Here is a 72,089-nt window from a genome sequence, read left to right on the forward strand (position 1 = left end):
TCCTAATTTATTTTTAAACCAGAAAATGATATATTGCGTCAGCATGACAGTGGCATGACGTCAGCGAGTCAACTGTGGCTGACCAGGTCAAACCTGACGTGTGGGGTCCACACGTCAGTGACACGGTTAATTAACAGATGGGGTTATTTCTAATCTAATTAAAAGATTAGGGCGCCGGGGCCCATTGTCAGTGTCACAGAGGGGCGTAATTAGTGCGGGTTTGACCCGGGTTGACCAGCGGTTAGTCGCCGGCGACTATTTGGGCGGCGGAGGCCACGGGCGAGGAGCCAGGGCCCGTCCGCGTCGTCTGGAGCAAGCGGGAGAGGCGGGGGTGGCCGGAGCTCGCCGGACCGGAGCTCGGGGCGGCTGCCGGGGCACGGCTTCGGGCGGCAGAGGGGCTAGAGGGTGCTGGAAGAGCAGGGGAGAGGGGGGTTCAACGGCGGGGCTCACAACGGACTTGCAGGGTAGCTCGTTGTGGCCGGGGACGCGCTGGAGACGACGGAGCGGCGATAGCGATCTACGGCGGCCGGAGGTGAAGATGACGGCGATGGCGGCTCTCCAGGGCTTCCCACGTCGCGTGGCTTGACGGAGAGGTAGCAGACGACGGCGCGGAGCTTGCAGACGCGAAGAGAGGGCGAGGGGAGGCGGTGGGCGCAGCAACGGCGTGCGGCGGCAACGGCAGTGCTCGGGCGTCGCACGAGAGAGTGAGGGAGAGGAGAGGAATGGGCACGGGAGAGTGAGAGGGGTATGGGGTGGCGCGTGGCGTCGCGCGGGGCATCCAGAGCGACGAGGGGGAGGACAGGCAAGCATGAGGTGGCCGGACGCGTGCCTACGCGCCGCGGGCACACGTCCCTGTCCTCCTGGCGCGGTGGAGACGACGACTGGCACTGGCTAGTCGGCTGGGCCGGCCTGTTGACCACTGGGCTGCCAGGTAAGAAGCCCAGGTAAGCTCCTACTCCTTTTTCCTTTCCATTTTTGTTTTCTGTTTTCTATTCTGACATTTGTTTCGATTTAATAAATATACTAAATCATTTATTTACTTCTATCAATTTTTGTAGGAACTATTTGGATTGCTCCAACACTCCCCATCAATTAACAGAATTTTTGGACATATATTATATATATAACAAATATATATCTAAAGCAAATAATTATGCATTAATTCCAAATGGCCAAAATAAATATTTATGAGCTCCTAAAAATATTGGTTTGAATTTTACCTTTGACCAATATTTTCAAAGAGCAACATGAACATTTTCTTGGACCTTTTTGGAGCAATTTTTATCTGGGTTATTACCAGAAATGATTTCTGAGGGTTTCAAAAATCCCCATTTCAAATTTAAATGAAATTTAAACATGATGCACACATGACTAGCTAGTCTAGGTCATACCAGAACTAGGGATGTGACAACTCGCCCCCACTTGAAAGAATCTCGTCCCGAGATTTAGGGGTCGATGGAAAGAAGGTGGGGTACTTCAGTCGAAGACGATCTTCTCGCTCCCAGGTAGCTTCTCTCTTGGAATGATGAGACCACTGAACCTTGAGAAACTTGATGTCCTGACGTCAGGTAACACGCTCTGCTTGATCAAGAATGCGAACAGGGTACTCTCGATATGTGAGGTTATCTTGGAGATCAAGCATTTCGTGGTCCACTCCACGGATGGGATCCGAGAAGCAACGCCTGAGTTGAGAGACGTGGAAGACATCATGAACTCGAGAAAGATGTGGGGGTAGTTCCAACTGGTAGGCAACCTCTCCTCGTTTGGCGAGAATGCGAAAAGGACCAATGTAACGAGGAGCCAACTTGCCCTTGATACCGAAATGATGGGTACCCTTCAAAGGGGTAACCAGAAGGTAAGCTTTGTCGCCAACTTCTTAAGCCACTTCCCTATGACGACGGTCATACTGGCTCTTTTGACGAGATTGGGCTGTTTTCAAATTCTCACGAATGATGGAACTTTCTCTTCTGCCTCCTGGATCATATCCGGTCCAAAGAATTGTCTTTCACCGGTTTCTGACCAGTTCAACGGTGTTCGACATCTTCGTCCATAGAGAATCTCGAAAGGAGCTTTCTTGAGGCTGGATTGGTAGCTATTGTTATAAGCAAACTCGGCGAAAGGAAGACACTTCTCCCAATCCATACCGAATGAGATAACACAAGCTCTAAGCATGTCTTCGAGAATTTGGTTGACCCTTTCCACCTGACCACTTGATTGAGGGTGGAAAGCGGTACTGAAAGAAAGATGGGTGCCCATGGCAGTTTGGAAAATCTCCCAGAAATGAGAAGTGAAAAGACTACCACGGTCTGAATTGATCTCTAGTGGAACACCATGAAGTGAAACTATTCGAGAAATATATAAGTCAGCGAGCTGACTAGCGGTGATATTCTCTCGAACAGGTAGGAAGTGAGCCACTTTGGAAAGACGATCAATGACTATGAAGATAGCATTATTCCCTCACTTGGTCCTGGGAAAGCCGGTGATGAAGTCCATACCAACTTTATCCCATTTCCACTCAGGAATAGCTAAAGGCTGAAGGGTGCCAGCAAGCCTCTGATGTTCTGCCTTAACGCGATGGCAAATGTCACAGTTAGCAATGAACTCAGCGATTTCTCTCTTCATCCTAGTCCACCAGAACCTCTGGCGTAGGTCCTGATACATCTTAGTACTACCGGGATGAATTGTGAGAGGAGATTCATGCGCCTCCTTAAGGATCAGTTGTCGAAGATGCTCCTTCTTGGGAACCACCAGCGGTTTCCGAAGAAAACAACACCTCGATCATCTAATGAGAAACTACCAGGAATACCCTTGGCAATGTTTCTCTTGATCCGGGTAATCCCCGTATCATGCTTCTGGGCTTCTATGATATGATCCACAAGAGTAGGTTTCGCCACCAAGGTAGAAAGGAATCCGTGAGGAGCAATGTGAAGGTTAAGCTTACAGAATTCCTCATGAAGAAGTGGTCGGACCTGCTGCAACATAAGATTGTTGCAATAGGACTTATGACTTAGCGCATCAGCCATGACATTGCCCTTGCCTGGGGTGTTGGTAATCCCTAAGTCGTAATCTGAGATCAACTCCAACCAACGTCTTTGCCTAAGGTTCAAATCTGGTTGGGTGAAGATGTACTTGAGACTCCGGTGATCGGTGTAAATCTCGCAACGTTTACCAAGAAGGTAATGTCACCATGTCTTAAGTGCATAGACTACGACTGCAAGCTCTAGATCATGTGTAGGATAATTCTCCTCATGTGGATGCAACTGTCGAGATGCATAGGCAATCACATGGCGATCCTGCATAAGAATGCAACCTAGTCCCTGTCGTGAGGCGTCGCAGTAGATAACAAAGTCTTTAGTGAAATCCGGTGGCACAAGTATGGGAGCAGAAGTCAGACGTCTTTTCAGTTCCTGAAAACTGTACTCACACTGTGGGGACACTCAAACTTTTTATCTTTCTTGAGAAGTTCCATGAGAGGTTTGGCCACTTTGGAAAATTTCTCAACGAAGCGGCGACAATAACTGGCTAGACCAAGGAAACTCCTAACTTGTTTAACTGTTTCAGGTGGAGTCTAATCAAGAACGTCCTGAACTCTTTCGGGATTGACAGCAATGCCCTTACCAGAGATCACGTGGCCTAGGTAGGTCACTTCTGGCAACCAAAATTCGCACTTGGAGAACTTGGCATAAAGGCGATGCTCTCTGAGTTTCTCTAACACAAGTCTAAGATGTTCGGCATGCTCTTCCTCGTTCTTCGAGTAAATAAGGATATCATCGAGGTAAACCACGACGAACTTATCTAAGTACTCCATGAAGATCGAGTTCATCAAGCGGGAGAAGGTAGCTGGAGCATTGGTTAGACCAAAGGACATGACGGTGTACTCGTACTGACCATAACGAGTGACAAAAGCCGTTTTAGGAATGTCCCCGTTTCTGATCTTGATTTGGTGGTAGCCTAACCTCAAATCCATCTTGGAGAAGACCGAGGATCCAGCGAGCTGATCATACAGGTCGTTGATCCTGGGGAGCGGATACTTGTTCTTTATCGTGAACAAATTAACGGGACGATAATCTACAACCATCCGGTCCGTACCATCCTTCTTCTTGACGAAGAGAACGGGGCAAGCCCAAGGAGAAGAACTAGGACGGATGAAACCCTTTTGCAAGGACTCATCAAGTTGTTTCTTAAGCTGTGCTAGCTCTAAGGGTTCCATCTTGTAAGGTCTCCTAGAAATTGGGGCGGTTCCTGGTAGAAGATCTATGACAAACTCAACATCTCTGTCAGGTGGAACACCTGACAGTTCTTTTGGAAAGACATCCGGAAAGTCACGGACTACCGGGATATTTTCAAGGTCTGGAAGAGGGCTGGCATTAAGAGAATAAAGTTGACGCTTTGCAATTCTGGTGGAGACAGTGACTATCTTGCCAGAGGGGTGTGTGAGCTGAACAGACCTGGTGTAACAATCAATCTTGGCATAATGAGCTTTCATCCAGTCCATACCCAAGATGATGTTAATATCTGAAGACTTAAGAGATATCAAGGTAGCTAGGAATACAAGTCTGTCAACATGTATTTCATTGCCATAACTTATCCTAGAAGTTTGCCATTTGGATCCAGGAGTTTGAATGAGTAGTGGGGAGGGCATATCACAAAATGACATGTCGTGCAAGCGGGCATAACTTTCGGAAATGAAGGAATGAGACGCCCCAGTATCGAACAGAACCGATGCTGGATGACAGTTTACAAGGAGTGTACCAAGAACGACATCTGGATCATCATGAGCGTCTTTAGCTCAGACGTGATGCACACATCCATGTTCAGTGGGAGCTGACTTGGCACTGATCATCTTGAGTGATGGCTTACTACCACGGCCAACAGATTTCTCGGGCTGGGGTGGAGCAACACTGGTCTGAGTGCAAATACGGGCAATGTGGCCTGGCTCTCCACACTTGTAACAAATCTTGGAGGTAGGACGTGGACCCGCATTGGCAGGCGGTCCACCAATAGGCCTGGGTGGAGCATATGGCTGAACTGGGTGAGGTGCCACATAAGATGGCGTCGGTGTGTAGCCGGGTGGAAGAGCAGAGTTCAGAACCCAAATCCGGCGCTTCTGAGAACTAGAACCGAAGGAAGAACCCAAATCACGGATGTGCTTACGAGACTCCTCGTAAGTGAGCTGAGTTGTCTCCACATTAATGGCCTTGTTCACAAGAGCTTGGAATGTATTACATTGGTGCAGGTGGAGATCACGACGCAACTTGGGGTTAAGACCCTTCCGAAACCTAGCCTGCTTCTTGGCGTCCGTGGACACTTCTTCTGTAGCATAGCGGGCGAGGTTCTCAAACTCTCTACTCTAAGCATCAACAACCATATTATCCTGGGTGAAACTACAGAACTCTTCTCTCTTGCGATCGATGAGGGCTTCAGGAATGTGATGCTCGCGAAAAGCCTCAGTGAAATCTCCCCAGGTAGGAATATGACCGGCTGGAAGCATAGCCTCATAGTTCTGCCACCAAAGACTAGCAGGACCTTCCAGGTGATATGCAGCGTAGGTGACCTTGTCACTTTCAGCTACGTTCGCACAACGGAGCTTGTGAGTGATACTACGAAGCCAGTAATCTGCATCGAGTGGCTCAATGGAATGATGGAAGGTGGGTGGGTTCAGACCAATGAAGTCATAGATGGTCGCTGACTCTTTGTACTGATGTGCGGTGTTCTCCTCAATACGTGCTAACAAGCGGTTAGACTCATGCTTGTTCCTCTCCATCTCTAACATGAACTCTGCCAATGAAGGCTGGTCGGGAGGATCCTCATCCCTACCATCTCCGTGGTTCCGACTACGAGCAACAGAACTTCAGTTAGCTGACGACATCCTGAGAAACGAAACCAAGGACGGGATCAGCATCAACTATAGGATGGAGAATGTAGCACAAGGAATTAGAATCTCTCGAACTCCTAGGACAATTCTGGCAGCATAACGGTAGTAAAATGCTCAAAATGAGACATCCTGCAAACGATGGGGTAGTACCATACTCAACATCATCACTCAAGGTTCTGTGATAGTACTAAGACTACACCGGAAGTACTTGAAAACTGGAATATGACTCTGATCAACCAATCCTATGAGACTACGGAATAGTAACATGTGATCCTGATAGACAGAAGAAAAAGCCTAGTTCCTTAACCTCGTAGGAAAAATAGGATGACTCAGATCAGAAGGGCATGAGGTATAAGGAGTAAAAAGAGCCTTACGTTCCCTTCCACAATCAATTCCCCTACATAACTAAAGAATTTCTAGACTCAACTTCGACCAGTTTGGCTTGGTAATCCTACAGGAAGTCAGGCTCTGATACCAAAGCTGTCAGGACCCCGATTCTAAGTCACACCGATCTAGCATGTAACACGTCATATCACTTTGCAGCCTCACACACGGTATTCCCACGGGTGTTGCCTTACCTGGCCCGGGACCGTTTGCGCCTTTTGGCTCACGTATATGATAGTGTCGCTAGCATCCATATGACAGAGAACCCGGGCCGACATGACTAGTCGTGAACCCAAAGTGGCGCTAACTTACGGGGACAGGCATACATGAAACAACATCGAGCATGTCGGTCAGCTGCGTGTGAATCCGGGCTGTAGCAACTGGGCTAACAGGACTCCGGGAATCCGGGCTGTAGCAGGCTAGGTAGGACTCCGGATGTCACCGCGTGACATTTCCCCGAAGGGACAGACACATGAACAAAGTGAATCACATGCCGGCCAGTCTAAGTGTTCTGGAGCAGTAGTACTGGGCTAGCAGGACTCTGGTAACCCGGGCTGTAGCGGACTAACATGGCTCAGTGGAAGCACTAGACTACATTTGCCCATAAGAGAGACTACCAAGGATAGACAACTAGGTTGTCGGATCCCACACATAGCAATACAAGTTACACGTACGCATAACATGCAAGTATGTGCTGTACAACGTGGCATCACAACACAACTCAAACTCATATAGATAAAAGCTCAGAAGAGCCACATGGCATTCATTACAAACAGGGGTCTCCTGACCCATCATTCAGAGCATACAAGCAACAAGCACAAGCGGAAGCCTAACTTGTCTGAGTACAGACAACTACAAATGAAAAAGGCTGAGAACCTGTCTATCTACAAGACCTTGTCAAGGGCACAAGATCGTAGCTGAGGTACAAGCTACTTGTTGAAGTCCACGTAAACTAGTAAGACCGAAGTCTCCACTGCAACAACATAAATAAAGCAACATGAGTACAAAGGTACTCAGCAAGACTTACATCAGATCCTATCATACATGCATTAGTATCAAGAAGGCAGTGTGGGGTTTAGTTGCAGCAAGCCAGCTTTGACTCGATGGCTATCTTGAACTACGACTGCTGGTAACTCTTTTGAGGTGGCGCACACGAGTCCACTAATCACCACATCAATACTCTACTATGGATTCATTCCCGTCTCCCTACGAGAAGGCCATCCATAGCACTCACACTTGTCTTGAGCATTTTAGAGTATCCACTTTAAGTTGTCTATGTACCACGTAAGCATCCAAGAAGTCCATAACCGCGGACCCGGCTATTCGAATAGATCATGTTAACCCTGCAGGGGTATACTTCTTCGCACACGCTCTCGCCACTTACCGCCATGTACAAGTCATGTATCTCGGCAACCTTCAAGCGGAAGCCTGGCGAGGGAGTTGGCCATGACCTAACTAACCACACAAGACTCTAGTCCAGGTTTATCGCCTATTCGGGTTCCATCCGCAAGGAGATCCGGTCGGGGTTTCACTCACGGCCCCAAACGATGTGTGCAGAGTTCCCAAGCCCACCTCGTCGGATGGATCTACGCTTGGTACACTGTGCCACTTGTGCCTAGTCTGTCCCAAGCCCACCTGGCCGGGTGCCACTTGGTAGACTACTAACACTACCTACAAACACCAGAAACTATTTACGACTCCTGGACAAAGACCAGGTCGGTTAATAAGTCGAGAGGGGTCGAGTTACCGGAACCCAATGTGTGGTAGTATCTAGTCATTGGACAACATACACAGAACTCAGTGCTTAAGGACGGTTCCAGTGAGACAACCCACCATGTACTCCTACATGGCCTCTCACCGCTACCATTACCAAATCGTGTTCACACACTTAACTCTCAGCACCAGAACATATCATAACACTCCAATTCATTCCCAATGAATCAGACCTGACACAACTCTAAGCAATAGCAGGCATGGCATGGTAGGAACACAACATGGCTCAATCAACTCCTACACATGCTAGTGGGTTTCAACTAATTACTGTGGCAATGACAGGTCATGCAGAGGGATGGGTTCAACTACCGCAGCATAAACTAGCAGTTGAATCGTTGTTGTCCTAATGCAATAAAAGAGAGCAGGAGCGAGAGAGTGGGATTGTATCAGAATGAACAAGGGGGGTTTGCTTGCCTGATAAATCGACAGTAGAACACTGCTCTTCAGACAGGTACTCTCGAACACTCTCCGGAGCAGGACCTATCGAGAAGAACGGTGCCGGCAATCAATACACAAGCATATGCAACAATATGATGTATGAACATGGCATGAATATGTGATGTTGTTTGTGCTAATGCATCAAGTAGTCTATTTGGAAGAGGTCCATTTGAACCAAAGATTCAAATGCAACTCCAAAATAAGCTCTTGTAAATGCCATTTATGTGTTTTCACTTATACAACAGGTATAAGTTGGTTTGTCATGCATGAAACTAGTACAGATGGATAGATTGCATTTTTCTGATAATTTTTCATATATAAATTATTTCAATCTGAGCTACGGTTGAATTTCTATGATTTTTGAAGTTTATATCATTTTTTGGATTTTCCTAATTTATTTTTAAACCAGAAAATGATATATTGCGTCAGCATGACAGTGGCATGACGTCAGCGAGTCAACCGTGGCTGACCAGGTCAAACCTGACGTGTGGGGTCCACACGTCAGTGACACAGTTAATTAACAGAGGGGGTTATTTCTAATCTAATTAAAAGATTTGGGCGCCGGGGCCCATTGTCAGTGTCACACAGGGGAGGGTAATTAGTGCGGGTTTGACCCAGTTTGAATGGCGCTTAGTCGCCAGCTAGGCCGAACGCGGCGGAGCGCGTCGGGTTCGTCGCTCCGGCAACCATTTAGGCGGCGGAGGCCACGGGCGAGGAGCCAGGGCCCGTCCGCGTCGTCTGGAGCAAGCGGGAGAGGCGGGGGTGGCCGGAGCTCACCGGAGCGGAGCTCAGGGCCGCAGCGGGAGCACGGCTTCGGGCGGCAGAGGGGCTAGAGGACGCTGGAATAGTAGGGGAGAGGGGGATTCGACGGCGGGGCTCACAGCGGACTTGCAGGGCTGCTCGTTGTGGCCGGGGACGCGCTGGAGACGACGGAGTGGCGATGGCGATCTACGGTGGCCGGAGGTGAAGACGACGGCAATGGCAGCTCTCCAGGGCTTCCCGCATCGCGTGGCTTGACGGAGAGGTAGCAGACGACGGCGCGGAGCTTGCAGACGCAGAGAGAGGGCGAGGGGGAGGCGGTGGGCGCAGCAACGGCGTGCGAGGCAACGACAGCGCTCGGGCATCGCACGAGAGAGCGAGGGAGAGGAGAGGAATGGGCACGGGAGAGTGAGAGGGGTACGGGGCGGCGCGTGGCGTCGCGCGGGGCATCCAGAGTGACGAGGGGAGGACAGGCAAGCAGGAGGTGGCCGGACGCGTGCATGCGCGCCGCGGGCACACGTCCCTGTCCTCCTGGCGCGATGGAGACGACGACTGGTACTGGCCAGTCGGCTGGGCCGGCCTGTTGGCCACTGGGCTGCCAGGTAAGAAGCCCAGGTAAGCTCCTACTCCTTTTTCCTTTCTGTTTTTGTTTTTTGTTTTCTATTCTGACATTTTTTTCGATTTAATAAAAATACTAAATCATTTATTTACTTCTGTCAATTTTTGTAGGAACTATTTGGATTGCTCCAAAACTCCCCATCAATTAACAGAATTTTTGGACATATATTATATATATAACAAATATATATCCAAAGCAAATAATTATGCATTAATTCCAAATGGCCAAAATAAATATTTATGAGCTCCTAAAAATATTGGTTTGAATTTTACCTCTGACCAATCTTTTCAGAGAGCAACATGAACATTTTCTTGGACCTTTTTGGAGCAATTTTTATCTGGGTTATTACCAGAAATGATTTCTGAGGGTTTCAAAAATCCCCATTTCAAATTTAAATGAAATTTAAACATGATGCACACATGACTAGCTAGTCTAGGTCATACCAGAACTAGGGATGTGACATCATGCACGTGCCCCGGAGGCGCAGTTGTCCTCATTTTGATCTGAAGCACCGGATTATAACATGACAAGAAACCATAACCTCACTACCCAAAGGAGACAACATGAATCCCGACGGACAAACTAGACGAGGATCAAAGCTAAAATTAAAGATGAACTTGTAGAAAAGGGGTCCATCGATAGATGCCCTAAGTAACATAGCCGGCTTAACATAGATGGCAGCCGAGTAGTCTACGTGCATGTGGCCCCCATGACTAGCGCCTTGGAGGAACTCAGTTGTCGCTGTTTAACCCTCGCAGTGATCCGAAGCACATGACACCTAATTTTGCGAGATGACAAGAAACCTTTTTTTAGATTTCTCACCAGAACTACAGCCCTGTACAATACAACCTGCATGATATGTAGACCATAGCCAATCCAGGCGTGTCTGCTGGAGTCTGGTCACATGCATGGACGAACTGATCTTCCGTGTCATGCAGGGATCGTCCAGGCACCAACGTCGAGGCCTCCACCAATGTCTGTACAACACTTCTCTAGTACTATCGCTAGTCTCTCTCTTCTATTAACTCACCCGACTTGCGGGGCCGAGGAGTGTGCCTATGGTCGGTTCTCAATTGCGGTCCCACATGTGTGTGCAAATGCAATATGACGCGCGTTCCATTCAGAGAGCGGCGTGCCAGACCGACCGACCGTCTGGGGTGCGAAGCGAACGCGACGGGCGTGTTGTATACTGTACTCCGTAAATGCCGTTTTCTTGAGGCTTTGCTCCATGGCACAATCCATGGATACAAAATTAGTATACTATACTATTTAAAAGTTGAGGGCGGGGCTTTTCCCGCGCGGTAGGCGGGGCAGTTCCGCCTAGTCGGTTCGACAGAGACGCGAGAAGATGAGGGAGTAGGCTGCTGCAAACGTAGGGTTGTGTGATTTGACAGCGAGTTACTGCTGGACAGGTGGGGCCCGGTGATTTGACTTGCCATTATCATTTTAACTGCGGCACTACGACCGGCGTGAGTCTCCCGATTCCTCACCACCTCCATACAGGTGCCTCTCCCGATGCTCCACCATGTAGAGGCTGGCTCTTGCACTACAAAAAAAATACACTTCCGTGATGATACGTGTTTGTCATAGTAGGTCGCGTTTTTTGTTCATGCATGTACATCCATGACAAATTTATGACAGAATAAAGATAGTCATACCTATGCTGTCGTAGAAGTGTTCCATGACATTACCTAAATTATCATCACGGAAGTGTCCACTTCCATGACGATAAATCGCGCGTCACAGAAGTGCTTTCGTCAAGGGTGACCGACACGAGGCATCCACTGTAACGGAACGCCGTTAAGCTATTGGGTACGGTTTTGGATCCGATAACGCATTAATTGCCCCGACCAATGGGGATTTTCCACATGTAAAATCATCATTGGCTGGAGGAAACACGTGTCGGCTCACCGTTGGGACAGATGTCATCCACTCATTGGACCCAAAGCGCCTATGATACGTCGACACGTGGCACGGCCTAACAGAGGCCCATTCCTATGAAAAGGCCGGCCCGTTTGACTTGGTCAAAAGGTGGCGGGCCGGCCCACGGCAAGCCTGTTAACGGCCTGTTCGCATATAGCCCTTTTACAGCCCGCTAACCCAGGGCTCGTTTACGGCCTATCCGAATTAGGCCCAGTAGCGTCATCTGGGCCGTCCAATACAATTCCAGCCCATTTTAACTTCTGGCCCATGTATGGCTCATGACGTCTTTTGGCCCATCTGAGGCCCTTAGTAACCCTCGGCCCGTTAACGGCCCATGGTAAAACTGGCCCGTAATGAACAGTGTATCACTTTATACCCATTAACGGCCCATTATTCCGTTGGGCCGTTCCCAGCCCGTGTTATCTTTCGGCCTTCTCAGGGCCCATTTATTCTTGGGCTCATTTCCAGCATTCGGTTACTTACGGCCCGTTACTATCATTTTCTGCTTGTGGGCCAAATTCAGCCCGTGCTTACAGTCGGCCCGTTTGTGGCCCGTTAATACGTTGGGCCGTTTTCATAGCATCATCAAATACGGCCGATTAACGACGACCCATTATGGTTGGCCCATGAACGGACGATTCCAACTCTAGCCCGTTTACGACCATAAAGCGATATGTTATTGGCCCATGTTTGGGCAATCGATCATACGGCCCGTAGAAGGCCCATTGATAATACGGCCCGTAGAAGGCCCATTGATGATACGGCCCGTAGAAAGCCCATTGTTTCTACACCCCGTAGAAGGCCCATTGTTTCTACGGCCCGGAGAAGGCCCAGTGTCACTACAGTAAATATGTAGCCCATGGTTATTGTGGCCTAGTTTAAAAAAAAGGTTATTGCGGCCACTAGCAAACCGCAGAAAAAGAACAGCACTGACTACAAGCAAACAAATAAACAAGACAACAAGGAAATAAATAAGCAAGCAACTTACGCTAGGCTATCACGGCTATTACACATATTACATCCACTGGGCATCAAAGTTCGCCACCAGTGCAAATATAGGGAACAAAGCAGCATATCATATACACTAGCTGTCAAAGTTGGCGACCAGTGCAAATAAACGCCGCAGCAAAGCATGTCCAGAACTGAAACCACTTCAGAAGATCTCAAGAAACAATATCCTGGGTACCCATAATGCTTGCAAGATGCTTAGCAAGCTTATTAACTTTCTCTTGTTTGGCGCTTAAATCCTCTAGCGCTTGCTGTTGCACCAGAAAGTATGCATCTGAATTCTGCAGGGACTTCCTCAGTCCTCCAGCTTCCTGTCGCAACACATCTGATCGATGTCTTTCAACTTGAAGCTGAGACTCAAGAAGATGAACTGATTCAGGCAGCGAGTTCGAAGAGCTTGTGCCAGCAGTAGTGGCCAGTAACTCGAACACTTCATCAAGACAGGACTTCTGGGTTCTCTCACTATCGTCAAGGTAGTTTTTATCAGCTTTCTTGGAGACCAACAGGGATGTCTCACTATCTTGAACCTTATCTGCATTACTTCCTTCACCATTGCATAACGGGGTACTGTTCTCCAATATTTTGTCCGAATTCTAAAAGAGAAACAAGCAGACACATCACAGGTTTACCATGTTGTATATGAAACTCATTTTGGTAAATCAGTTCAGTAGTAAAGTGCACAGGATAACAACATGAAACAAACATATATCTATTTACCATGGTCACTTTATGGTCTATATCATTCTAGTTTTTGTTGCCAAATCAAGATAGAGACATAGTTCAAATAATATTTGTTCAAGACAAAGCAGAATAGACAGAATATAAGTGTGGGAAACTAAAGAGACACTTGTAATGTGGATGACATGAGAACATAACTGTTTATTCAATTGAAACTGAAATCAATATAGAGCAAGTTACAACAGCAAACCAGTTAAAGAAACAAGTTTAAAACATACCTGTTGCGCCATTGGAGTTTCAATTCCATCCTTCAAATTTGAAAATAGTTGGTCTGAGTAAATACAGTGATGCAAGAGCAAAGGAGTATGAACCATAGCTACAGAACCTGACCTGAGAACAATTCTTCTTCTCCTTTAAGCGTTGAGTTGGTATTCGGAGTGGTGGTCCTCGTGCTTTGGGCACTGCAGTTCCTTTACTAACTACTCGTGTTTGGGTGCTCTGTCGTGGAGATGGTGCTGTGTCAACTGGAACTCGGTTACTATCTGTTGGGGTTGGGGTTAGAAGGGGTGTATCTGGTTCTCTGTCCAACTAGGTAGGGGTACAATCTGCGAGAGTCTAGGTTATGTGTGGTGGGGTTGGTTCTTGGGCAAGTACAACCGTGGTTCTATCTGCATCAACTGGTAGCACTATCTTTTCTGAAGACCGTGTTGTTACTCCCTTAGATACTGCCATCACCCTCTCCAATTCAAATGGCTGATAAACAAGAAAAGTAATTGAATGTACAGACATTGTATGATAGACAGGTGCAATGGATAGTGGGGAATAAAAGAGGGCATGAAATAATTCACATTTATTTTGTCTACCCAAACAGGATAGCATGACACAATTTCACATATATGATGGCTAACTAAACAGGATAGCATGATACAATTTCACATTATGATGGCTAACTAAAAAATATGGAAAGACATAGTTCAAAATATGATGACTATGTAAACAGGATGACATGATATAACTATATAATGTGTTTATTAAATAGGTTGGCATGCCATAATTCACATACATGCCGCCTATGGAAACATGATAGCATGATATAATTCCCGGATAGAATGACATAATTCAAAATATGATGACTGTAAACACTAAACAGGATGAGATGATATAACTATATGATGTCTTTATTAAATGGGTTGCCATGCCATAATTCAGATAGATGTTGTGTATGTAAACATGATGGCATGATATAATTCAAATATATGATTTATATAGTAAGCAAGTAAGCAGATGGCAATCCATATATGATGTAAAAACTAAGCAATGCAAGACAACATGCATGACATGGGTAATATAACCCTGCCAAGTTTGAGCATAGACCTCAGGGGGGAAATATGACTGGTCATCAGTCTCTGAATCCTCCTCTGAGGAGCTCTCTGTATCCAGCAAGATGTCTGCTTCAGCAGGTAGCATTGTCCACTCTGAATACCTTGTTTTCACTCCAGATACTTCCATCACCTCTTCAAATGGCTGATGCACAGGAAGAGTAGTTGAATATACAAACGTTGTCGACAAATGGAACACGTAATACAAAAAAAGATAGCATGATATAATTCACATACATGATGATTGGCTCAACAGCATGGCATTGCATAATTCACATATATAATGCCTTTGCAACAAGATAGCATTGCATAATTCACATATATAATGTCTTGCAACAAGATGCCAATGCATAATTCACATATATGCTAATTAGACACTAAACATGTGGCATTCACACAAAGCATGTCTAAACTAATCAAATGACATCGCAATGCAAGACACCATACACACGATATGAGCAACATAACCCTGCCAAGTTAATAAGAGCATACACCTCGGGGGGGGGGGGGGAATAGGACTGGTCATCTGTCTCTGAATCCTCCTCTGAGGAGCTATCTATAACCAGCGAGATATGCACTTCGTCAGATAGCATAGTCTGCTCTGAAGACCTTGTTTTCAGTCCAGAATTTTCCATCACCGTGTCAAATGGCTGATGCACACGAAGCGTAGTTGAATGTACTAACGTTGTTGACAAATGTAATACGTAACGAAAAAAAGGATGGCCTGTTATAATTCACATATAAGATGACTGGCTAAGCAGGATGGCATTGCAAAATTCACATATATGATGCCTGGCTAAACAAGATGGCATTGCATAATTCACATAAACGATGAATAAACTAAACAGATGGCATTCACACAAAGCATGTCTAAACTAAGAAGTTGACATATTTGATGTATAAAGTAAGCAATGCAAGGCACCATATGCATGATATAACCAACATCAGCATGCCAAGTTAGAGCGAAGACCTCATGGGGTAAATAGGAGTGGTCTCCTACTTATGAATCCCCCTGAGAACAGTTATCTTCCTCTTGATTACGATCCGAAATGGGTGGAAGGGGGCTGCCTTTGCACCCACCATGGAGCGACGTCTGCATGAAATTTTATTGGCACGCAAGGCTTGTCTCTTTTGCTCTACATGTTCAGTTCCATTGTGTACAATAACTGACATGCATAGAAAAAAAGTTTGGGAAGTTATGATACGGAAGATTCTAGAACAAAGGAGAACCACTGTTGTCTTGAGATTTGTGCATTATGCTTAAGTTCAACCATAGAGTCTTCTAGATTGTACATGTGGCAAAATCTGGTGGAATCTAGATGATATCCAACGGCCAGTAGTGCCCAAATTTGCCAGCTCTGCACCATCGGATTGGCCTCATCCAACGACCATCTTTCAAAGTTAAAGTTATCCGCACACTATATAAAAAATATAAAATATAATATATATATATATAGGGGTATAGATATAGATATGTGATGCGAAAGCCACCCATCATCTCCAATTAGAATAGTGTGTCCATGCACGGATGCAATGTGGCCAAACGATGTCTGCCATCGGTATCTCAAATTCAAACGAGTTTGACCTTGTTCAATGTTTATACATTACAACATGCTCATTTCCAAACCACACTGCACAGATCCCCGTTATATTCATGCATGCATGGGTTTCAAACATCATGATGTCTTATTCAAATATTTGAATTCAACTTTACATTGATTATGACCTCACCTAGTCTTTTACACCCACACATTGATCTTCTCTTTATAATTGTGCCACTAACTTTCTCTCGTGCATGCATGCACACACACTACCAGTCGGCATTATCCATCGCACACATGCAATCTTTTTCTTCAGGTCGGTCTCCCATGAAGGCACACACACACACACACATCCCCCTATCCATCATATCGGGCATTCTTTATCTCTCACGTGCATGCGCAACGATCGATGTTCTATGTGTGTGTGTATATAGCTAGGTCTTTCATAGTTTTCCACATAAATCGTTCAATCTATATATCTAGTGAGGTCTCACCCTCTTCCCCACGTCCACATCGATCAATCTATACCTCTCTATATAGGATTACATATATAGCTAATACACCCACATTAATTATATATCCAACGCCCCCTCTCATCATCCATGCCTTCCGCTTCATCTCTCAGACGCGCGCACAATGGCGAAGACAGGGGGCAGCAAGGGCCCTGCCCCCCTAACATCACTATATATCAAGGCTAATATGAATGTGATCATTAGACAATTGCTGGTAAAAATGGTTTAAGTTGATGAATTGGCCCTCCTCGTAAAGGATTAGCAATGCTTGGCCCCCTAGCTCAAGGGACACTTTTCATGGCTCCGCCACTGCGCGCAACAGCGCACGTTCTCGCCCTCTCTCTAAATATCAATCTCGCAGTTGTGCACTCCTTCATAGTCTCCCTCCACTCAGCCCCTCGCACCATCTTCTAGCCCCCACCGGATTTTGCCACATGTACAATCTAGCAGACTCCATGGTTGAACTTAAACATAATGCACAAATCTCAAGACAACAGTGGTTCTCCTTTGTTCTAGAATCTTCCGTATCATAACTGCCCAAACTTTTTTTTCTAGTTGAATTGCCATTATTTGTTTTTACTTTATGCTTTACAACGCACAATTCCATGAATCATAAAATAGATTAAGGGCTTCTTTGATCCAAAGGATTCTCGAAGGAATTTTGGAGGATTCTAATCCTTAGGAATTTTTCCTATCTTGGTTGTTTGATTCGTAGGATTGTAAACCATAGGAATTTTTCCATATGATTCATTTGCACTAGATTTCATAGGAAACATCCCATCCACTCAAACCTCTTTGAAAGAACTCTGCATTTTTTCTATGCACAATCAAACACTCGTACCATCCTGTAGGATCCAAGACGACATTCCACTCTAATCCCATGTTCTTCCTATTCCCGCGTTTTGGAAATCCTACGAATCAAAGATGCCCTAGGTTTTTTATAAAAACTAATTGATTTTGAACGAGATGAACTATAAGAATTAAATGAAGGTCTACATCAGGCATATATGACTCAGAGCTTACATGCTACAGTGTGGTATTTATTCACAATTTGGTTGCAAAATCTGACGCGTGCAATGCACGTGTACCTTACTAGTACTTCCAGTATGTGCAAAACACAATGGCACGCTACACAGTGTCTCTCTTACAGTTCATGAAGCCACGTGGCACATGTGGAGGCGTTGTCGCGACATCCTTGTGTGGATTGATCACAGTGACGTGCTGCTGGTTCCAGAAGAATGTACTCGTCCTCCCTGAGCCGCACTGGCGGTACATGCACGAAGCAAAGATGTGCACGCACACCACGCACGCACTCATTCCCTGGCACGCACACGCGGGTACACGGGCGGACGCAATTTTGTACCAAGATCCACCCCATGTGATAATTTGACGCATGTAAAGTCCTTCACTTCATTGATGGTCAATTAATACAGCGCATGCAAATTGAGTGGACGTGAGGGCTGAAGAAAGACATTACTACTCCATTGCGCGCATGAGAGTAGTTAAATCATGGGTTGCTAGTAGTACTTCCATTGGTCTCCTTCGTATTTTGTGCCAATTTTTGACAGTAACATAATATTTACGCATCTGAGCAGTGTAGTCTACTTGAAATTTATGTTCGACTAAACTCATCGGGGGCCGTTTCGGGCCTCGAAACCAAAAACCATCAATTAATCTTTACCTTGTTCCCATCACATTCAAAAGTACTAGTGCTACAATTAAGTGCAAGCCTGCTCACACCTACCAGTACATACCGAACCTGAACGTGTTCCCACTATGCAGGTTTTAGTACTAGTGCTAGTACTTATGTTATAAAAAGGGGAACTACCTAACCGAAAATTACTCTACCTTCCTCCTCATAAGTCCTCCTTCTTCGTCCGTCCTTGCCATGGCCGGTGTGCAGAGCTCTAGGTCGAGAACTACTCGTAACAATGGAGGGGCAACCAAGGCTACAGAAAAAAAAGAGGGCTCGCCGCCACGCAGAGACCTCGAAAGATCTCTCACGGGCAGGCGATGGCTCCCAGGAGCGCCCTAGACGCGGAGGCGAACATGCTGAGCTGGCGGCGCTGGAGTCGTTATCCCTCGACGGCATGCCCGATCAGCTCAATAAGCACCTCAATAAGCAGAAGGAGTTCATCCATGGCTTGGTGGAGCTGCTGAAGGAGAGCCTCGACGACATGCCCGCTGAGCTCAATGAGCAGGGGGAGTTGACCGCCGGCTTGGTGATGCTGCTGAAGAAGAGCATTGCCTCGGAGAAGAAGGCGACCGGCGAAATCCTGCAACTTCAGGAGGACAAGGCGAAGCTCTGCCACGAGCTCGACCTGCTGAAGGAAGAGAACGCCGGCTGGAAGAAGCTGCATGAGAATAGTAGTTCCTCGATGAAGATGTTGCAGGCCCTCGTCATGGAACAGAAGGAGTTGGCGAAGCTCCGCATCGAGCACCCGGCTGCTATGAAGGTACGTAATGCGTCCGTGGAACAGAAGATGAAGGCTCGCGTCGAGAAATCCCGCGTCATGGACACAATGATGAAGATGGCGGAGGAGACGCGCAAGGAGATGGAGGTCGTGGAGGCGATGAAGAAGCAGTTACGACTCCGCGGCTAGCAACCCTTCATGTAGTGAGAGCAGCGCCCCGGACTTGTGTGTGCGTCTTCCTTCTTTTTTTGGGGTGATAATCCTCCTTCTTCTTTTGTTCCTGTGTTTCTTATTTTGCTTCGGGTGTTTCGCCGCACGTGTCACCTTCTCTGCGAGGCATGAATAGAAAAATGCTAAAAATGAGATGACTAGCAAATTAGATCATTCTTTATCGCCAATTGAACAATGCCTCTTGCTAGTAATATATAATAAGAGTAGAGAGTAGAGGATATGGCACTGGGCTGCCTTGTTTTGTGGTCCTCCGTTGTTCTCCAGTGGAAAACTTGAGTATACCGCACAGTTCTTTGCTCCTCCTCAGGTCGTCGGCACATTTATATGAGCAGTCAAATCACAAGGCCCTGCCTTCCAGCAGTAATGAGCCGTCAAATCACAAAGGCCCTCGCCTCTCGTGAAAAGGACCAAGCTAGACTGCCCCGCCCTCTAGCCTTTTAAAAAATGTATACATTTGTACAGTAGTAGTATCAATGGATTGCGCCATGGAGCAAAACTAACAAGATGTAATTAAAGAAAAAAAGGTGGTACATATAGAGAGCGCTCGTCGCCAAATTATGCATATACTATATGACACTACCCACTATGAAGGTACTAGTAACATAGACTAGTAACTAGTCTATGCTACTGTCCACTATGACTAGCCAAAGTCGAGGCGCGGATACCAACGAGGGCCTGGTTGTGTCTATACTTGGACAACTCACCCGACTGCATGCGCACCAGGCAGACGAAGCTCGTGTCGTGTTGGTGCCGTGTGCGGCCCGCACATTAACCAAAACCTCGCGCCTCCATCTTAGCCTCCGTGTTTTAAACTTCTCAATCTCAAGGCCAAGGAGCAACGTGAAACCTATGATAGAGCCAATCGGATGGTTGAGAACACTACAATTCGTAGCTACAGATGCGTGTGTGAGAGAGGACGAGTGCGTGCGTGCACCTCTTCTCAGAGTACAAGTTTATGTGGGTGGCATCGACCTAGGGGGCAGTGATGGTGCGTGCGAGAAGTCCCGAGAGATAGGTGTAATGCGTCTGAAAAAAAGTGTGACACCCAAGTTTTTATTTGGATTTTTCAAAAGATTTTATTTGACTTGAAGGGAGTGATTTAAAAAAAAATTCTTCAAGAGAACTCTCACTCTCAAATATTTTTTTTTCTTTATGGCAAAAGTTTTGTTTGGATCCACCCAAGATCTTCCTTTGGTCTTGGAGGTTCTTGCTTTTCATTGGACTCAAGACAAAATGTTTTTCATTTGAGAAAATAACCTTTGAAATATTTTTGAGAATGCACTATGGCTTTTGGAAAGTCCTTTGCCACTTTCAACTATTCCTTCTTGCCATGGCATAAGTGCAAATCCTCTCTCCTAACCTTTCCCTCACCTCTGGATCATGATTTGCATCAAATCCAGCAAGTTGAACCCCCCCCCCCCATGTATTCATTTTCCATTCAAATTCTATTCAAATATTTTCTGTCTTCTATTCTACCACTTGGAGATTTACAAAGGAACCCCATTGTTTGTTTTGATTTTTGGCCCCAAACTTCTTTCCCCTCCTAGTCCTTTGAACCCTCAACCTAGAACCATGAAGATCCACTGGTCTCCAGTTCAAAAATTTCAAACTACATCAACTGCAAGTTTGGACCAGATTTGCCAAATTTGGTGAAATTCATTCAAAACCTTCTCCAAAAATTCCAAGTAAATTCATGCAGCCTCTGGGTGCATTGAGTGACCAGCTCACCAAGTTACAGCTCCAGCAAAATTCATCTCTTTACCAAAACCTACTGTCGAACACCTGCAATGCTTGGTCACTCTCAAGATTCAGTAAGTTCAGAGTTCAGTCAAGTGGCTGCTGTCGTTTTCTTCAGAAACGGGCGTCGATCTCGCCAGTACCCTCGCGTCGCCTTGCTCCTCGTCCTCGCCCACTTGTTCCTGCACCGCACGAGTGCCTGGCATCTTGCGGGCGTCAGCGACGAGCAGCAGAAGGTGCGCCGCCCCGTGACCGACGCCGGCGGCGGCTTTGCGGACGCCAGCGGGAGACACGGCGCCGCCGACCCCACCCAGCGCCGCCCAAACCACCGGAGCCCGCCGCATGGCCGTCCACTCCCCCGAATGCGCTGCCGCTCTCGTCGTGAACCGCAGGGCGCGGAGCGCGCTCTCTGCCGCCGTTGAGCCCGTGCGGTCACCTCACCATGGGCAGACGCCATTACGCCAGGGCCAGCTCCGTTTAGCTGCAAAACGAGTCCCGTAACATCCACTGATGCTGCCCGACCGCTCAAACCCTCTACCAACCCACTGCTCCGCCGTAATCGCTCGCCGGAGATTCTCCGTTCACGGCCACCCCGTCGATCTGCCTATAAATAGAGGTCCCGAGCTTCGACTCGAGCACCCACCAGCCCTACACTTCCCCTAGAGCACGCCCAGCCACTGGAAGAGCCGCGAGGGGGTCTCCTTCCTCGACTCCGGCCGCCGCGACCCGCCACGGGATCCAGCCCGATTCGCCCCCGTGTGTGCTCCGCAGCCCCCATTCTCTTGCCGGTAGCTTCTCCTTGTATCACCCGTTCTGACCCGCGCCTCAATTCGTACTTTGCAGCCCTCCACCGGAGTTCCCCAACCTCACCCGAACCGCCGTCCGCCGGAGATAGTGTCGCCGTCGACGTGGTGCTCCCCGTTGGACGAGTCCACCACCCACCGACGCGGAAGAAGACACTGAAGCTCTTGGTACCCTCCGTTTCTCCTAACTCGCCGTGGTTCGACGCCGGCATCCACCGCCGTCTTCGGGCGCCGGCGAGCTTTCAAACCTGACATGCGGGCCCCGCGTGTCAGCCTCTGTTTTATTTCCCCGAACCGTTTTTTGTTGGCGCCTTCGGGCAAAATACGTTTTCTCCTTGCGCTTGCGCATTCCCAGCCGAAGCGTTTTCTGTTTTCTCAGTTAAAACCCTGGAACTTTTCTGTTTCATTACAGATAAGTCCCTGGACAGAAACCTTTATAACTTTTTAATGAAAAGGTATTTTTGAGTGATTCTTTTTCTGTCAATCTCCAAATTTTGTCTAGTTTTTTATGGGATTTATTTGAAAAATATTTGGCAAAGTTTCTGTGCATGTGTTGGTTTTCACGTTAGTACCCCGTTTCGTGATTGCCGTAGGTTCCGGGAGAGGGGACGGAGCCGCGAACTTCGCCGAGCTAGACTCCGACTTCTCCGAACCAGGCAAGCATGTTTGAACATTTGATATGGCAGATGTTTTGCATGTTCATGTGAAAGTTTGTGTGTGGCATATGAGTGTCGGTAAATATCTCGTTGCTTGTAAGGCAACGACCCGGTTGCTCCGAAGTTGCGATGACCTCTGATGAGAGGTGGCCTAATCATGTAGTGACATGAAGGGCAGCAAGGTGGTACTGTTGTAGCATGCCAGCCTTGCGTCATCCGACTCTCTTCGACGTTAACGTGGTTGGAGCCACGTTATCGATCTTTTCCCGCATGTTCCAAAGTTGCGATGACCTCTGATGAGAGGTGGCCTAATCATGTGGTGACATGAAGGGCAGCAAGGTGGTACTGTTGTAGCATGCCAGCCTTGTGTCATCCGACTTTTCCGACGTTAACATGGTTGGAGCCGTGTTATCGTCCCTTCCCCTTTCCGTGCTACCACATGTCTCATTGCCAGGATATGGTTTAGTAAGTTGGTAACCTCTTTCCGTGTACACACCAAACAGAGAGGCCGGGATGATGGTACCTTGGCCCAGGATTAAAGCCAGTCATTCGGTCAGGGGGCATGGGTGTTTCCAGTTGGGACCGAGAGGGGGGGCACCCCCTTATAGCGCGCGTATAGAAATTTGATCCCATGCTACGCGAGGTTGTAGCCTCCCCGACTCAAGGTTTTTCTTGAATGTTGCCGAGGGTGCTCCCTGGCTTCGGATGGTTAAATTGGGTGTGTACTGGTTAGACGTGTTCCTTCCAGAACACCGTAGACGGAACTAGTCCCCGTGACTACTGAAATCCGTTGGCTGTGGTTAAGTACAAACTCTGCAGGGTCAATTCATTCCAAATCATCGTATCCATGATCAGTTATGTAGACTTTATATCCAAATCTATCTGTGTGAAAAACTTTCCCCCGGTGAACAAGCTCAAGTGGTAAATTCAATTTCATTGTTATTCCTGTGGATGGACTAACATTATATTTGTCTCGTGCTTGTGATAAGTTATATTCCCGAACTATTGTATTGTTGTGTTACAATATAAGCCCTTTATGAGACGTCGCGCAGACGTCCGACTGTGGCGTGTACTCGTTTCTCACTTTAAATATAAGCCCTTTATGCGATGTCGCTCAGACGTCCGACTGTGGCATGTACTGTCTTTATTTTCTGTTATAAGCCCTTTATGTGGTGTCGCCCCGACGCCCGACTACGGCATTGTTATTCCGCATTTTCCGCTCGAGGAGTCTTTCAGACACTCGTTTGGCACCAGTATTATTATTCCGCATTTTCCACTCGAGGAGTCTTTCAGACACTCGTTTGGCACCAGTATTATTATTCCGCATTTTCCGCTCGAGGAGTCTTTCAGACACTCGTTTGGCACCAGTATTATTATTCCGCATTTTCCGCTCGAGGAGTCTTTCAGACACTCGTTTGGCACCCGCATTACTATTCTGCAGTTTCCGCTCGAGGCGCCATTCAGACCCTCGCTTGGCACCCAGTATTTATTATCTCTATGTCTGATCGCTCTGGTTAACTTGTTCATGTGTTTCATGTTTGCATTTGTTATACCTTATGTCCGAACTGTCTTGCGAGTACTTTCATAGTACTCACCTGGCTTGTTGATTTGGCCAGATGTTGACGAAGGCGATCTCTTGGATGAAGAGTTTGATAGCGCGTCCGACGCCTAGAGGAGTCCCAGTCAGTCCTGCGCGATCCCGGATATTGGTCACTTGTATCGTTTACGCTTCCGCCACCCGCAATAAGTCTTCTCGAGCCTCACTCCGACGCTCGAAGAGTTGAAGTATTCTGGAATCATGTCACTCGCTTCGCGATGATATTTCCACCACCGTTTTTATCGTGAGTTAGTAGTTTGCCACCCTATCTGCCGTATTGTTTTATCGGCGTGCATGTAATAAATTGTTGGGCAGTCTCTGCTCAACCTTGTATTATATTTAGTACTCCTGGTATTTTTCTTCTGTGACCAATATATTGTCTATCAGTGAGAAGGAATTCTTCCTCGCTGGTCCGTAACAGGGATTGGTTTCTCAATAATTATTTTATTGAAAAACCGGTCGTGACAAGCTTGGTATCAGAGCCAGGCTGACTGTAGGAAGCCACTAGGTGCGATCGCTTATCGGTTATTAGCGTCTTTAGTGCTTCTTCAGCGTTTTGCAATTGTAGCTATTTTCTGTTGGTCATCATAAAATTTATGACATGACTACTCAGAATTTTTGCCTACTTTTGTAGATGGCTGGCAGCGGCTATGAGAATCGAGTGTTCACCAACGTGCCCGAGGGGTTTGTCAAGCTCCTCGTCTCCATCACCAAGCTCGCGATAGGGCCAGCAGCTCGCCCGGAGTTCACCCTCTATCAGCACAAGCTCAGTGACGACGTGTCTATGCACCAGGCTGTGGTGCAATTCAGGGGAGGACGATCTGCTGCTCGCCATTTCCGTTTTACGGGAAGGGCCATGCCTACGGAGAGGCATGCCATGCAGATGGCTGCCCGTGAGGCGATAGCTCGCCTTCGGGACATCCTTCCTACGATGAAGACTCGGTGCTACCGCTACCTCCCATGCCATGTGCCATACACCAGCCACTATGCGTTCGCCTGCCATCGGGGAGAGCGAGATGAAGCCATCGAGATGGTTGTGGAGTATCTCAAGGCTCTGGAGGAGTCTTTCGACAACCTCGTAGATGATCTTGTGGCTGCCCGCATGGACTTAGTCCGGGGTGGTCCTGCCAGTAGGAAGGAGCTTCTCCACACGGCGCCGCCTCTGACATTCGTCTCGTCTTCAGCCTCGTGTGCACCGGCCGTTTTGGCCACTGCTCGCCGTCTGCCTACCACTGAGGAGTTCGACCGAGTCATCGCCCCTACTCCAGTCAGAGCCGCACCGCCTGCCGCACGCGCTCTACCACCAGTCGCCCCCGCACCATCACCGCAGCGCAGCGTCGCACGCCAGGAACCAGCTAGAGAGGAGGAGGTTGATTCTCCTGGACCGCTGAGCCTTGCCATCGGCAAGGGGAAGGAGATCTTCACCATCCCCGACTGAGAGCACCAAGTAGCCGCGTGTTGTGCCTGCTTGTATGATGTGTTGTTTTTATCTGTACGCTAGTTTGTATTGGTGTGTTTGCTGCCTTCCGGAGTAGTACGCTAGTTTTTAATAACATGTCAGGATTGTGTACGCACAACCTGAGTGTTGTATCTTGTATTTGCTTTCGCATGTAAGATTTGTGTTAAGCACTTCTTCTCCGTGAAAATCATTTGTGTTTCTTTGAAAACCTAGAAGCCTTTTTGATTTTTGCCTTTGTAAGAGTTTTCCTGCGCTACGCAGTTTTTTCTCATGGGTTTTGCAAATGATACCCCAGACTGGAAAAATGTCTCGCCCTTGGACTCGCTCTATGCCCAATCAGCCAGAAGAGGTTTACGGAACACAGACCAGCAACAATTTCACTCAGGGTCAGTCCAGCCAACAGGACAGCGAAGCGGCACTATCTCAAGTATGCCGTCTCTTCGAGCAAAGCCAGCAACAGCACCAGGAGATGATGAACCATGTCATAAACATGGGAAATCACCGTGAACCCTATCAACCACATTCCAAGTTATCTGAGTTGTAGAAGACTCGCCCCTCAACTTTTGCTCACACCGATAGGCCACTGGAAGCCGATGATTGGCTTCGCGAGATTGAAAGGAAACTGATTATCGCTCAATGCTCAGATCATGAGAAGGTGCTTTATGCGCCACACTACCTTACTGGAGCAGCCGCAGCATGGTGGGAAAACTTCCTACACATGCACCCCAGGGAACACAACATCACCTGGGAAGAATTCAAGGAAGGCTTCCGTCGGGCACACATTCCCAGGAGCATCCTAAAGATCAAGAAGAGAGAGTTTGATGACCTGAAGCAAAGAGGCATGACCGTCACAGAATACAACGGCCAGTTTACCCAACTGTCTCGTTATGCCTACAATGAGCACATGACAGAAAACAAGAAGATGGAAAAATTCCTGGACGGCCTGGCACCAGCATTAAGATGCCAACTGATTGTACACACCTTTCCGGATTTTAAGACGCTGGTGGACAAGGCCATCACCCTGGAGAATGAGCGCCGTAGTCTGGAAGATATCCGCAAGCGGAAGAGGGACAAGACGACTCTTGCCCGCAGCAACCGAGGCAAGACTGAGGTCCCAAGGACAGACACGAGGAGATCCACGACTACTGAGCCAAGACCCGTCGGACAATTTCATGCCAGAGACAAGGAGTTCACATACCGTCCAGGGGTCACCTGCTATGCTTGTGGTCAGCAAGGGCATTACGCTAAACAGTGCCCGAAGCCAAGGGACATGGCACCCAAGCCAAACAATGGTGGGAACAATCCAGCCCCCAAGCGCAACAACTTCAATCCCAGCAACAACCACAGGAGGGGTCACTTGAACCATGTGACCAGGGAAGAAGCGCAGAATGCCCCAGACATCGTGCTCGGTACATTCCCTGTCAACACAGTACCTGCCACGGTTTTGTTTGATTCTGGAGCTTCCCATTCGTTCGTTTCGAAGAGTTTTGTTTCGCAACATGGTTTTCCGATACTCCCCTTGGAAAAATCTATGATCATCAAGTCCCCCAGAAATAAGCAAATTGCTCAGGGTTACTGCCAAGGAGTGGTCATTGAGTTCGAAGGACTACCATTCCACGCGAATCTCATCGTGTTGGAAAGTAAAGGACTGGATGTCATTTTAGGAATGGACTGGTTGACCACCAACAAAGGATTCATCGACTGTTTCAATCGGACAGTGATTCTCACTCACCATCACGGCAAGACTATAAGAGTTTCCGCTCAAGAAAGGCCACGATCACAGAAACCAAAACTGAACAAGATGGACATCGCAGAATTAAGAAAAGTGCCAGTGGTATGCGAGTTCCCTGATGTGTTCCCGGAAGAACTACCAGGCATGCCACCAGACCGAGAGATCGAATTCAGCATCGAACTAGCACCTGGCACCGCTCCCATTTATAAGAAGCCGTATAGAATGGCACCCTCCGAATTGGTGGAGTTGAAGAAGCAGATAAAGGAATTATTGGACAAAGGATTTATTCGAGCCAGCTCCTCACCTTGGGGTTCGCCTGTGTTGTTCGCCAAAAAGAAGGATGGGACTTTAAGGCTGTGCATAGACTATCGAGCCCTCAATATGGTCACCATCAAAAACAAATATCCGATGCCACGGATCAATGATTTGTTTGACCAGCTCGCACAAGCTAAAGTATTTTCAAAGATTGATTTGAGATCAGGATACCATCAACTGAAGGTACGAACAGAGGATATCCCCAAGACAGCATTCACTTCCAGATATGGGTTATACGAGTTCACAGTGATGCCTTTTGGTCTAACAAACGCCCCCGCATACTTCGTCCACCTCATGAACAAGGTGTTCATGAAATTCATGGACAAATTTGTGGTGGTATTCATTGACGATATTCTGGTTTACTCGAGGACACCCGAAGAGCATGCTGAGCACCTCAAAATGGTTTTGGGAGAATTGAGGAAGCATCAGTTGTACGCCAAGTTTAGCAAATGCGAATTTTGGCTAAGACAAGTTGGTTTCTTAGGCCATATACTGAACCAAGAAGGCGTGGCCGTAGACCCAGAAAAGGTCAAGGCCATACTGGACTGGAAACCGCCCGCCAACGTCACAGATGTGCGGAGTTTCCTAGGAATGGCCGGATATTACAGGAGATTTATTGAAGGATTCTCCACTATGGCAAAACCTATGACCCAACTGCTCAAGAAGGACAAGAGATTCGTATGGACGGAAGCATGTGAGCAGAGCTTCCAAGAACTCAAGAAAAAACTGACAACCGCACCAGTCTTAACTGTGCCAGACATACACAAGAGTTTTGAAGTATATTGTGACGCGTCCCGAAGAGGTCTCGGATGTGTACTAATGCAGGATGGCAAAGTTGTCGCATATGCCTCCAGGCAACTGCAAAAGCATGAGGAAAATTACCCAACACATGACTTGGAGCTAGCAGCGGTCATACATGCACTCAAGGAGTGGAGGCACTTTCTGTTGGGAAATCGTTGTGAAATATATACGGACCATAAGAGCCTCAAATATATCTTCACACAGCCAGAGCTGAATTTACGCCAACGACGCTGGTTGGAACTGGTCAAAGACTACGACGTCGGCATCCACTACCACCCAGGAAAAGCAAATGTAGTGGCCGATGCCCTTAGTCGAAACCCCAGCCCAGACAGTGACGGTCAGCAAAACTTGAGGCCTGAGTTTCAGCGAGAGTTCGCTAGGCTCAACATAATGTTAGTCTCCGAGGGCACCGTATCAAACCTGGAGATACAACCCACCTTGATGGAACGAATTAAGAAGGCCCAACAGGGACATCCCAGCATCGAAGGCATAAAGAAGAAAATGAATACTAGTAAGACTTCAGAGTTCGTCACAGACAGTGAAGGAACATTGTGGTACCGAAACAGACTTTGCGTACCTAACATTGAGGAACTCAAGCAACAGATCTTGACGGAAAGCCACACCGCTCCATATTCGATCCATCCTGGAGGAACCAAAATGTACAAGGACATCCAGGAAAGATTTTGGTGGCACAGTATGAAAAGAGATATAGCCACATTTGTTGCTTGTTGCGATTCATGCCAGCGTATCAAGGCCGAGCATCAAAAGCCAGCAGGGCTACTCCAGCCAAACCAAATACCGGAATGGAAATGGGATGAAATAGGAATGGACTTCATTGTCGGATTACCCCGATCACAACGCGGAAATGATGCCATATGGGTCATCACAGACCGACTAACCAAGGTTGCTCATTTCATTCCCGTGAAGACTACCTACTCCACACAAAGACTGGCAAGACTCTATCTCTCCCGTATAGTTTGCTTGCATGGAGTCCCAAAGACTATAATATCAGACCGAGGCACCCAATTCGTCTCCAAATTCTGGGAACACCTACAACAAGCTCTGGGCACACAACTGGCTTTCAGTACAGCATACCACCCTCAGACAGATGGACAAACAGAACGTGTAAACCAAATCCTGGAGGATATGCTAAGAGCCTGTGTGCTCACCTATGGAACCAGTTGGGAAGAGAGTTTGCCGTATGCCGAATTTGCGTACAACAACAGTTACCAAGCCAGCTTGCAAATGGCACCCTTTGAAGCATTGTACAGACGGAGGTGTCGTACCCCATTGAATTGGTCAGAAACAGGTGACAGCCGTATCTTCGGCCCAGATATGCTTAAGGAGGCCGAGGAAAAAGTTAAACAAATCAGGGACAGACTCAAGACAGCACAGAGCCGACAAAAGAGCTACTATGATCAGAAGCATCGAGAGGTCAGCTTTGAACCTGGTGATTCCGTATACCTCCGAGTATCTCCTATGAGGGGTCTGCAACGGTTCAAAATAAAGGGGAAACTAGCCCCAAGATTTATTGGACCATTTTGTGTGAAGGCACGAAGAGGCACGGTAGCCTACCAACTAGACCTACCCAAGGAGCTATCAGACGTCCATGACGTATTCCACGTCTCGCAGTTGAGGAAATGTGTGAGTAACCCGGAGAAACATGTACCTCATGAGGACATTGATATGCAATCAGATCTCACCTACAGAGAAAGGCCAGTAAAGATTTTAGAAGAGTCTGAACGGAGGACCCGTCAGAAAACGACAAAGTTTTTCAGGGTCCAGTGGAGCAACCACACCGAGGATGAAGCCACATGGGAAAGGGAAGATTTCCTCCGAGCAGAGTATCCATATCTATTTGAGGACCAGCAGAAATCTCGAGGACGAGATTTTTCCTAAGGGGGTAGGTGTTGTGACACCCAAGTTTTTATTTGGATTTTTCAAAAGATTTTATTTGACTTGAAGGGAGTGATTTAAAAAAAAATTCTTCAAGAGAACTCTCACTCTCAATTTTTTTTTTCTTTATGGCAAAAGTTTTGTTTGGATCCACCCAAGATCTTCCTTTGGTCTTGGAGGTTCTTGCTTTTCATTGGACTCAAGACAAAATGTTTTTCATTTGAGAAAATAACCTTTGAAATATTTTTGAGAATGCACTATGGCTTTTGGAAAGTCCTTTGCCACTTTCAACTATTCCTTCTTGCCATGGCATAAGTGCAAATCCTCTCTCCTAACCTTTCCCTCACCTCTGGATCATGATTTGTATCAAATCCAGCAAGTTGAACCCCCCATGTATTCATTTTCCATTCAAATTCTATTCAAATATTTTTTGTCTTCTATTCTACCACTTGGAGATTTACAAAGGAACCCCATTGTCTGTTTTGATTTTTGGCCCCAAACTTCTTTCCCCTCCTAGTCCTTTGAACCCTCTACCTAGAACCATGAAGATCCACTGGTCTCCAGTTCAAAAATTTCAAACTACATCAACTGCAAGTTTGGACCAGATTTGCCAAATTTGGTGAAATTCATTCAAAACCTTCTCCAAAAATTCCAAGTAAATTCATGCAGCCTCTGGGTGCATTGAGTGACCAGCTCACCAAGTTACAGCTCCAGCAAAATTCATCTCTTTACCAAAACCTACTGTTGAACACCTGCAATGCTTGGTCACTGTCAAGATTCAGTAAGTTCAGAGTTCAGTCAAGTGGCTGCTGTCGTTTTCTTCAGAAACGGGCGTCGATCTCGCCAGTACCCTCGCGTCGCCTTGCTCCTCGTCCTCGCCCACTTGTTCCTGCACCGCACGAGTGCCTGGCATCTTGCGGGCGTCGGCGACGAGCAGCAGAAGGTGCGCCGCCCCGTGACCGACGCCGGCGGCGGCTTTGCGGACGCCAGCGGGAGACACGGCGCCGCCGACTCCACCCAGCGCCGCCCAAACCACCGGAGCCCGCCGCGTGGCCGTCCACTCCCCCGAATGCGCTGCCGCTCTCGTCGTGAACCGCAGGGCGCGGAGCGCGCTCTCTGCCGCCGTTGAGCTCGTGCGGTCACCTCACCATGGGCAGACGCCATTACGCCAGGACCAGCTCCGTTTAGCTGCAAAACGAGTCCCGTAACATCCACTGATGCTGCCCGACCGCTCAAACCCTCTGCCAACCCACTGCTCCGCCGTAATCGCTCGCCGGAGATTCTCCGTTCACGGCCACCCCGTCGATCTGCCTATAAATAGAGGTCCCGAGCTTCGACTCGAGCACCCACCAGCCCTACACTTCCCCTAGAGCACGCCCAGCCACTGGAAGAGCCGCGAGGGGGTCTCCTTCCTCGACTCCGGCCGCCGCGACCCGCCACGGGATCCAGCCCGATTCGCCCCCGTGTGTGCTCCGCAGCCCCCATTCTCTTGCCAGTAGCTTCTCCTTGTATCACCCGTTCTGACCCGCGCCTCAATTCGTACTTTGCAGCCCTCCACCGGAGTTCCCCAACCTCACCCGAACCGCCGTCCGCCGGAGATAGTGTCGGCGTCGACGTGGTGCTCCCCGTTGGACGAGTCCACCACCCACCGACGCGGAAGAAGACACTGAAGCTCTTGGTACCCTCCGTTTCTCCTAACTCGCCGTGGTTCGACGCCGGCATCCACCGCCGTCTTCGGGCGCCGGCGAGCTTTCAAACCTGACATGCGGGCCCCGCGTGTCAGCCTCTGTTTTATTTCCCCGAACCGTTTTCTGTTGGCGCCTTCGGGCAAAATACGTTTTCTCCTTGCGCTTGCGCATTCCCAGCCGAAGCGTTTTCTGTTTTCTCAGTTAAAACCCTGGAACTTTTCTGTTTCATTACAGATAAGTCCCTGGATAGAAACCTTTATAACTTTTTAATGAAAAGGTATTTTTGAGTGATTCTTTTTCTGTCAATCTCCAAATTTTGTCTAGTTTTTTATGGGATTTATTTGAAAAATATTTGGCAAAGTTTCTGTGCATGTGTTGGTTTTCACGTTAGTACCCCGTTTCGTGATTGCCGTAGGTTCCGGGAGAGGGGACGGAGCCGCGAACTTCGCCGAGCTAGACTCCGACTTCTCCGAACCAGGCAAGCATGTTTGAACATTTGATATGGCAGATGTTTTGCATGTTCATGTGAAAGTTTGTGTGTGGCATATGAGTGTCGGTAAATATCTCGTTGCTTGTAAGGCAACGACCCGGTTGCTCCGAAGTTGCGATGACCTCTGATGAGAGGTGGCCTAATCATGTAGTGACATGAAGGGCAGCAAGGTGGTACTGTTGTAGCATGCCAGCCTTGCGTCATCCGACTCTCTTCGACGTTAACGTGGTTGGAGCCACGTTATCGATCTTTTCCCGCATGTTCCAAAGTTGCGATGACCTCTGATGAGAGGTGGCCTAATCATGTGGTGACATGAAGGGCAGCAAGGTGGTACTGTTGTAGCATGCCAGCCTTGTGTCATCCGACTTTTCCGACGTTAACATGGTTGGAGCCGTGTTATCGTCCCTTCCCCTTTCCGTGCTACCACATGTCTCATTGCCAGGATATGGTTTAGTAAGTTGGTAACCTCTTTCCGTGTACACACCAAACAGAGAGGCCGGGATGATGGTACCTTGGCCCAGGATTAAAGCCAGTCATTCGGTCAGGGGGCATGGGTGTTTCCGGTTGGGACCGAGAGGGGGGGCACCCCCTTATAGCGCGCGTATAGAAATTTGATCCCATGCTACGCGAGGTTGTAGCCTCCCCGACTCAAGGTTTTTCTTGAATGTTGCCGAGGGTGATCCCTGGCTTCGGATGGTTAAATTGGGTGTGTACTGGTTAGACGTGTTCCTTCCAGAACACCGTAGACGGAACTAGTCCCCGTGACTACTGAAATCCGTTGGCTGTGGTTAAGTACAAACTCTGCAGGGTCAATTCATTCCAAATCATCGTATCCATGATCAGTTATGTAGACTTTATATCCAAATCTATCCGTGTGAAAAACTTTCCCCCGGTGAACAAGCTCAAGTGGTAAATTCAATTTCATTGTTATTCCTGTGGATGGACTAACATTATATTTGTCTCGTGCTTGTGATAAGTTATATTCCCGAACTATTGTATTGTTGTGTTACAATATAAGCCCTTTATGAGACGTCGCGCAGACGTCCGACTGTGGCGTGTACTCGTTTCTCACTTTAAATATAAGCCCTTTATGCGATGTCGCTCAGACGTCCGACTGTGGCATGTACTGTCTTTATTTTCTGTTATAAGCCCTTTATGTGGTGTCGCCCCGACGCCCGACTGCGGCATTGTTATTCCGCATTTTCCGCTCGAGGAGTCTTTCAGACACTCGTTTGGCACCAGTATTATTATTCCGCATTTTCCGCTCGAGGAGTCTTTCAGACACTCGTTTGGCACTAGTATTATTATTCCGCATTTTCCGCTCGAGGAGTCTTTCAGACACTCGTTTGGCACCAGTATTATTATTCCGCATTTTCCGCTCGAGGAGTCTTTCAGACACTCGTTTGGCACCCGCATTACTATTCTGTAGTTTCCGCTCGAGGCGCCATTCAGACCCTCGCTTGGCACCCAGTATTTATTATCTCTATGTCTGATCGCTCTGGTTAACTTGTTCATGTGTTTCATGTTTGCATTTGTTATACCTTATGTCCGAACTGTCTTGCGAGTACTTTCATAGTACTCACCTGGCTTGTTGATTTGGCCAGATGTTGACGAAGGCGATCTCTTGGATGAAGAGTTTGATAGCGCGTCCGACGCCTAGAGGAGTCCCAGTCAGTCCTGCGCGATCCCGGATATTGGTCACTTGTATCGTTTACGCTTCCGCCACCCGCAATAAGTCTTCTCGAGCCTCACTCCGACGCTTGAAGAGTTGAAGTATTCTGGAATCATGTCACTTGCTTCGCGATGATATTTCCACCACCGTTTTTATCGTGAGTTAGTAGTTTGCCACCCTATCCGCCGTATTGTTTTATCGGCGTGCATGTAATAAATTGTTGGGCAGTCTCTGCTCAACCTTGTATTATATTTAGTACTCCTGGTATTTTTCTTCTGTGACCAATATATTGTCTATCAGTGAGAAGGAATTCTTCCTCGCTGGTCCGTAACAGGGATTGGTTTCTCAATAATTATTTTATTGAAAAACCGGTCGTGACAAAAAGTTTAGTCTATAGCTCGCCACGAGGCTATTCCTGTCGAACGCCAAGCGTAAGATATGTATCCGACGGTGCCAGTTTTCGCACGTACACAACAGTAGAAAAAGAACTAGTACCATGGCATATGCTACACCACGGCCAAGAAAACATGCCGACATTACGCCATCCGAGAATAGTGGCGCACTTCGAAACTAGAACCGTCAATAAATTTTGAGCGCGTCTCGTCACATTCCAAATTACTACTACTACCACGCTATATTTAATTGCAAACCTGTTCACACCGATCACAACCTAAACGGTTGCCCACTTAGGAGCGTACTAGTAGTACTCGGTTATAAATACTACTATGCTAAGATGACTGCACATTCCTCCTCAACACCTCATCCACAAAAAACAATCAAGTCAATCAAGCCATGGCCATCGTGAGTTCTGGGTTGAGAGATTTCCACCAGGGAGAGGTGAGCATGGAAGAGGAAGCACGAGAGATGTCCCGCCTCGCCGCGAAAGCATCCAACATGTCCAGCCGCACAGCAGCAGCAGCACAGAGGTCCCGCCGCGCTGCCGAAGCAGCACGGAGGTCCTGCCATGCCGTCGATGTAGCAGACTGGTCCGGCCAAGCCGCGGAAGCATCAGACATGTCCCGCCGCGCCGCCGAATCAGCACGGAGGTCCCGCCGCGCCGTGGCGGCCTGGGAAAATTTCTCGCGGGCAGGCGAGGACTCTTACAGGTGCATGCGTGCGATGGTCCATAGCCAGATGGATCAGATCTCCAGCTAGGCGAGGTTGCAGGACGAGGCTACCGGCGCCATCTGGCAACTAGGGGAGGGCAATGCGAAGCTCCAGGGCGAGCGTGACCTACTGAGGGCGAAGATCGCCGGAAGGGCGAAGCAGGTGGAGGAGACCACTGCCTTGTTGCAGAGGACGGGCGTCATCGTCAAGAAACTTATGGACGAGAATGCCATGCTCCGGATCGAGCGCAACAGGCTGGTGGAGGAATCCATGGATGCTGCCAAGTAGCGTATTAAGGACATGAAACTGATGAAAGAGATCATCGCCCGCCGCGAGAACTAGTCTCCGCGACCTGCAGCACATAAAGAAAGTAGAGATCAGCGAGCCAGATCGTTGTATGCGTCTTCCTTCTTCTTTTGCCCTTGTGTATTTCGGGCATAGCCGAATGTGGCTTTTTTAATTATCTTCCTAATTATGTAAGACAAATATTATCCACTCTCGTCGTCCTTATATATATTCATCAGTCTTGCTATAAGTCGCAGTAGATGCTATATAGGTCCGTCGGATCTTACATCAAGATCCGTGCAAAATTTTCTTTTCAGATTTTCTTTTTTCTCTCTTAAATCTCAGTCGAGTGAGACATTGCCATGCCATTAAACAGAGGCTCAGGCGCCATTAATGGAGACCTTGGGAGAGAGGTGGACGGCATATGGAGGTCAAAGGGCTCTCCTCCCGATAAGCACGCGCAGGGGTCTGATTGCACGCCTCCCGTACTCAAATAGCTCCCCTGCACGTCGCCTCCTAGCTAATAAAAAAAGGGGACGCGTGGCGGCACGTAAATGGTAAATAGAACGCCCACGGTTTCAATAATACTTGTGTTTCCGATTGTAACGTGACAACACTTGTTCCAAAATGACTTTGTTGATTGTTCATGTGTGCGCCTTCACAAATCGGATAGCAAAATTACCACAGCATGTTGGTCCCATGTCATGACACCAAGCCAAGTTTCATGATTTTCATGCATGTTTCGGATTTACAGGAATTAAAAAACCATGTTCCAGCTGAGCCATGATGGCCAGATGTTTGAATTTCATTCCCATTTCTGGCATGGGACCTAGAAATTTACCCGAGGACACACATGTGATTTTTCAACCAGCTTTGGTGCACTGGAGCATGTGCTTGTATTTAAAATTTGAATTATGCACACAAAGGTGACACGTTCCCTCTCAGAACCACGAGCCTTCTTGAGAGAAGCTCCGGTTTGCAAAAAGCTTATACCAAAAAAATTTCCTATTCTGCAATTTTTTTTACCACAGCATGGTAGTACCATGACATGACACCATGCCAAGTTTCATGATTTTTAGGCGTGTTTTGGATTTACAAGAATTTTAAAACCAAGCTTCTCAATGTTCTCTGCTGAACCACGATGCCCAGATGTTTGAATTTCATTCCCATTTCTTGCATGGGACCTAGAAATTCACCCATGGACACACATGTGATTTTTCAGTCAACTTTGGTGCACGGGAGCATGTGCTTGTATTTCAAGTTTTAATTATGCACATTAAATGACCAGAAACTCAATTAATGTATAAAAAAGGCCAAACGAACCCGGAATAATTCCAAAATTTAACAGGGCACTCATATAGTTCTATGTTGCCTCTTTAAAGAAAATCTGGGGGAGGCAGCGTATACTGTTTCGCACACAAAGGTATAAAGAAATAAAGAAATTAGCATACCTATTTAATTCTTGGGTTCTTATTATTTATGCCACTAGTTGTGTATCACTACTCAGTTTTGCCATTAGAAGTTATAGCTACTCAAAAAATGCCATTGATCCGTGAGATGCCTGCTCAAAAATGCAATTAGATATCTAAAAAATGCCATCATTAAGTTAGATGTTTGCTCACAAATGCCATTAGACATTGTTATTTTCACGTCAAACCCGTTGACCATGTTACATGACAAAAATAAGGCGATTCTCACAATGATAAGTTAATGGTGTCCAGCACAACACACCCCTCAAATAAAACTAAGCACCCTGGAATTCTTTGACAAAACTAAGCACCCTGAAATTCTTTGACAACTAAACTGCTGGCTATATGATGTTGGCCATATATATTGTACGTATATAATGTCAAGAAACGAGTGGTAGTACTATACCAACTAAAAGATGAAATGTATGAAATATAACGAAAAGAAACATAACATAGTTTTGCTGGGGGCTCAGCACAACACACCCCTCAAATAAAACTAAGCACACCAAAAATTAAAATAAGCAACTAATCCGGTAGACACTGCATTAGAACCACCATGAGCAACGACACTGCCACCTTACTCGGAGTCCACGTCCTCGACTTCGTCCTTGTCCCTCTTCCTCTTGGGCGATACTTCTTTGCCTGACCCGCACACTTGGCTCTTGCTCTTCATCCAACCCTTGTAGATATGGAAACAAAGGTAGCCATCCATTGCAGCGTAGTGGATGTGGTCTATATCTAGTACATTCCATTGCCATGCATGACGATGAAACGTGTACGGAGGTTTCTCTAGTTTACCGTACGAAGGATGAACCATGGCTGCTGCCAGGGTCAGCATTGAAGGCTGAGAGGAGGACACCAGGCTTGCCTTCTGGAGATCGAAGGGCTAGCCTACAATGAGGCCTATCCGACCCAGGATTTCCTTGTTGTTCCTAAAGTCTATAGTAACGAATTTGACTCGGCCGCCCTTGAGGAACTTCTTAAATTCCTCGCACTCAACGTCGGCATGGCATATGTGGTAGACCAAGCATAAGTCATGCACGCAAACCTGGATCATGGCGGGCTTCTTATTCTCTGCCTCCTTTAGTTTCTTCTCGCTTCCCAGGACTGTGGTGTACTCAACATCTAGCCCAATGACCCACTCATCATTTGAGTTTTCGAACATGCGTTTGAAGCAAGCAAGGCATTCTTTCACCGTTGCGGAAGAACGGGTGTAGATGACGTCGAACTCATCGCCGGTGATGGTTCTAACCTTGTACTCACTGCCGATCATGGAGATTTGGGACGCCATGGATTTGGGAGGAGGGTTAGGATTAGTGGAACTGCCGTAATGTGAACGGACAGGACGACTAGGAGCGGTTTATCGAATGTAAAAATGTCGAGTGGGGGGGCGTGCGAATGGCAGGGTAGTGGCTTGCCTGGTGGATAAATGGATTCATGCACAGTACTATGGGGCCCAATTAGATGTCATGTCTACTCGACACCCAATTAAATGGCTTTCGATGTCATGTCAAGCGTCGGGAAAATTACAGGTGATACGAAGCTTTCCATTCTCCCATGATACGGGCTTCCGAGAGCCCTTGGATCTGAGATCGAACGATTGCATGGCGTGATTCTAGACCTATGGGTGAATATCCTATCCTGGAGGGTTATTCTGCAAATTTTCAGCAACTTAGCCTGCAACCGTTCGATCTCAGATCCAAGGGCTGCCAGCAGCCCGTATCATGGTCGCGCCTACAACGACCGTCGCCTCGCTCGCGCGGTCGCGCCCTTGGAGATTTAACACGGTGCGTTAGGCTATCTGATGTTGGCATGTCATACATAGTCATCACTTAGTCACTCATACAACAAAGTTAGCTATAAGGTTGTCTATAAGAGTATTTTTTGTTTACTTCTCTCTATCTCTTTCTTCGTAGTATTTATTGTATTTGCCATGGAGTGACCTCTTCCAATGAAATGGTGCTTAGATGAGGTGCTATGGGCATTAAATGGCTTCGCAACTCAAGTCCCCAATGCATAGGTGCTTAGTTTTTTGTTGCTAAGTTTGCTTCATCTAGGTACACGCGCTTATCACCGTTTCTTCCTGGGGTCACCAAACTAGTCTCCCTCTTCTTAATTAACCTGCCACATCAGACTTTATGCCTATGTGGCAGGCTTAGCACCTGTAGGATCAAGTACAATAGTGGGCTATAAGCCCGCTTTACATGGCATTTTTGCATATGTGGGGGAAAGAGGCAAGGAAAAAGTGGAGGAGTGGGCTCTCAAGCAAGAGCCAGCCTCTACATGGTGGAGCATCGGGAGAGGCACCTGTATGGAGGTGGTCAGGAATCAGGAGACTCACGCTGGTCGTAGTGCCGCGGTTAATGATAATGGCAAGTCAAAGCAACGGGCCCCACCTGTCCAGACGTAACTCGCTGTCAAATCACACAGCCCTACGTTTGCAGCAGCCTACTCCCTCATCTTCTCGCGTCTCTGTCGAACCGACTAGGTAGAACTGCCCCACCTACCGTGCGGGAAAAGCCCCGCCCTCGACTTTTAAATAGTACAGTATACTAATTTTGTATCCATGGATTGCGTCATGGAGCAAAGCCTCAAGAAAACGGCGGTACACATGTACGGAGTATACAACACGCCCGTCGCGTTCGCGTCGCACCCCAGACGGCCGGTCGGTCTGGCACGCTGCTCTCCAAATGGAACGTGCGTCATATTGCGTTTGCACACACATGTGGGACCGCAATTGGGAACCAACCATAGGCACACTCCCCGGCCCCGCAAGTCGGGTGAGTTAATAGAAGAGAGAGACGAGCGATAGTACTACTAGAGAAGTGTTGTAGGAGTACATACGTTGGTACCTGGACGATCCCTGCAAGACACGGAAGATCAGTTCGTCCATGCATGTGACCAGACTCCAGCAAACACGCCTGGATTGGCTATCGTCTACATATCATGCAGGTTGTGTTGTACAGGGCTGTAGTTCTAGTGAGAAGTCTAAAAAAAGGTTTCTTGTCATCTCGCAAAATTAGGTGTCATGTGCTTCGGATCACTGCGAGGGTTAAACAGCGACAACTGAGTTGGGCTAGTCATTAGGGGAACATGCACGAAGACTACTCGGCTGCCATCTAGGTCAAGCCGGCTATGTTAATTAGGACATCTATCGGTGGACCCCTTTTCTACGAGTTTATCTTTAATTTGAGCTTTGATCCTCGTCTAGTTTGTCCGTCGGGATTCATCTTGTCTCCTTTGGGCAGTGAGGTTATGATTTCTTGTCATGTGGCATTTTTTCGTGTTATATGTTATAATCCGGTGCTTCAGATCAAAATGACGACAACTGCGCCTCCGGGGCACGTGCATGAAGACTTCTCGACAGTCATTGCCGAGGTCAAGCCGGCTCCGGCTGGTAGACAAAAGAAAACTACTACTCCACTATATAGGCAGGAGCCTCCGCACTTGCTTGCTAGTGTTGCTCTCTTCACACTGTCTCGTCCTCTCCAGATCTAAACACGACAGCGGTGGCCACACTCTCTCTCTCTCTACTCACCGCTGGTCACAGATCCAGCCGGATCCTCTCCGCCGGGGAAGGTGAGAAGGTGCAACGTTCACGCGATCGTCCTCGGCGACAGCTCTTACCCACTACCGGCGCGTCCCGATCAGCGTGCCTTGTCGTTCTCTCACAAGCATCGCTGGCGAGGGAGGGCCTCCCACCCCTTCTTCCTTGCTGCCTTAGTGTGGGCAGATTCGGCCTCCCGCCGCCCACCTAGTGACATCCCGGCGACCCTCAGGTATAACTTCCTTCGAAACCGGCCTTGCTCTACTTCCTGAGCTCCTGACGTCGCTGCATTTGTATCTTTTACTATTTCTCAGGCCCCCTCGTGTACATAGGATCGATCGGCTGTTCGAAAACCACCTATTTTTTACTGTTAAGAGGTAAAACTAGTTCATGCACTCGAATCTAGTAGTACTTGGTTCAAACAAGGAAGAAAGGGGGTGGGGGTGGGGGAAGATTTGTTACCTGAATCTAGGACTTGGTCGAAAGAGGAAATAATGGGGGCGAAAAGTAGCAGAGACGGGCTATCCAACTGGTCTCTAGGTCTAATAGGGAAATAAAGGGAATGAAGTACGAACTCAATATAAACCCGATCTATTGGTTGAAAAAGGAAAGAAAGTGGGGACTGGGGGACAAGTCAACAGAGTAAGTCCAGCACTAGATTTGCTAGCCTCACACAGTATAAGGTGGCTATATACCGAACAAAAATGGGACCAACCCAGATATCCTCTTCTAATGTTTGTTGCCCTGAGCCGCTCTTATGTAATGCCACTGGTAAAATGTAGCAGTCGCACTGTTAAAAGTAAGGACACGTTAAACCAATGTTGTTTTCAATGTAATGCCTCCAGTAATATGAATCAATGGCACTTTTTTCATGTCCTGCTAAATTTCCCATTAAGATAAGTTGCTTCTTTTTTCTTAGGGATGCAACTATCCTGGTCCGCCTACTCTCCAAGGGCTTCACGACCAACCTTGATGTTGCTCAATTTTATTGCATCTAATGAAGAAGAAGCTCTGTGGGTTTCGTTTTCTGATGGATATGGAACCGGGGCTGGAGCCCTTTTCTTAAAAAAAGAAGAAGCTGCTGCTAGCTCATGGGACATTGCTTCATTTTAGGCGAACTGCACCAAAAGGTCCCATGAATTGAATCATCCATGTTGGTGACTGGTGTCATCCCTTCTACGATGGCGTTGAATGCAGATATGGTTCCCATCACGAGGTATGTTCCTTTTTGGTCAGACCGTTTGCCAAAGATCCTGCATGTTGATCCTGCTCTTGTGCTACTGTTTTGGCACTGCCATGATAAAGGAGTAATGTAATTATTTTGCACCTTAATCTAGTGGCACTATTAATTTTAGGCAATGTTTTGGCACCGCTAGTGCCACTGTTTTTGTATATATCGAAAGAGGGGTTTCCCTCCGATTTCATTAAAGAAACCCAACCATAGAGAACCATTATCCGACAACATCTCAGTGTAAACGGGCAGTTATGCAACTACTACTAGAACGGACTGAGTACTAGCAGGAGACAAGTTCGCCACATAAGCTAGGCAGGTAGGGGGACGCAGCACTAGCTCGACCAAGTTTGGATTACAACCCAAATGCTACCATAGAAACATCAGGGGGGAGATAGGGATTGAAAGAGCCAGCTTCAGCATCCCAGTCTAAGCACCCCCGACCTTCATCCTTGCGACGCATGGTACACCTCGTTTGCCACCTGCTCGACCCTAGTGCCACTGATAAAATGAAGTAATAATACAGTTAAAATAGAGTGAGTGTCCTCTCTATCATTTCATTTCCAATGTAGATAAAGAAAGTGCTTCTCTTTGTTAATGTATGTTTCATCAACTAGTCCCATTGTTAATGTTTAAGCGTTTCTGCAAACTGGGGTACTTAATTTTAGTTGATCTGCACAAAAATAGAGATCTGAATGTCTCAAGGCCCCTCCTTGTACTACCGCTGTACACTGATGTTCATCACTAGCAGAAGGTGTATCGGGGAGACTTGGGTCAATTTCCAGTATGATGTAATATTTTCTTCTCTTTATTAGTGTATGTTTCATCAACTAGTGCCACTATAATGTAATCACGCCTTTTCATTATCTGTGCAAACAGGGTTATTCAGATGCATTTTGGTGGAACTGCACAAATGTACGGATGGAACCGACATATATGCAGAGTGCGAGGTGCCAAGTAAAAATTACCGACACCAACCCTGCTCCATCTAAGCATTGGCATCCACCACCATCAGTGGGATGTGTGGCGCTCACTATGGACGGATCTTTCTCGGCAGCAAATCCTCTAACCAAATACTAGTAGCTTAGACTTAAAAAAAAATACTAGTAGCTTATATTGGCAGTTTTCTAGGGGTGTACTCTTTTCTCAAAGAAGCACCAATCTATTTTTCTTTATTTGTACACAGTGTCACAACTTTGACCCAAAGGTCCAGAGCTATTTTAGGGTGATTGGCGTAGTACTCAGAGACTGATTGTAAGCATGATTTTTATTAGTTGTCACACTGATTGTAAGCATGAGCAGATGGAAGATTAGGTTAGTGCGAAGCTTACCTTAAACCCTACCGACGCCGTTGAAACGAGGTGAGCATCGAGGGAACCATGGACAACGGCGGGGAAGCGACGTCACGCCATCCGGCCTCCTCTTGCGGTGGGAGAACGAATACTCCTGTGGCTCCGACTGGCTCTGCACCCTCACGAATGGCACACCGTACTCGATCGATTCGTTATCCTCTGGGTGCTCGACCTTCGACCTGTATGCCCACCACCTCCACCTGACTTTCGCCTTGGGCGAATCTATCTGCTCCATCGCCCAGAGGAGATACTCGATGAACTCGAAGGGCTGCGGCGTGACTGCCGCCGAGGAGTACATCGCCACCCTCATCACCGTCGTCTCGCTCTTTCGCATACATTGCCACATGGCCCTCACCGTCCTCGAAATCTCCCACTCATTGTCAAACCAAGTAAGGATATCCTTCAACCTGGCTAACTTTGCCTGGTCGCCGCCGGCGATCTGCCTGATTCGCTGTTGCATCCCCTGCATAGATGTCCTTCTGAGTGGTCCGGTGCTAGCTTTGGAAGATGGGAGGAGAGACGGTGGTCTTGCAATAGAGAAGAGGGAGAGGCGAGACGGTGGTTTTAGAATGGAGATGATGGAGAGGAGTGGAGGTGGTTTTGAAATGGAGAAGAGGGAGAGGCGAGACGGTGGTTTTGGAATGGATATGATGGAGAGGAGAGGTTCCCCTGCCTTTCGGTCGCTGACAGGTGGGCCCCGCGCTTGGTGGGACCCATGTGTCAGTGTCTCACTGGCAGGATGGGCTACGTCAGGGGATCCTCGTCCGAGGAGAGAGGAGGTGGTTTTGCAATGGAGAAGAGGGAGAGGCGAGACAGTGGTTTTGGAATGGAGATGATGGAGAGGAGAGGAGGTGGTTTTGCAATGGGAAGAGGGAGAGGAGCGTGCGACAGCGATTTAGGATTGGACGAGAGGGCTGGCGTGCTGTGACTGGATCAAAATCAAAATCAATTTACCCTTCAATTAAGAAAGCGACACCACATTAACTAGTCTCCCTTTTATTCTGGGTCATAATTGATCATGATTTTCACAAATAAAATATATGTTATACGTTGCAAAAATAATATAATTTGAAAGTACATTCAGATACGAACCAAACGATACAAGTTTTGGTGACATGCATTCACATTTTGCTTGTCAAATACAGTACGTGGTCAAACTTTGACCCAAAATATGCAAAACAAAAAAAAATACTTCCAAGACCAGCGCCGCTCTTCCGCTCTTCTCCTCTTAAACCACCGCTGCTCCTCTCCCGTTCAAATCTAAATCCAGCGCCGCTCCTCTCCTCTTCCATTTCAAAACCACCGCCCCTCCTCTCCTGTTCCAATCCAAAACCAGCGTCCCTCCTCTCCCGTTCTAAACCAAAACCAGCGCTGCTCCTCTCCTCTTCCATTAAAAATCCACTGCCGGCGAGTGAAGGTGCTGTGGAGAAGTAGATCGATGGAGGAGTACAACCGATACGTGAGGATCGCAGACGGCGACAACAAGGACCAACTAGCAGCGACGGCGACATCCATGGCCAAATATCTGCAACAGAGCGAAAAGGCGGCGATACTCCCGGAGGGAGTCGCGCGGGAGTACATTGTGACACCCAAGTTTTTATTTGGATTTTTTTTTCAAAAGATTTTTGTGACTTGAGGGAGGTGATTTAAATTTCTCTTCAAGAGAACTCTCCCCCTCAAATATTTTTTTATGGAAAAAGTTTTATGTGGATTCACCCAAGATCTGTCTTTGATCTTGGAGGTTCTTGCTTTTCTTTTGGACTCAAGACAAAATACTTTTCACTTGGGAAATTAACTTTTGAAAACCTTTTTGAATTTTGCACTATGGCTTTTAGAAAATCCTTTGCCACTTTCAACAATTCCTTCTTGCCATGGCATTAGTGCAAATCCTCTTCCCTAACCACTCCCTCACCTCTAGATCATGTTTTACACCAAAACCAGCAAGTTGAACCCCCCCATGTGGTTTTTTCCATTTAAATTCTATTCAAACAAATTTATGTCTTCTCCTCTAGCTCTTGGAGATTTACAAAGGAACTCCTTTTTCTGTTTTGATTTTTGCCACCAAACCAACTCTCCCTCCTAGTCCTTTGTACCCTCAACCTAGAACCATGAAGATCCACTGGTCTTCAGTTCAAAATTTTCAAACTACACTTGCTGCAAGTTTGGACTAGATTTGCCAAATTTGGTGAAATTCATCCCAAACCTTCTCCAAAAATTCCAAGTAAAATCAGGCAGCCTCTCGGTGCATTGAGTGGTCATCTCACCAAGTTACAGCTCTAGAAAAATTTATCTCAAAGCCAAAACCTTCTGTCGAACACCTGTAGTGCACTGTCTTTGTCACATTCAGTAAGTTCAGAGATTCAGTCAAGTGGCTGCTGTCGTTTTCTTCAGAAGCGGACGTCGATCTCGCCAGTGCCACCGCGTCGCCTTGCTCCTCGTCCCCGCTCTCTTGTTCCTGCACCGCACGAACGCCTGGCGCCTTGCGGGCGTCGGCAACGAGCAGCAGAAGGTGCGCCGCCCCGTGACCGACGCCGGCGGCGGCTTTGCGGACGCCAGCAGGAGACACGGCGCCGACGACGCCACCCAGCGCCGCCCAAACCACCGGAGCTCGCCGCGTGGCCTTCCACTCCCCCGAACGCGCTGCCGCTCTCGTCGTGAACCGCAGGGCGCGGAGCGCGCTCTCTGCCGCCGTTGAGCCCGTGCGGTCACCTCACCGTGGACCGACGCCATTACGCCAAGACCGACCCCGTTTAGCTGCAAAACGAGTCCAGTAACCTCCACTGATGCTGCCCGGCCGCTCAAACCCCCTGCCAATGCACTGCTCCGCCGTAATCGCTCGCCGGAGATTCTCCGTTCACGGCCACCCCGTCGATCTGCCTATAAATAGAGGCCCCGAGCTTCAACTCGAGCACCCACCAGCCCTGCACTCCCCCTAGAGCACGCCTAGCCACTAGAAGAGCCCCGAGGAGGTCTCCTTCCTCGACTCCGGCCGCCGCGACCCGCCACGGGATCCAGCCCGATTCGCCCCCGTGTGTGCTCCTCCGCCTCCATTCTCCTGCCAGTAGCTTCACCATGCATCCCTCTTTCTGACCCGCACTTCAATTTGAAGCTTGCAGCCCTCCACCGGAGTTCCCCATCCTCACCCGAGCCGCCGTCCGCCGGAGAAAGTGTCGCCCTCGACTTAGGGCTCCCCGTTGGACGAGTCCACCACCCACAGACGCGGAAGAGGACGCTGAAGCTCTTGGTACCCTCCGTTCCCCCTATCTCGCCGTGGTTCGACGCCGGCGTCCACCGCAGTCTTCGGGCGCCGGCGAGCTTTTCAAACCTGACATGTGGACCCCGCATGTCAGCCTCTGTTCTTTTATTCTCGAACCGTTTTCTGTTGGCGCCTTCGGGCAAAATGTGTTTCCTCCTTTGCGCTTGCGCATTCCCAGCCGAAGCGTTTTCTGTTTTCTCAGTTAAAACCCTGGAACTTTTCTGTTTCATTACAGATAAGTCCCTGGACAGAAACCTTTATACCTTTTTAATAAAAAGGTATTTTTGAGTGATTCTTTTTCTGACAATCTTCAAATTTTGTCTAGTTTTTTATGGGATTTATTTGAAAAATATTTGGAAAAGTTTCTGTGTATGTGTTGGTTTTCATGTTAGTACCCGTTTCGTGATTTGCCGTAGGTTCCGGGAGAGGTGACGGAGCCGCGAACTTCGCCGAGCTAGACTCCGACTTCTCCGAACCAGGCAAGCATGTTTTGAACATTTGATATGGCAGATGTTTTGCATGTTCACGTGAGAGTTTGTGCGTGGCATATGAGTGTCGGTAAAAACCTCGTTGCTTGTAAGGCAACGATCCGGTTGTCCCAAAGTTGTGATGACCTCTGTTGAGAGGTGGCCTAAGCATGTGGTGACATGAAGGGCAGCAAGGTGGTACTGTTGTGGCATGCCAGCCTTGCGTCATCCAACTTTCTTCGACGTTAACGTGGTTGGAGCTACGTTATCGATCTTTTTCCGCCTGTTCCAAAGTTGCAATGGTCTCTGATGAGAGATGGCCAAATCATGTGGTGACATGAATGGCAGCAAGGTGGTACTATTGTAGCATGCCAGCCTTGCGACATCCGACTTTCTCCGACGTTAACGTGGTTGGAGCCACGTTACCATTCTTTCCCCTTTCCGTGCTACCACATGTCTCATTGCCAGGATGCGGTTTAGTAAGTTGGTAACCTCTTTCCGTGTACACACCAAACAGAGAGGCCGGGATGATGGTACCTTGGCCCAGGATTAAAGCCAGTCATTCGGTCAGGGGGCATGGGTGTTTCCGGTTGGGACCGAGAGGGGGGGCACCCCCTTAAAGCGCGCGTATAGAAATTTGATCCCATGCTACGCGAGGTTGTAGCCTCCCCGTCTCAAGATTTTTCTTGAAAGTTGCCGAGGGTGATCCCTGGCTTCGGATGGTTGAATTGGGTGTGTACTGGTTAGACGTGTTTCTTCCAAAACACCGTAGACGGAACTAGTCCTCGTGACTACTGAAATCCGTTGGCTGTGGTTAAATACAAACTCTACAGAGTCAATTCTTTCCAAATCATCGTATCCATGATCAAGTAATGAGAACATTATATCCATATCTATCCGTGTGAAAAACTTGTCCCCGGTGAACAAGCTCAAGTGGTAAAATTCCGATTTATTGTTATTCCTGTGGATGGACTAACTTTATTTTGTGTCTCATGCTTGTGATAATTTATTGTTCCCGAACTGTTGTATTAATGAGATGTGATATAAGCCCTTTATGTGACGTCGCGCAGACGTCCGACTGTGGCGTGTACTCATTTCTCACTTTCTATAAGCCCTTTATGTGATGTCGCTCAGACGTCCGACTGCGGCATGCACTGTCTTTACTTTCTGTTATAAGCCCTTTATGTGGTGTCGCCCCGACGCCCGACTGTGGCATTATTATTCTGCATTTACCTCTCGAGGAGTCTTTCAGACACTCGTTTGGCACCCGCATTATTATTCCGCATTTTCCGCTCGAGGAGTCTTTCGGACACTCGTTTGGCACCAGTATTACTATTCTGCAGTTTCCGCTCGAGGCGTCATTCAGACCCTCGCTTGGCACCCAGTATTTATTTATGTCTGATCGCACTGGTTAACTTATTCATGTGCTTCATGTTTACTTTTGTTATACCTTATGTCCGAACTGTCTTGCGAGTACTTTCATAGTACTCACCTGGCTTGTTGATTTGGCCAGATGTTGACGAAGGCAATCTCTTGGATGAAGAGTTTGATAGCGCGTCCGACGCCTAGAGGAGTCCCAGTCAGTCCTGCGCGATCCCGGATATTGGTCACTTGTATCGTTTACGCTTCCGCCACCCGCAATAAATCTTCTCGAGCCTCACTCAGACGCTCGATGAGTTGTAGTCTTCTGGAATCATATCACTCGCTTCGCGGTGATATTTCCACCACCATCATTGTCGTGAGTTAGTAGTTGCCACCCTATCCGCCGTTTTGTTTTAGCGGCGTGCATGTAATAAATTGTTGGGTAGTCTCTGCTCAACCTTGTATTATATTTAGTACTCCTGGTATTTTTCTTCTGTGACCAAGATATTGTCTACCAGTGAGAAGGAATTCTTCCTCGCTGGTCCGTAAAAGGGATTGGTCTCTCAATAATTATTTTATTGAAAATCCGGTCGTGACATACATAGAGCTGCTCCTCTGGGCCATGGAGCAAACAGTTTCACCGAATCCGATCGTGAGGGAGCGGTGGTGGGATTATCGATCCCGGATGGGGCATCCACCAGAGATTGAAGGATCGAGCATCTACAGGGTGCCGTTTGTGAGGGTGTCGTGCTAGAGCGAGCCGGTGGAGTCTTCGTCGACCGAACCCAACTACAAGAGGAGAAAAACAGTTGGCCCGACGACGCTTCCCCGCCATCCTCTCCCTCGTCGTTCACATCGTCTCACGGGGCGGCTGTCTGCCGCCGAGGAATAGGAGGGATTGCCCCCCCCTAGACCAATAGTCGGGCAGGTTGTGAATTGTCAGGAGGAGCTTAGGGTTGTTAGTATTTGCAGGTTGTGAATTGTGTTTTGTGTTGTGTATTTTGACAGTACTTTCAGATATGAATGTCTTTTGAATTTAAGCACATAGAGAGGAAACTTGATATTATTGCCACTCCTACAAGCGTGTATTACCCCCTCATAATAATTTTCAGTAGCATCATGGATAGCAACTTTGTTCTCATACTCAATTGGAACCTCTTCCGAAATAGTGGAATGATTATTAGCTAAAGTTGACACTCTTCCAAATCCACTTTCATAAATATCACACTAAGATTCAACACCCTCCAAAATAGTGGGATCACTAATTCCTAAAGTTGACACTCTTCCAAACCCAGTTTACATTATAGTATTATTCATACTCCAAAAGATATAAGTGAAGTTCATGGAGCATTCTACAATTCATATAGACTAACCAATATCCAAGCTCAAAATATGTAAGTGAAGCACACGAAGCATTCTATAAAACCATACACAAAAGATTTAAGTGAAGCACAAAGAGCTATTCTATAAGATCATACTTAAAAGATATAAGTGAAGCACATAAAGTATTCTATAAATCAATGAAGGGCTATCTCATGCTAGCATGGTTCTTAAAGGAAAAACAAAAACACAAAGGACACAAATCATGTGAACAAAACAAAAACCGAGGTATACCAATAATTGTTGAAGAAGAAAGATGGGATGCCAACCGGGGCATCCCCAAGCTTAGATGCTTGAGTATCCTTTGAAATACTTACTTGGGGTGCCTTGGGCATCCCCAAGATTGAACTCTTGCCTCTCTTTATTCTTCTCATATTGATAGTTCCTCGATCTTCGAACACTTCATCCACACAAAACTTTAACAAAAACTTTGTGAGATCCGTTAGTGTAATAAAGCAAATCACTACCTTTAGGTACTGTAATGAACTCGTTCTTTATTTATATTGGTGTTAAACCTACTGTATTCCAACTTCTCTATGGTTCATACCCCCCGATACTAGCCATAGATTCATCAAAATAAGCAAACAACACACGCAAAACAGAATCTGTTAAAAACAGAACAGTCTGTAGTAATCTGGAAGTTTGGTAAACTTCTGTAACTCCTAAAATTATGAACTAAATTTGAAAATTTTAAAATTTTGTACAGAAGTAATGTGCAAAAAGTTTCAGACCCATTTGACTTTCCAGTAAAAATGTAAATTCACGCACTACAGCCAAAGTTTCTGTTTTTGTTTTGCACATAGCAAACAAGCAATCTAATCATCCTAAAACCAAAGCTTGGCACATTATTTTTATAATACAATGGATATATACAAGGGGATAATTATTTACAGAGAAACTTCCATGAAAAATTCTACATTGTTTGTGTGAGCATGAACACAAGTGCTCAAGGTCGACCCTCACTTCTTCAATGCATAACTTTCCAATCACTTCTCTTTTTGAAAAACTTTTAGGCATGAGAGGCAAGTAATTTTTTTGTATTTTCATTCTTTAAAAAAAATTGTATGTTTCACCCACAACTAAACAGAAACAAAAAGGAAAAACAAAATCTACTTAGTGAAGAAAGCAATCAAGCACACACGAGAATATCAACCCCACGCTATTGCTCCCCAGCAACGCCGCCAGAAAAGAGCTTGATAATCCCCAAGTGTAGGGAATCATCGTAGCAATTTCCAAAGGTGGAAGTGATAAGTATGGAGTGTCGAACCCACAAGGAGCTAAAGGTAAGATCAATATTCTCTCAAGCCCTATCTGCCACTGATATGACTCTACGTACACCGAACGTTTGCTTCCAACTAGAAACGAGAAATAAAACTATGTTGTCGGTATGAAGAGGATAACTTTGCATGATATCGGAGAACTAAAATATAAAAGTAGTTGCTTTTATCATAAAGTTAGAATATACTACTAAATATTATAAATAGCGAGTGTGGAATAATGATGGATCGGTGTGCGAAATTGTCCTAGGCAATTGTTAACAAGACCGATAGTCGTCATTGCAATTTCATATGAGGGAGAGGCATAAGCTAACATACTTTCTCTTCTTGGATCATATGCACTTATGATTGGAACTCTAGCAAGCATCCGCAACTACTAAAGATCATTAAAGTAAAACCCAACCATAGCATTAAAGCATCAAATACTCTTTATTCCCATACGCACCAACCCCACTTACTCGGGTTTGTGTTTCAGTCACTCACCAACCCACTATAAGCGAATCATGAACGTATTGCAACACCCTACAGTGGGAGTCCCTCACGCTTGCGCGACACGGAGGGCACCATAGGACAGCACCAAAATAAAACATACAACTCGTACCAATCTAGATCATCAATCAACCCAAAGACAAAGGATATCTACTCAAAACATCATAGGATGGCAACACATCATTGGATCATAATATGTGGCATAAAGCACCATGTTCAAGTAGGGATTACAGCGGGGTGCGGGAGAGTGGACCGTGTAAAAGAGATGAGGATGGTGATGATGGTGGTGATGTTGATGAAGACAATCACCGCGGCGATGATTCCTTTCCCGATGGCACTCCGGCGCCACCGAGAGAGAGGAGGTTCCTCCTCCATGGCCTCCCCCCTAGATGGGGAGAGGTTCTCCCTCTAGTCCATGGCCTTCATGGCGATGATGGCCCCTCCGGGATCCTCCTCCATGGCCTCCGGTGAATATGGCCCCCTCCGGCAGGGTGCCAGAGAGGGCCTAGATTGATTTCTCGTGGCTACAGAGGCTTGCGGTGGCGGAACTTCTAATCTAGGTTAATTTTCCGAGGTTTCTGTATTTATAGGAATTTTTGGCGTCGGTCTCACGTCAAGGAGGTGCCCGAGCTGTCCACAAGGCAGGCCCACGCGCCCAGGGGGGTGGGCGCGCCCCCCACCCTCGTGGGCAGCCCGGGACTCTTCTGGCCCAACTCCGATGCTCCGTGGTCTTCTTTTGGTCCATAAAAATCATCAAAAATTGGCACTTCAATTGGACTCCGTTTGGTATTCCTTTTCTGCAAAACTCAAAAACAAGGAGAAAACAGAAACTGGCACTAGGCTCTAGGTTAATAGGTTAGTCCCGAAAATCATATAAAACAACATATAAAAGCCCATTAAACATCCAAGATAGATAATATAACAGCATGAAAAACCCTGACTGCTGGGACCCACCAGCTACATCTTCGCATGCAAGGAAGTGCCTGACAGTCGGGACCCACCTGGTTGAAGCGTACGTAGCGTTGTCATTCTGGTCGCGAACGTGTACGTACATACTGGTCGATGTAGAGGCGCGCACGTGTCGTAGTAGAGGCGAGCACGTAGCATGTACATGTACGTACAGCGACCAGTGTGCAAGAAAGAAAATATGGCCACGTACGTACATACGGGCAGGGTCTCGAACGCCTACTCGCGCATATGTACGGCCAGGGCTCGTGTAGATGGCTTGGTTGAAATGGAGAAACAGCGTCATTGTCGTGTTTATGGGGAGCCAACCGGCTGGGTCGGAACGAAATGCGTCGTCGTGTTCATCGGGAGGGCTTGGACGGAACAGCTAATGGAAACAAGGCCTGGCGTACCGCAGAACGGAGGAAACAGCCTTGTGTTCGACCGGCCACGTTTGAAACGGGATCATGTTCATCGGGAGGGGTCTGGCGTACCGCAAAACAGAGGAAACGGACCTCCTACGGTCGAAATGGGGGTCCTTTTGATCGGGAGGGGTGTGGCGTACCGCAAAACGAAGGAAACGGACTTGTGTTGGAGCGCTACGGTCGAAACGGGGGTCCCGTTCATCGGGAGGGGTGTGGCGTACCGCAAAACGGGACTCCACGTGATACTGTTCATCTCCACCGTCGACCCCCTCCAGCCTCCACGGGCTACTGTTCATCCAGCGTCGACCTCCTCCAGCCTCCACCTGCGACTGTTCATCCACGGGCTCCTGTTCATCCAGCCTCCACCGCGCGCTACTCCACCGGCTACTGTTCAACCAGCCCTCTCCACGGGCTCCTGTTCAACCACCCCTCCATGGGCTACTGTTCATCCAGCCCTCCACCGTCTATTGTTCATCCTGCCCTCCATGGGGTCCTGTTCATCTAGCCCCAACCGGCTTGATCGATCCTGGTCCTGTTCATCCAGAGGCAACACCACGGGGTCCTGTTCATCCACCCCCACCAAGAAATGTTCGTCCAAACCCCCCAACAACGCTCACTGTTCATCGAGAGGCAGCATCGATCGGCTTCAGTTAGCAGCAGTAGCGAAGGAATCGCTCGATCGGGTTCAGTTAACAGCCATCGATCGATCGCTCGGGTTCAGCAACACGTAGCCTGCAGTGCAATCGCTCGGGTTCAGTTAGAGCCCAACGCCTCGCTCGGGTTCAGTTAGAGCCCAACACCTCGCACCCACGCGCGTTCGTGCCCGAGAGAAACGCGCATCGCTCGGCCCCGACCACCCACCGTAACCGGGAACACCCCGATATTTTCCTCGCCCTCGCTTCCATCATGGTTTTTTCCGTCATGGACGGCCCAAAGAATGTCATGCAGCTGCGTCGCCCAGGACGAAAAGCCCATTTTCTGTCATGATTTTTTGTCATAGAAGTAGGACCCCACCACATCTATGATGATACCGTGTTTTGTCACAATTATTGTCATAGAAGTGTCATAAGTATGACAGGAAAAAAATTCGTTCAGCCCAAAATGTCACGGATGTGTCTTTTTTTAGTGTTCCTTGAGAGCCCACTCCTCCACTTTTTCCTTCCCTCCTTCCCCCACATATGCAAATATGCCATGTAAAGCAGGCTTATAGCCCACTATTGTACTTGATCCTACAGGTGCTAAGCCTGCCACATAGGCATAAAGTCTGATGTGGCAAGTTAATTAAGAAGAGAGAGACTAGTTTGGTTACCCCAAGAAGAAACGGTGCTAAGCGCGTGTACCTAGATGAAGCAAACTTAGCAACAAAAAACTAAGCACCTATGCATTGGGGACTTGAGTTGCTAAGCCATTTAATGCCCATAGCACCTCATCTAAGCACCATTTCATTGGAAGAGGTCACTCCTTGGCAAATGCAATAAATACTACAAATAAAGAGATAGAGAGAAGTAAACGAAATATACTCTTATAGCCAACCTTATAGCTAACCTTGTTGTAGTATGAGTGACTAAGTGATGACTATGTATGACATGCCAACATCAGATAGCCTAACGCACCGTGTTAAATCTCCAAGGGCGCGACCGCGCGAGCGAGGCGACGGTCGTGGTAGGCGCGGCCATGATACAGGCTGCTGGCAGCCCTTGGATCTGAGATCGAACGTTCGCATGCTAAGTTGCTGAAAATTTGCATAATAACCCTCCAGGATAGGATATTCACCCATAGGTCTAGAATCACGCCATACAACCATTCGATCTCAGATCCAAGGGCTCTCGGAAGCTTCGTATCGCCTGTAATTTTCCCGACGCTTGACATGACATCGAAAGCCATTTAATTGGGCGTCGAGTAGACATGAAATCTAATTGGGCCCCCATAGTACTGTGCATGAATCCATTTATCCACCAGGCAAGCAACTACCCTGCCGTTCGCACGCGCCCCCACTCGGCATTTTTACAATCGATAAACCGCTCCTATTCGCCCCGTCCTTTCACATTACGGCAGTTCCACTAATCCTAACCCTCCTCCCAAATCCATGGCGTCCGAAATCTTCATGGTCGGCGGTGAGTACAAGGTTGGAACCATCACCGGCGATGAGTTCGACGTCATCTACACCCGTTCTTCCGCGACGGTGAAAGGATGCCTTGATCGCTTCAGACGCATGTTCAAAACTCAAATGATGAGTGGGTCGCTAGGCTAGATGTTGAGTACACCACAGTCCTGGGAAAAGAGAAGAATCTAAAGGAGGAAGAGAGGAAGAAGCCCACCGTGATCCAGGTTTGCGTGCATGACTTATGCTTGGTCTACCACATATGCCATGCTGACAATGAGTGCGAGGAATTTAAGAAGTTCCTCAAGGGCGGCCGAGTCAAATTCGTTACTGTAGACTTTATGAACGACATAAGAGTCCTGGAACGGATAGGCCTCATTGTAGGCAAACCCTTCGACCTCGAGAATAATGGGCTGGTGTCCTCCCGTGATAAGCCTTCAATGTTGACCCTGGCAGGAGCCATGGTTCATCCTTCGTACGGTACACTGAAGAAACCTCCGCACACGTTTCATCGTGCATGGCAGTGGAATGTACTAGATATAGACCACATCCACTATGCTGCAATGTATGGCTACCTTTGTTTCAATATCTACAAGGGTTGGATGAAGAGAAAGAGCCAACTGTGCGGTTCAAGCAAAGAAGTATCGGCCAAGAGGAAGAGTGACAAGGACGAAGTCGAGGACGTGGACGAGGACTCCGAGTAAGGTTGCAGTGTTGTTGCTCATGGTGGTTCTAATGCAGTGTCTACCGGATTAGTTGCTTAGTTTAATTTCTGGTGTGCTTAGTTTTATTTGAGGGGTGTGTTGTGCTGAGCCCCCAGCAGAACTATGTTATGGTTCTTCTCGTTACTTTAACTCTTCAGTACGTACATACTAGTATTTCTTACAGTTCATCTTTTAGTTGGTATAGTACTATGACTACCACTCGTTTCTTCACAGTATATACGTATAATATATATGGCCAACATCATATAGCCAACAGTTTAGTTGTCAAAGAATTTCAGGGGGCTTAGTTTTGTCAAAGAATTTCAGGGTGGTTAGTTGTATTTGAGGGGTGTGTTGTGTTGGACACCATTATTGTGAATCAAATCTCTTTTGCCATGTTATAATGACATAAATACCGATGGACCAACATGCCAGCTCTCCCTCTATCTCACTACAGTAAAATAAAGTGTGGGGCCTACTTGATCCCAACATCATTCTTATTTTCGTGTAAAACTGTTTGCTTGGTTACCCCTGACAAGTGGGGCCACACTTATCATTGTGAGAATCAGCTTATTTTTGTCATGTAACATGGTCAACGGTTTTGATGTGAAAATCACAATGTCTAATGGCATTTTTGAGCAAACATCTAACTTAACGATGGCATTTTTGAGATATCTAATTGCATTTTTGAGCAGGCATCTCACGGATCGATGGCATTTTTGAGTAGTTATAACTTCTAATGGCAAAACTAAGTAGTGATACAGAAACTAGTGGCACAAATAATAAGAACCCAAGAATTAAATAGGTATGCAAATTTCTTTAATAGAATTTAGCACCCCATTTAAGCACGTACTAGCTTTTTTAATAGTACTATATGCATAATTTGGCGACGAGCGCTCTCTATATGTACCACTTTTTTGTTAAATTTCATCTTGTTAGTTTTGCTCCATGGCGCAATCCATCGATCCTATTATTGTACAAAAGTATGCATTTTTTAAAAGGCTAGAGGGCGGGGCAGTCTAGCTAGGTCGGTTTCAAGAGAGGCGAGGGCTTTGTGATTTGACGGCTCATTACTGCTGGAAGGCGGGGCCTTGTGATTTGACTGCTCGTATAAATGTGCCAACGACCTGAGGAGGAGCAAAGAACCGTGCGGTATACTCAAGTTTTCCACTGGAGTACGATGGAGGAGCACGAAACACGGCAGCCCAGTGCCATATCCTCTACTCTCTACTATTATTATATATTACTAGCAAGACGCATTGTTCTATTGGCGATAAAGAATGACCTAATTTGCTAGTCATCTCATTTTTAGCATTGTTCTATTCCTGCCTTGCAGAGAAGGTGACACGTGCGGCGAAACACCCGAAGCAAAAGAAGAAACACAGGAGCAAAAGAAGAAGGAAGATTATCACCCCAAAAAAGAAGGAAGACGCACACACAAGTCTGGGGCGCTGCTCTCACTACATGAAGGGTTGTTGGCCGCGGAGTCGTAACTGCTTCTTCATCGCCTCCACGACCTCCATCTCTTTGCGCGTCTCCTCCTTCATCTTCTTCATTGTGTCCATGACGCGGGATTTCTCGGCGCGAGCCTTCATCATCTATTCCACGGCCGCATTACGTACCTTGACAGCAGCCGGGTGCTCGATGCGGAGCTTCGCCAACTCCTCCTTCTGTTCCATGATGAGGGCCTGCAACATCTTCATCAAGGAACTACTATTCTCGTGCAGCTTCTTCCAGCCGGCGTTCTCCTCCTTCAGCAGGTCGAGCTCGTGGCAGAGCTTCGCCTTGTCCTCCTGAAGTTGCAGGATTTCACCGGTCGCCTTCTTCTCTGAGGCAATGCTCTTCTTCGGCAGCATCACCAAGCCGGCGGTCAACCCCCTGCTCATTGAGCTTAGCGGCCATGTCGTCGAGGCTCTCCTTCAGCAGCTCCACCAAGCTGTGGATGAACTCCTTCTGCTTATTGAGGTGCTTAATGAGCTGATCGGGCATGCCGTCGAGGGATAACGACTCCAGCGTCGCCAGCTTGGCATGTTCGCCCCTGCGGCTAGGGCGCTTCTGGGAGCCATCGCCTGCTCGTGAGAGATCTTTCAAGGTCTCTGCGTGGTGGCGAGCCCTCTTTTTTTGCCGCAGCCTTGGTTGCCGCTCCCTTGTTACGAGTAGTTCTCGACCTAGAGCTCTGCACACCGGACATGGCAAGGACAGACGAAGAAGGAGGACTTATGAGGAGGACGGTAGAGTAATTTTCGGTTAGGTAGTTCCCCTTTTGATAACCTAAGTACTAGCACTAGTACTAAAACCTGCATAGTGGGAACACGTTCAGGTTTGGTACGTACCTGGTAGGTGTGAGCAGGCTTGCACTTAATTGTAGACTAGTACTTTGGAATGTGATGGGAACAAGGTAAAGGTTAATTGATGGTTTTGGTTTCGAGGCCCGAAACGGCTCCCGATGAGTTTAGTGGAACATAAATTTCAAGTACTCCCGATGAGTTTAGTAGAACATAAATTGTTGAACATAAAAAATATATCATTAAAAAATAGAATATTTGAAGTTTGTAATGATATATTTTCAGATTACAAAAACCTATATCTACCATAGATATTGCACTTGTATCACCATCTCTTCGCCGAACTAGTGCACCTATACAATTGACCATTGTATTGGGTGTGTTGGGGACACAAGAGAATCTTTGTTATTTGGTTGCAGGGTTGTTTGTGAGAGACCATCTTCATCCTACGCCTCCCACGGATTGATAAACCTTAGGTCATCCACTTGAGGTAAATTTGCTACTGTCCTACAAAACTCTACGCTTGGATGCCCAACAGGAGTCTACAAGAAGAAGATTGCGTGGTAGACATTATATTGCTTGCCCCCCTCGTGTCGGCAGGAAGGGAATCCTAAGCTATGAATGCTTGCCCCCCACGGAGGTTCACCTAGCAAAGTGCGAAGTAGCAGTCCCCCCCCCCACACACACACCCACTTTCAGTCGGCGGGCCAGAGAGGCATCTCACCAAGATGGATCGTAAAACAGACCAAGAATAATCCACCTTGGTCATACAACCTCCCTCTTGTTGTTGGTCAAAGTGATGGTCATCCATGTGACCCCGGAGATGGGTTAGCTCGCCAATAATCACGCAAGTAGCTAGTCCCTGAAGACAACCACTGCCTGCGTGTGGCCCAAACATATGTATGGAGAGGTGTGTTTGAATACACAATGGAACAACTTTGATGTGGCACCGTGCTTTCGAACCAGAAATCCCCACACCGAGTGAGGGTTAGTTGACGATGCATATGTATGTCACACCACACTTCAAGCCGATGATGGGGATTCATGCATGCATGCCTGCATAGTATGCGCTCAAACTTAATTAGGTCTGAATCTCACCATGACATATACTACAATAACACGAGGCAAAGGAAGAATCCTCCATGGTAACCTATCTTGTTGTTGGTCAAGGTGATCATGGATGTACACGTGGGCCCATGAATATATAGGCTTGTCACCGATAACCACGCGAGGGAGTGTACCGTTCGAAGACAACCACTACATGCATATGTATATAGGTGATGCGTGCATGCATGTTTGAATACCATTTTACAACATTGATGTGGTGTGTGCATCAAAAATCGTACAGTCCCCACACAGAGCGAGATCGGTTCATGATGTGTCATGGTACTAGTCACTTCGACTCGATGGGAGGATTTCATGCGTACACATGCATGTGTGTGCTCAAACTGTATCATGTCATCCCAGAGCATGACTTATATATATATATATACACCATATTACAAACAAAAAAATAATCCCCTCCTAAGTCAAATTAACCTCTCTCGTTGTCAAGCAAAGTAGTGATGGACCAAGCGGGCCCACAGATGGAAAGCATATATCGCTGATAACCGCTTAAGTGGGTGCGAGAGGACAACCACCATCACTTTGCATGTGGGACAAACATATGTTGAATACCCAAAATGCACAACTTTGACGTGGCACATGCCTCGAAAACCGTAAAGTCCCCACATAGACTGAGGTTCATGAAGCGTACTACATATGATGGTCCCCTTCCCCCTCTTCGACGCATACTATATGCTCCTACCATAATACAACCCAAAAAGAATCCTCCTTGATGGTGAAATTAATTAACCTCTCCTAATGTAGGTCAAAGTGATGCATGCATCGACGATGGCCTCGTGGGTCCATAGATTGAAGCGTCACACGTGAGTGTCCTAGGATAACTACCGCCTGCATGCATGTGGCCCAAAGAGGTGTTCTGTGATGTTTGAATAGCCAATTTCACAACTTTGATGTGGCACGTGACTCGGAAACCGAAAAGTCCCGACACTGAGTGAGGTGTACTTGTTCACGGACGCATACGTATAGTATATATGCTAGTCCCCTCCCACCTCTTCGACGCGTACTATATACTCCCACCATAACACAAACAAAAAAGATTCTACCTTGCTGGTCAAATTAACCTCTCTGTCGGCTGTTCGTCAAAGTGATGGACGACGACCTCACGGTCCCTCAGAAAGCGTCACACGCGAGTATCGAGTGTCGTGTACGACAACCATCGGCTACATGTGGCCAAAACATGTATGTATGAAAGGGTTGTGTAATGTTTTAAATAACAAATTCACGACTCTAATGTGGCACCTACCTCACAAAACGACCAACCCACACGGTGGCTCACAACTCGTTGTGTACTGCCAGCCAACCGCCACCCCCGGACGCGCGCGCGCACACACACACACACACACCGCGAATCCACCGCAACTATGATGCATGTTAAATTATCCCGCGGTGAACATATGTTACCAAAGGAGGGACGTTTTAATTTTGAAAAAAGCAGAGATCATTAAGACGTTTTAGTACATTGATTGATTTTCTAGGGGTATAATGTGCAAAAAATTAAATTTGAGCTACATGCACACGTGACAATGCACATAAATGGATTGCAAAAACACATGTGTCTCACTGGCACTACTAGGGATAACCTTATACACAGAATCTTAGCAGCAGCGCGGTTTAAAAACAGATGCTACTGCTAATTAGCAGTAGTGAGCTTCAGAAAACCGCGCTACTAATAGCACGGTAGCAGTAGCGGTCTAAGTGAAACAAGCGCTACTACTATAATTGCCACGGCGTTGCCCCCAGGCTAGATATAGTAGTAGCGCCCTTCCGAGGAGCGCTACTGCTAAGGTACTTAGTAGCAACGTTTTTCTTCAAAACACGCTACTACTAAGTATTGCACCTAATTAAGTTTAGTCCCATACTGCTAAGCGAACAAGGTGTTTACCACCTTAATATGTTACTTCTCAAACTATCTCGAGCACTTGGTCTTCATTGAACTATATGTGTAGGATTTGTGGCTGCAATATGAATCTTCACTAGTGCCTATACAGGTACTGTGAGGATTCATGTTGACTATTTAGATTCTACACAAAAAGATCAATGATGACCAATGTATATATTTGAAGTTTTTACATGCTTAGACTTAGCAGTAACGTTTTTTCAGGGCAAAGCGCTACTGATATTATAAAACAGAAAGGAATAGCTGTAGCGCGTTTCGCTTGACTCACTATAGCTAACTTAGCTATAGCGCGTTCCGGCAAAACACGCTGCTGCTAGTTTGACTTAACCCCCGGCCGCGCGGGCTCAAAATTTCACTAAGTCCTTCCCCTCCACTTTCCCCTCTCCCCCAACTGCTCCATCGCCGCCGTCGCCCTGCCGCTCTCGACCTCACCACCGCCGCCCGCCGCCGCCCTCAACCTCACCACCGCCGCCGCCCGCCACACACCCTCGACGCCGCCCCCGACCCCGACATCGACGCCGCCCTCCGCCGCGCGCCCGAACCCCGACCCCGTCCTCGACGCCGCCAGCCCCTCCCTCGCCGCAGTCACCGTAAGGCTCTGCCTCTCCTCTCCTCTCCCCTACCCTCCTCTCTCTTTGCTAGGGCAATTCATATATGTGTTGATATTCATATGAACCCTAGATTTGTTTAGGGCAGTAGGCATTTTTTAGCACTTAGGAAAAATGATTAACAATTTTTTTAGGAAATTAGCTAGGGAAATTTTTTATGAAAATGCCCAAACAGTAATTTCATTCAAAAAACAAAAAACAGAATTGTTTTTCTTTCAAAAACTTGGTTAAACTAATTGTTGCTATGTAAACAAAAAACAAGATTGTTGTTATATGATATATGTCATTGATGTTCATTTGCATATTCCATTATTGAAGTGGTTCGATTGTGCCCAAGTGGCTTTGTTGTTTCCAGGGAATGAAGTCGAGTGGCCTATGTTTTGCCGGAATGTTGATTCATTTCCGTTCCGGCAAATTCCAGGTTCTCGATTTGTCCACTTTGTAGTAAAAGTCATATCGAAATTTTCCGTGAATTTCGGCATGACTTGTGCTACAAACTAGGACATATCGAGTGCCCGGGATTTGCCGCACCGGGAAGGAGTCAACATTCTTGCAAAGCATAGGCCTTTTTATGTCATTATTCATTTTATTAGGTATAGAATTAAGTGACTAGATTTAATCATAAGAACTAGTTGAATTAATAGAACTAGTTGAACATGTCACATTTCTTGTTATTTTTTTAGTTAAAGCAATTTTTCCCGCATCGACGTCGATGATGCCTATCCCGCATCCTCGTCGTCAAGTCGGCGGAGGACACCTGCGTCACCAGATGGGCCATGTCCGGGACTGGGCTCCGCCGGGGTGGTACTGGGAGGCGCTACCTACCGGGGGCGCAAGTTGGTGAGGAACCAGGCTGTCGTTGACCCAAACCTTCTTTGGTGGCGGTCGCGTGGGCCAGTGATGGTCCAGAGGCTCGAGGACCCCGCGGAGGTGGTGCGTCACCGTGTCAGTGAGGAGGATGCGCACGTCCGCCGCTACTTGTTTGCGTTTGAGCACAGGTTCTCCAATACCTGGCAGGTTCTCCAGGGATCTCACTGGAGCTATGATCCTGTGATGGTTCCTTCTCTTTGGGTGTCCACCGCCCGCACCGATACCCGTCGTGCGCTAGGGTTTTAGTTGAATTAGTGATGTTATATGTATGATACTATTTGGGATGTATTAGTGATAATATTCGATGATGTACGGGCACATGAGATGATTTACTTTTGCTTATTGAATGCATGCTAATTTGTATACTTATTTATTTTACGATTTGGTTTTGCTTATTGAATGCTCATGTTTCAACTATGAACATAGGAAATGTCTGACAACGAAAGGATTTCGGTATTTGCAAATACTGCGAAGACGAGCGCTGCCTGTGCGATGGAATCTTCCTAGATGATGATAGGCGCTTCAGCATCAAATTGGACGTGAACTTCGAAGTGGATACAGTAAGTCACAACGACAAGTCTTTTTTCGTAATTAAGCATGACATCTGCTTCAGTTGCTTCAACTTATAATTTATTTATTTTACTATTCTACTAGCGTATCCCCTGCCATGCAAGAGTTTTTGTCTTGGATAAGATAGGTTTCAGTCATACTATGGAGGTAAAGAAAGTTTACTTGAAGACCGAGCATGGTTGTATTTTTCACGCAAAATTATACAACGCAGATGACTACACCTATTTTGGATGCAAAACTTGGCGAGCACTATGCAAGACTTATGCATTTGAGCATGATATGGTTATCACCTTTGATATTCGTCCGGAAGATGATATTGAAGGTAATATCGACATCTGGGTCGATGTGCAGACGCCTCCAGTTATACCATTATGTGAGTTTCTCAACCATATTTATGTCTTTGATATTGTTTATTCAAAACTATTTGACAACTAATTTCTATTGTCAGCTTATTTCCGTCAAGCAAACATGTCCAGCGCTTGGTAGACAGGACCTACTACTGTCCCGGGGCTGAACTAAACTGCGAGGAGCTAAGTCATTATGTTTCATGGCTTGAGGATCTTGATACTGTCAAGACAAATTTTCTTCCTGCACTTAGAAATGTTAGTACTGAAAACGTGCGACCAATAGTGTTCGTAATCAACTACGGTCACATCTATTTAGGAAAGATGGTAAGATTTTTACTATTTGTCCTCAGTGCATCTATTTTTAAGCTAAACTTCATTGCTAAGTATGTTACTATATGATGTTCTTCAACAGGGACTCCCGATGAATGTTGTGCCTCATGGGATCGAGACTAAAGGTACCATGAGTATTGTTAGCTTACGGCCAAGATATCCTACAATGCACTTTAGTGCATTCAGGATTTCTAATAGCGAGGAATGCTTAATAGTGAAAGACTGGACCAAATTTGTGAGGGAGGAGTGCAGAGAAGTACTAGGGGGCAGTAATCAGAAGCGCAGCCCACAATTAGGAGACAGGTTCATCTGCATGCTCCAACTTGATGAAGGAGGAGAGCTACACATGTTTTATGTTATTTTACCTGAGAGAGAGCAGCAGGAGTGATTAGCTAGCTAGAAATGAGTTTGAAGATGATGATGTGCTACACTATGACTATGATGATTAAATAGCTAGTGTTGGTGGTAATGACTATGATGATTATTATTAGCTAGTGTTGGTGGTGATTAAATAAATACACTAAAAATAAAAAAATGAAGAAAAGAATACTAGTAGCGATGGATAGTAAACACACTACAACTAGCTAGATTAGCAGCAGTGCGGGAGAGAACAAGCGCTGCCGCTATGTGTCTTAGCAGTAGCGCCTGTCGCACGCGCTACTGCTAAGTAATAGCTGTAGCGCCTTATTAGTAGCGCGGCAGCCCGCGCTACTAGTGGGCACTAGGGTTTTCCCTAGTAGTGTGGGTGCATGTTTACTCCCCATGCAAGAAATTTCAAACATTGAGAATCTTGATTTTTAAATTCTAGTACATCCAAAACTTATTTGAAAATTCATGAAACTTATCGTGTTGTCATATGGACACCAATACAAAGTAGCATTGTACTTTTTTTTGTCTTTGAGACCAGTTTGATGTAATTTTTATCTTCTCACAAATGGGAGATTATTAATAATTGGGAACCAATATCCCAAACGGATTATTTATTCGAACCGTGAGCGTTATACCAACAATCGGCACGTGCCATGCTTTAGTTAAGCAATAAAGCGGCAACATTAATCATCCAAATAGAAAAACAATGCCGCCACGCGACCCTTGTACCGTGCGAGCAGGCGTGAGTTGATGGGACGCATGCGAGCAGTCCGCCATGCAGGCAGACCAGGAGGCGTGCATGCAGGTGTGTGAATTGACGGGAGGTGTGCTCACTGCACAGTGTCATCGGGAGGCGTGCGAGTAGCTGTGTGAAATGACGGTATTCTTTCCAGCAGTCCGGTGCCCAGGCTCACTCGGAGGCGAGCCAGCTATTTGACCGCCACCCGCCTCTCTCCCACTACTCTATACTAATGGCGCGCCCGAGCGGCCGCACCCCCCATCCTCGCCACACACACAATCCTCTCTCTCCGCTTGCATCCTCGACGCCGCTCTCAGTCCTCAAAGCTGTTAGTGTATGAGGATGTCGCCGAAGCGCCCGATCAGAGGGAGTGGCGACGCCGGGGCTGCTGAAGCACTGGAGCATGATGTGGAGATGGAGACAGAGGTTGTGAAAGTGAAACTAATCCCCGGGTGGTTTTGGTAATTCAGAACAACATATAGCTCATTGAACTAATATCCATTCAAGTTAAATATTTCAAAAAGTTCAATCATTGGCATGGCATGGACTAGAGATGTGGACCCCTCAAAATGCTAAGGACAAAGATTGGCAAAAGCTCAAGATTCTATTTCTATTTTAGTGGTCCAAGATCACATTGAGTCCATAGGAAAAACCAATACTATTAAAAGGGGATGAGGTGTTGCTTAATGGTCTACTTGCTCAAAGTGCTTAGTGATATGCTCCAAAGCCCTCAACCACTTTCTCAATTCCAAATATGTCCAAAACCTAAAGTCAAACTCTGCCCCACCAATTTGATCTATCCGGTGCCACCCAATTCGTTTGACATACACTACAGAAAATACACTTCCGTGATGATATGTGTTTGTCACAGTAGGTCACGATTTCTGTCATGCATGTACATCCATGACAATTTTATGGCAGAATCAAGATAGTCATACCTGTGCTGTCGTAGAAGTGTTCCATGACATTACCAAAACTATCATCATGGAAGTGTCCACTTCCATGACGATAAATCGCGCGTCACAGAAGTGCTTTCGTCAAGGGTGAACGACACGTGGCATCCACCGTAACGGGTCGCCGTTAAGCTATCGGGTTTCGGTTTGGATCTGATAACCCGTTAACAGCCCGGACCAATGGGGATTCTCCACGTGTAAAATTCTCAATGGCCAGAGTAACCACGTGTCGGCCCACCGTTGGGACAGATGTCATCCGGCGCCTATGATTCGTCGACACGTGGCACGGCCCAACAGAGGCCCATTCCAGTGAAAAGGATGGCCCGTTTGACTTGGTCAAAAGGTAGCGGGCCGGCCCATGGAAAGCCTATTAACGGTCTGTTTGCATATTAGCCCGTTTACAACCCGCTAACTCATGGCCTACCGGAATTTGGCCCAGTAGCGTCATCTGGGCCGTCCAATATGATACCGGCCCGTTGTAACTTCTGGCCCATGACGTCTTTTGGCCCATAGGAGGCACTTTGTAACTCTGGGCCCATTAAAGGCCCGAGATGAAACTGGCCCGTAATGAACAGTGTATCGCTTTATACTCATTAACGGCACATTATTCCGTCGGCCGTTTCCAGCTGTGTTAACTTTCGGCCTTCCAAGGGCCAATTTATTCTTGGGCTCATTTCTAGAATTCGGTTAGTTACGGTCCATTACTGGCCTGTTCCATTTGTGGGCTAAATTCAGCCCGTGGTTACATCCGGCTCGTTTGTGGCCCGTTAACCCGTTGGGCTGTTTTCATAGCGTTATCAAATACAGCCTATTAACGGCCCGTTATGGTCCACGAATAGTACGGTGATACGTCCATTTTGCATTATGCTCTTATATCGATATTTATTGCATTATGGGATGTTATTACACATTTTGTCACAATACTTATGCCTATTCTTTCTTGTTTTATAAGGTTTACATGAAGAGGGAGCATGTCGGCAGCTCGGATTCTGGACTTGAAAAGGAGAAAATATTAGAGACCTATTCTGCACAACTCCAAAAGTCCTGAAACTTCACGGAGCATGTTTTTGGAATATATAAAAAATATTGGGTGAAGAAAATACTAGAGGGGGGCCACCAGCCAGCCACAAGGGTGGAGGGTGCGCCCTACCCTTAGGCGCGCCCCCGACCTTGTGGGCCCCCTGGCAGGCCTCCGGTGCCCATCTTTGGCTATATGGTGTGTTTTGACCTGGAAAAAAATCAGAAGGAAACTTTCGGGATGAAGCGCCGCCGTCTCGAGGCGGAACCTGGGCAGAACCAATCTAGGGCTCCGGCGCAGCTGTTCTGCCGGGGAAACATCCCACCGGGAGGGGGGAATCATCGCCATCGTTATCACCATTGATCCTCTCATCGAGAGGGGGTCAATCTCCATCAACATTTTCACCAGCACCATCTCCTCTCAAACCCTAGTTCATCTCTTGTATTCGATCTTGGTCCCAAAACCTCAGATTGGTACCTGTGGGTTGCTAGTAGTGTTGATTACTCTTTGTAGTTGATGCTAGTTGGTTTATTCGGTGGAAGATCATATGTTCAGATCCTTAATGATAATTAATACTCCTCTGATTATGATTATGAATATGTTTTGTGAGTAGTTACATTTGTTCCTGAAGACATGGGAGAAGTCTTATTATAAGTAATCATGTGAATTTGGTATTCGTTCGATATTTTGATGAGATGTATGTTGTCTTTCCTCTAGTGGTGTCATGTGAATGTCGACTACATGAAACTTCATCATTGTTTGGGCCTAGGGGAACGCATTGGGAAGTAATAAGTAGATGATGGGTTGCTAGAGTGACAGAAGCTTAAACCCTAGTTTATGCATTGCTTCGTAAGGGGCTGATTTGGATCCATATGTTTCATGCTATTGTCAGGTTTACCTTAATATTTCTATCGTAGTTGCGGATGCTTGCGAGAGAGGTTAATCATAAGTGGGTGGCGTGTCCAAGGAAGGGCAGCACCCAAGCACCGGTCCACCCACATATCAAATTATCAAAGTAACGAACGCGAATCATATGAGCATGATGAAAACTAGCTTGACAACAATTCCCATGTGTCCTCGGGAGCGCTTTGCATTATATTAGAGTTCGTCCAGCCTTGTCCTTTGCTATTAAAAGGGTTGGGCCACCTTGCTGCACCTTGTTTACTTTTATTACTTGTTACCCATTACAATTTATCTTATCACAAAACTATCTGTTACCGATAATTTCAGTGCTTGCAGAGAACACCTTGCTGAAACCACTTGTCATTTCCTTCTGCTCCTCGTTGGGTTTGACACTCTTACTTATCGAAAGGACTATGATAGATCCTCTATACTTGTGGGTCATCAAGACTCTTTTCTGGCGCCATTGCCGGGGAGTGAAGCGCCTTTGGTAAGTGGAATTTGGTATGGAAACATTTATATAGTGTGCTGAAATTTACTGTGACTTGTTACTATGGAAAATAATCCTTTGAGGGGCTTGTTCAGGGTATCTTCACCTCGACCGGAAGAGCAAAGAGTTGCTCCTCAACCTACTGCACCTACTGAAAATAATTATTATGAAATTCCTTCAGGTATGTATGATAGAGAAACTGCTAGCTAGTCCTTATGCAGGAGATGGAACATTACATCGTGATATGCACCTAATCTATGTGGATGAAGTTTGTGGATTATTTAAGCTTGCAGGTATGCCCGAGGATGTTGTCAAGAAGAAGGTCTTCCCTTTGTCTTTGAATGGAAAGTCATTGACATGGTATAGGATATTGGATGATATTGGATCATGGAACTGCAACTGATTGAAATTGGAGTTTCATCAGAAATTTTATCCTATGCATCTGGTTCATCGTGATCGGAATTATATATATAATTTTTGGCCTCGTGAAGGAGAAAGTATTGCTCAAGATTGGGGGAGGCTTAAGTCAATGTTATATTCATGCCCCAATCATGAGCTCTCAAGAGAAATTACTAATCAAAATTTTGATGCTCGGCTTTCTCATAATGATCGATCCATGCTCGATACTTCTTGTACTAGTTCCTATATGAGGAAGGACATTGAATTAAAATGGGATTTATTGGAAAGAATTAAACGCAACTCTGAAGATTGGGAACTCGGCGAAGGTAAGGAGTCAGGTATAAACCTTAAGTTCGACTGTGTTAAATCTTTTATGGATACCGATGATTTTCGTGATTTTAGCACTAAATATGGACTTGACTCTGAGATGTTAGCTTCTTTCTGTGAACCTCTTGCTACTCATGTTGATCTCCCTAAGGAGAAGTGGTTTAAATATCATCCTCCCATTGAAGTTAAAGTAGTAGAACCTATTAAAGTTGAAGAAGAAACTATTACTTATAATGTTGATCCTATTGTTCCTACTGCTTATATTGAGTAACCACCTTTCCCTGTGAGAATAAAGGATCATGCTAAAGCTTCAACTATGGTCAACAAAAGTTATATTAGAACACCCAAACCCTGTGAGCAAATTAAACTTGAACCTAATATTGCTATGGTTAATGATCTCTTGGTTGATAATATTGATGGGCATGTTATTTATTTCTATGATGATGCTGCTAGGATTGCTAAACCCGATATGAAAGATAAACATAGACCTATTGTTGGCATGCCTGTTGTTTCCGTTAAAATAGGAGATCATTGTTATCATGGCTTATGTTATGTGGGTGCTAGTGTGAGTGCAATTCCTTATACCTTATATAAAGAAATTATGAATGATATTGCACCTGCTGAGATAGAAGATATTGATGTTACTATTAAGCTTACTAATAGAGATACTATATTACCAATTGGGATTGTTAGAGATGTTGAAGTCTTGTGTGGGAAGATAAAATATCCTACTGATTTTCTTGTTCTTGCTTCCCCACAAGATAATTTTTGTCCCATTATATTTGGTAGACCTTTCTTGAATTCTGTTAATGTTAAGACAGACTACGAGAAAGATATTGTTACTGTTGGCTTAGGGGATATGTCTCATGATTTTAATTTTTCTAAATTTCGTAGACAGCCCCATGATAAAGAATTACCTAGTAAGGATGAAATTATTGGTCTTGCTTCTATTGCCATGCCTCCTACTGATCCTTTAGAACAATATTTTCCAGACCATGAAAATGATATGTTTATGAACGAAAGAAGGGAAATAGATGTAGTATTCTTTAATCAAGGACCTATTTTGAAACACAATTTGCCTGTTGAAATCCATGGGGATCCTCCTCCACCCAAGGGTGATCCCGTGTTTGAGCTTAAACAATTACCTGATACTCTGAAATATGCTTATCTTGATGAAAAGAAGATATATCCTGTTATTATTAGTGCTAGCCTTTCAGAGCGTGAAGAAAAGAAATTATTGAAAACTCTGAAGAAGCATCGTGCCACTATTGGATATACTCTTGATGATCTTAAGGGCATTAGTCCCACTCTATGTCAGCACAAAATTAAATTGGAGGAAGATGCTAACCCAGTTGTTGATCATCAACAGCGGTTAAATCCCAAGATGAAATAAGTGGTAAGAAATGAAATACTAAAGCTTCTGGAGGCAGGTATCATTTATCCTATTCCTGATAGTCAATGTGTCACGCCCAATATGCGACCCTGTCCTAAAGGAACTCGAAGGTCCCACCAAGGATAGAAGCGCATATTGGAGACGCTTTTGCAAGGTGGATATCATTACATCGTACCATTACGTAATGGTTGGGGATACATACAAGGCATACAATGTCGCAAGAATACATCAAACATCATATAAGAGAACAACATCCGACTATGGATGAAACATAAACAGAAGCTCAAACGACATCCACCCTGCTAGCCCAGGCTGCCGACCAGGAACCTAACCCAAGATCGACGAGGAAGATGAAGAACTCGAAAACAAACAAGCATTGCTCTCACGCCATGAACATCGCATAACCTGTACCTGCAACTGTTTTTGTAGAAATCTGTGAGACATGAGGACTCAGCAATCCCATTATGGGTATCAAGACTAGCAAAGCTTAATGGGTATGGAAAGGATAAGTGGTGAGGTTGCAGCAGCACTAAGCAATATATGGTGGCTAACTTACGAGTACACGAGTAAGATGAGGAACTACGCAAACAGTCGCAAACTAGTAATGATCAAGAAGTGATCCTGAACTACTTACGTACAAACATAACCCAACCATGTTCTCCTCTCGAACTTCCCCGAAAAGAGACAGTCACGGTTACGCACACGGTTGGTGTATTTTAATTGAGTTTACTTCAAGTCCACTACAACGGGATATTAACAAATTCCCATCTGCCACATAACCGCGGGCATGGCTCTCGAAAGTTTAAACCCTACAGGGGTCCCAACTTAGCCCATGACAAGCTCACGATCCGCGAAGACAATCCTCCATCGCGGGTCCCTCCGATCAGACTCGGAATCCCTATGCACAAGACATTTCGACAATGGTAAAACAAAACCAGCAAGACCGGCCGATGTGCCGACAAATCCCGATAGGAGCCGCACGTATCTCGTTCTCAGGGCAAACCAGTTGGGTCAGACGTCGGGTTGGCTGAGACCCTGGTTGCCCAGGGGGCGCCGGACATCGCCCAGTTTGGACCAACGCTCGAAGGAGCACTGGACCCGGGGGGTTGATTAATTATCCTCGGGTGCTAGCTGATCCCTATGCAATTTTTAGTTGTTATTAGGCAAATGGTAAAACCAATGTTGGGCCTTGATGCAAGAGTTTTATTCAAAGGGAACTGTCAAGAGGGGCCCACAAACCCTCATCGTGTTAGGGACGCAAAATCAAGGAACATAACACCGGTATGATGGAAACTAAGGCGGCAAGAGTGGAACAAAACACCAGGCAAAAGGCCGAGCCTTCCACCCTTTAACAAGTATATATGTGCATTAATTAAATAAGATATATTTTGATATCCCAAGATATCCATGATATCCATGTCCCAACATGGAACAACCTGCAACTGCACCTGCAACTAGCAACGCTATAAGAGGGGCTGAGCAAAGTCGTTACATAGCCAAACAACGGTTTGCTAGGATGGTGGAAAAGGTTAGAGGTTGTTTCATGGCATATTGGGAGGTTTGATAAACAAGTAGTAGGTAGCACGACATAGCGATAGCATCAAGGCAACTAGCATAGCAAAGATAGTAGTGAGATCCAAGGTGACGGTCATCTTGCCTGAAATCCCGCTAGGAAGAAGATCGAGTCCATGA

This window comes from Aegilops tauschii, chromosome 3 (assembly GCF_002575655.3).
Source record: "Aegilops tauschii subsp. strangulata cultivar AL8/78 chromosome 3, Aet v6.0, whole genome shotgun sequence".
NCBI lineage: Eukaryota > Viridiplantae > Streptophyta > Magnoliopsida > Poales > Poaceae > Aegilops > Aegilops tauschii.